Genomic DNA, 67,079 nt, shown 5'->3' on the forward strand with positions numbered 1-67,079 from the left:
CTCCACTGTGAGCCCCTTTCAACTTCCTCTGATATGCAGCATCAGCTCAGCCGCCCTCACAGGCCCCGACTGTGGTCTCAAGGACAAAGCCAGGGTGGCAGGGGCTGGGCACACCCATGGGCAGACCCTCCCCTGGGGTCTGAATCAAAGTAGACTTCAGAGCCTCTGTCCCAGGGCTCAGGTGGCTCTGGGGTGGGCAGTCCATTTGTTCAAGTGGCATCCTGGGGCTAAGAGAGCAGGCTCATTCCCAGACCAGCCCCCAGCTCCCCTCAGCCGTCGGCCTGTGTGGCCACCCGACCATCTCTCAGGGCACAGCTGGCAGGGAGGAAACAAAAGAGCTTCATGTGTTGGTCACATTAAAACATTCTAGGACGGGAGCCAGCCTGGGGGTTCAGAAACGCATTTGTTTTGCCCAGAAAGCCCCTGCTACCCACTAGCTGTGCAGACTGCTCCAAGGGGTGGGTGAGTGATGTGTTTGAACACGACAGGGGCGTGACTGGGAGAGCCTGCAGGGCATGGTGCAGCCCACCAACCTTCAGGCTCAGAGGATCCGAGCTCCCCAGGCCACAGCCTCTGGCTGAGCGTGCCAGCGTCCATTGAAACATTTCAGCCTGGAAGTCACTTGCATTATGCATCACCCAGAGAGCTCTGTCTCCAGGTCTGAGTCAGCCTGGGGTGGTGTCACCCTCCCGGGGTCCCCCTCTACTTGCTCCTGCCCCTGCCATCACTGCATGAGTGTCTGTGTTCTCCATCTGCCATCTTTTCTATTGTTTGGGTTTTGTTTTATTTGGGTCTTGATTTTTTTCAGTTGATTTCATTGGTGGATTTGATCCATTTCCTCTCTACCATGTTACTGAAAAGCCTTCCAGCCTCTTGTTCAAGCAGGCGTACTTGTAAGTATGGGCAGCAGAGCCTGCCCCCAGCTGGGCCTGGCCAGTCAGGTCAGCACAGCCACGAGGCTTCTCTCCTTAGGCAGCTTCACCAGGCATCTGCCTATCTGTCCATCCATCCATCGTCCATCTGTCCCCCACTTTTCTGAGATCTGTTCCATGCATCTCTGGGCTGGGGACAGGGGTGCAGAGGTGCTGGGGCTTGGCCCCCACACCCTGGAGCTCGGAGCCCAGCAGAGACTATGGGAGTTGGATCTAAGCGGGTTTTGTACGAGGAGGCTGGGGGGGCTGCCACCTCCCAGCCAGGCAACATCTCACTGTGGCAGGAAGTTTGGGTGTTGTTTTCCTACCTCTGGAGAAAGAGACTTCTCTCATGAAGAGCAGTGTCCACGCCCTGCACACACCAGGCTGGGGGGAAGGGTGCCTAGGCCTCTGCCACCAGCCCTGCCCCATGTGTGAGCCTGAAATTTGGGGTCAGAATTTGTGGCTGGTGGTCGTCTCAGTAGAGCTGTACTTCTATTGTCCTAGCCGTGCCTTAAAGATAAGCCTGCCCTTTAGGACCTCACCTGCCGTCATCTCCTGGGGACCCTGGCCCTCTGGCCAGCCCCCCAGCCTTTCTACCCTATAAGTGAAGGCCCACCATCACCAGAGGTAGTAGGCATCCAGCATCTCTAACAGGGAGAGGCCTCCCCCAGGCTCGCGAACCAGGGCAGGGTACATGGGGGCACATGGCACTCTGAAAGAGTACACTGGGCTGGACAGGGCTCCGGATTTCCCTCCAGCCGTGGAGTCCCCCCACCCCCGCTCAAATCCCACCGAGAGGTCTGAGGACAGGCCTGATCTGCCCAGGTGGAAACCCCAGCCCCTCACCCCTTAGCCAAAGCCCCCCCCAACCTTGGATTTTGTCCCATTTGCATTTGGATCTCTCCAGGGGAAGAGGGCATAGCATCCCTGATGATTGCAGCCTGCCTGAACCTTCTTTCTGCCCAGATCAGCTCCTCTGGGGCTCTCTGACCCCTGTACACCCCCTTTGCCCCTGCAGGCCTGCGTAAGTGAGGAAGCACCAGTCCTGCTCCTGCCTCCAGCCTCTGACCCATGTGGATGGCGAGGGGCTCCAGGCAGTGGGACTCACCGGGCCTCCCTGCTCCTGGGGCCTTGCAAGTGGCCAGAGCTCCTGCACCAGGTCAAGCAAGTGGACACCGGCTGGAGGAGCCAGCCAGCACCAGGCCAAGATGGCTGCAACTTCAAAAGAGTTTGTAATTGCATTTTTCTAAAAAAAAAAAAAAAAAAGACCAAGGAAAACCTCATCTCCTGTGTCCAGCAGCTCTGGGACCACGCTTGGTCCACAGCAGGCCTGGGACTGTTGTCCAAGGAGCCCCTTCCTCAGGTGCCGGTCCTGGGCTGCATACACTGCTGAGGGGAGGGGCTGGCCACAGGGTCACAGAGACCGGAGACAAGAAAGTGACCCCACCTCGAAGGTCAGTGGGAGCCCATGTGCCCCCACGAGGGGGTCCTGATTAAACACTGCTCACACTGCTGAGTTGTCGCCAGGCACAGCCCCCCACCCCACCCCAGGTGCTTTTCAGCTGATGGAGCCCTGTGTGGAGGGCTGGGCTGGGCCAGGAGCCCAGCCCCTTCTTCCCGCAGGGCCAGGCACTTCCTTCTGATGGCCCTGGAACTGTTCCCAAGAGGTGACTTGGGCAACTAGTGATGCTACAGCATCCCGAAGGGACCAAGTAGGTACTAAGCCATCTTCCCTAAAAGGCCAGGCTTAGTGGGGATTACAGGTTCAGCCTCAGAAGTGGCCTTCCCAAGTGGATTCTAAGACTCCTTAAAGAGACGGGGAGGGAAGGGGGTGTCCTCGAATGTGAGGAAGCATTTGGGGAAATGGCCTGGAGTGGGCTGACTGGATGGTGCCCTGCTGGTGAGGAGAGGCAGGGAGGGGGTTGGGACAGACGCTTTTGGAGGCAGGGTGGTGGGGGTGGGGGTTGGGCTGGCGGCTCTGGAACACAGGCTGCTAGCACCATCAGTAAAACCTAGCACTTTATTATGAATCTTCAAAAGCATCCAAACAGGTAAAAGCACCCCACCCCCACGCCAAGCCGCCGCAGCTCTGTCGTCCACCCTGGGCTGTGGGTCAGGAATCAGGCAGTCAGTGTGTGTCCAAAAGACAGGCTGAGACGGGCAGGCGCCCACACAGAGGCCACACTTGTAGCACCTGGGGGAGGACACGGATGAAGCAGCAGCTCCCAGGCCTTGGGCAGGGACCCTGAGCCCCAGCTGGTTTCCTTCCCTGCCACGTCTAGTCCTGGAGGATTCGTGGGGTGACCATGGGGCACGCAGGCCCTTGAAAACCCTGAGAAGGCCAGGCTCCTGCCCTCCTGCTGTGATAACCCAATTCACACCCACACCGCCCACAGCCTGGGCTCCCAAACCCTTTCTCATAAGCAGGCCCCACCCCCCCACACACCTGTGTATTTTCCACACACCTCCAATGCCATCGTCCCCTTGGCATGGCTGCAGCCCTGGGTGCCCAGCTGGACAGGAGGCATTGCCCCGACCATGAGGAAGATCAAGGTGGAGATGTGCCCCCCAGGTGTGGTTTAATGTGCCCACACCAAATGTTAGTGGCCCCAGGGAGCCGTGCTGAGAAGGCTCCAAGCAAGAAGCTAAGGGGGTAACGGGCTTGCTGGGCACATGTGCCAGGGCTGCGGTGGAAGAAGTGCCGCCCCCTGCCATCACGGGTCCCTACAGCGCCGGGCCAGCCCCAGGACTGCAGTGTCCACGCAAGCCTGGCCTCCCTGTCCAGGCCCATCTGACATCTCAGAAACACCCGTGTCAGGCCAGGCTGGGACCTGCCTGCAGGTAGTGCTGTGGCCAAATGCTTACTTGGCCCAGCAAGGAAGCTGTGCTCACCTGGCTTAGGACAGGAAGGTGCGCACGCAGCTGCGGATGGGGGCCCTGCAGACGGGGCACTGCTGCAGGTGGGGGGCACACTCGGCACAGACCAGGTGGCCGCAGGGCACGAAGACAATGCACACAGTGCGGTCCAGGCACACCTTGCAGGTCCGTTCCTCCCGCAAGCGCTGAAGCTGCTCCTCCGCGTCCCGGACTCCTGGGGGCTCAAAACCTTCAGATACCTGTGGGCCGGGGCTCCACCTGGCTCCTCTAAGACGGAGGGCCTATGACACTGCCACACACCCTGTTCACCCTCTGTACTGGGCCGATGGGGAAGGTGGGCTGGGGCCCACACAGTGTCTGGCATCAACCAGCCCCAGGAGCGCCCACCCCTCCCACCCCAGGACGCAGAAGAGCCAGCCCCACCCCCAGCTGGGTCCTGCCCTCACCTGGCTCCCTGCCACCCTCTGACCTGGTCTCTCTTCTGGGCATGGGCAGCTCAGGGCCCGGGTGGACAGGAGCTGTGGGAAATTAGGAGTAGACTTGAGACCTAGACCCCCGGGGGAGAGTGAGGCTAGGCCCAGAGACAGAGCCGGCCCCCGCGAGGTCCACTTCCGACAGAGGCGGCAGTACCCGCCCACACTCCTGACACCTTTCCTCTCTCAGTTTTCAGAATGCCCGCAGCCCCCTCTGCACAATGCTGTACCCGTCCAGCCTCTCCTGCAGTAGCCACACGTGCTGTGTCTGCCGGGCACTGTGGTGCAGAGGGGGCTGTGCCCAGAAGCAATGAGCAGGACAGGAAGCAGGAGGGCGGCGGGCACTGAGCTCAGGGCGGAGGCACCTCTGACCCCGCCGCCCAGCCCTCCTCCTCTTCCTGGAGCAGGTCGGCCGCCAGCTGTGACGTGGACGTAATGGTGGCACTGCCCGGTAGCACCTCCACTGCACCTGACCCCAACCACACCCATTGGGAGAGCTACCCACACCGCTGGGCACCAGCAGCACGCAGACCACCCCAACCAGGCGACCCCTGGCATCTGCAAAGCAAGGGGCGGCTGGGGCCCGGGGGTCATGGGACAGAGCCACCACTGTGGTCAGTCACGAGGGCCACCTCAGCACAAGAGGCCTCTGTTGCCATCACGGCGGCTCCATCAGCGTCCGTGACATGGAAGTGCAGCGAAGAATCAGACCCTCTCGAGAGGGGCTCTGTTCCCAGAGGTGTTGCCAAGCGGGAAAAGCAGTAAACGGCCAGCAAAGCCACCACAGACAGAGCCCAGTGCCAAGAGCTGTTCCCAGGCGTCCCATGGACCCTATTTAATCACAGATGGTCTTGGCACTATCCCCACCTGACAACTCAGGGCATGTGGCTCAGAGAGCAAAAGCTCCTTTCCCTAGAGTTGGAGAGAAGAGCCAGGATCTGAACCCTGGAGCCCCTCGGCCCCCCACCCCACAAGGCCCGGGCCTGGGGAGCCGAGCTCAGAGCAGCTGGCTCCCCTGTGGACTCATGACTACAGACAGGTCGGCTCTTGGGCTGTGGCTGGTGGCCACCCCAGCAGAGGACACCTGGTGCACTCCTCTCCGTGTTCATGTCATCTGCACTGGGACTGGCTATGTCCACGCTGCAGGGCACTGCTTTGGCCTCAGCTGGAGCCCTGGACACACACACGTGCACACTCACACACACACACACACACGTACACACACACATGCACACACACACACACGGCCTACATGCAGCCCCCGTGAAACTAGCCCAGGCAGCACCCTCACACCCGGCCCAGCAGCCTTCACTCTCCCTGCTGTCCAGCGTCAGGGGGACACCCAATGGCATCAGCCACAGTACAGGCTGCAGGTGCCCAAGAGAGCAGAGCACGGGCCACGGCTCACCTGAGGGGGTGCTGGGAGTTGTGTCTCCTGGTTCTTCCCATGGATCCTGGAAGGAGTCAGAGAACATCTATGCCCTGAGTAGATGGAGGAGCAGGGGTGGGAGGGATCCCCCCACCCGAACTCCACAGCCATAAACAGTGGCAGGACTCACCCAGGAGCCGAGCAGGTGGCAATAAGTCTCCTGGATGCTGCAAACAAAGTCCCTTCCTTTTGTCCGGAGCAGGAATTCACACCTGAAGAAAGTGAGTTCAGAAGCCCCGTGGGCGTGGGCTGCCAGAGAAGCACCTCCCAGTCAAGTTCAAGCCCTGGGAAGACCCTGGGCCGAGGCTCTGCCTTCTGCCCCCCAGTTGTCTGGGGCTCCCTGAGTGGTGGGCACTTGCTGAGAAGGCTATTTTGGAAGAAACCTCTTTTGAGCATCAAGGAAGAAACAGCGAAAGTGCTGTCCCCAGAGGGGCCCCCGTCCCTGAGACCAGACACCCCCAGGACAGTGGAGTCCCACAGGGCCCTTACCTGGGGAACCACTTGGCGTGCTGAGCCCAGGGCTCATCCCCTTGCTCCCAGCTCTGTAGACCCCCGTAGCAGAAGAAGCACCTCACCTTGTCCTGTTGGCCTGGAGGGAGCAGAGATACCGGCCCTGCCCATACCCAGCTGCTCCCGCTAGGCAAGGTATGTCCCCCAGGCTGGAGACAGGGGCTCCCAGATGGCTTTCCTTAAGGGGCGGGGGCTTGCTGAGGTCAATCGAGAGCCTTGGGGCTCTCACTGGACTCTGTCAGCTACCTTGCCCAGCGTTCTTCTCAGATTTCACGCATACCCATTTTCTCAAGTGTGAAATGGGGATAACGATGCCTGGACACTAGCCAGGATTGAGAACATTCGTAAAAGGACTGGAGTGAGCATTCACATCGTTCACAGGTGGGCGGGGGGGGGTGGGCAAGCCCCGGGGCCTGGAGCATCAGGTAACCTTGGCACTTCAGGGGACAGAAGTACCCCTCCCCCATCGCCTCTACCCAGCTGCCACCTCCCCAGGATAGTTTCCCAGTGATGGAGAGAAGGGAAGACTGACTGCCAAGCTCAAACCTCCATTGTGGTGGGGGCCCCCCCCCCATCCCCTGGTGGCCCTCACCTCCACTTCACTCCCCACCACCTACAGGTTTGTCACCTGGTGCAGACTGCAGGTGATGGCTGCTACAGGCAAATCCCGCCACCAGACCTCTGAGCGCCTGTCCCTGGACCCCTAGGGGACCCATAGACGTTCCTCCTCCCGGCTGCAACTGTCGCACCACTGACCACCGTGCCAGGGCCCAACTGTCTTGTGTGTCCTGGCCCCTCCCCAAGTGCACTCATCACAGTCTGGAGCACGTGCCCTAGAGAGACTCCAGGGCTGGGGGCAGGTGTGAGGGGCTGTGGGAGCTCTGCCCCCATCTTCATCAGGCCTGGACCCTCCCTGCCGTGGGGGTTGGGCTCCCTCAGTCCAAAAGGGCCCTGACTGGCACCCAGGCCCACAGGACTCACCAGTGTGGAAGAAGCCTGCGGCAGCCAGCAGCTCGGCCCGCACCACGGCAGTCAGTGGCCAGTCACAGAAGGAGGCCAGTCGCAGCTCATGGGAGCCCATCTCGGGGAAGGCAGGCCTTGCGGATGGGGCAGCCCCGGCCCTCCCCAGCTCTTCCTCCTCCATCAGGGGCTGGCGCTGGCCCAGGAGCTGCCCGTCCATGTAGCCCCGGCCTCCCCAGGATGGGACAGTCGCATTACCCCGGCCCAGGACATGGCCGCACGGAGCGTGGGGTACACAGTGCCCCCGTGTGGGGCTGCCTCTGGCTGCCCAGCGACTCAGCTCTGGACCCCAGCCCCAGCACTGGGTCGTGTCCTTGGGCTCCATGGAGGAAACACCTGCCCTGACCAGTTCCACTGCGGTGGTGAGGCCCCTGGACAGCCAGTCCTGGAATGTGCCCACCCAGCATGCCTCAGAGCTCCTGGCCCCCGGGCCCTGCCTGGGGTCAGTGGTGGCTTTTGCCTCAAACAGCCGGGAGAAGAGGGCAGGGCAGTGCTCCAGGTTGGGGAGGGGCCAGGGGGACTGCCGCTTTCTGGAAGGGGCCAGGGCAGCAGCCAGCATCACGCGCTCTCTACAGTGGGGGGGTGTCATGGGGCTCGTGGGCGGGGCCTGGAGCGGTGAGGGCCACAGGTCTCTCTCCAGTCCACAGGGGCAGGCAGTGTCTCTGGGGACAAGGAGGGACAGGCCAGAGCCTGGAGACCCCTTCCAAGGAGGCAGAGGGCTGGTACTGGCTCCAGGACCTCAGGGGGAGAGGGAGGAGAGGTGCTGTAGGTGTGGTGATGCTGGATGCTGGCAGCTTGGAGTTCCCAGGCCTGGCGCCAGGATCAGCCTCTGGAAGCAGAAGGTTCCAGGTGATGTGAACTGTGTGGGAAGTACTGCCTGGGAGGGGAGAGAGGAGGAGGGGAAGGGAGGGGAGGGGAGAGGAAGCGAGGGTAGGGGAGGGGTGCACCCCTGTGGGGATGACATGGCAGCCTGAGGACGCAGGGGTATGTACTGAAGGGCTGGGCCTGGGCCTGGAGTTGGTCACCTACATGTCCTCCTGCTCTGAGCCCTGGAGCCAAAGGGGCCTTGAGACCTCCCTGTGCCTAGCAGGCAGAGCGGGGGAGGTTAACTCAGCAGGCCCATGGTCAGCTCTCACCGCAGGCCACAGAGAGGGGCCCAGGTGGAGCTGCACCCTCCCCGAGGTTCCCAAGGCTTTGGGGAGGGGACTAGTCCTGAGTGGGCCACCACCTCCCTAACCTTCCTTCGCCTCAGGGAGGATCTTTGGGGCCAGGCATTGTCAAGGTCACTTTTCCCACTTGAATTACAATCCTGGCTCCTGGTCTGGAGGGCAGGGCTGGGGCTGGGAATGCACTTGCTTCAGGCCCAGGTCAAAGCCACTGGCCGTGTGGGGTGCGCCCCTTCCCTGAGTGGCTTCCCTCAAACCTGGACACAGCCACATGGTCTCTGCCAACCAGCCCAAGTCCAGGGGCCCCAGTGCCCCAGCCCAACAGTTAGGGAACATGACGAAAGGATGTGACTTCAGTGGAGCTGGAGCTCCCAGGTGGGCAGGGCGGGGTCCCAAGGACAAAAAGCCTCTGGTGTAGAAGGGAGGAGAGGGAGACTGGATGGCGTGTGAGGCCCCTGTCCCCATAGCCCCTCAGGAATGCACACCTCCCCCGTTCTCAAGCCGTCTCCTCACCCCTCACCCTCTTCCCCGTGGCTGCCATCCCGTCAGCCCACTCAGGCTGCCGGTGCGTCAGCCTTTTAAAAACAAGTTAGTTAAGAATGAAAAGAGGAACCAGGCTATGCAGGGCCATTGCTAATGCAGGATGGGGTTTGCAGGGCCAGTCCAGCAGGGTGGGCAGTGCTACAGTCCCAAAGGAGCTGGGAGGAGGGGTTCGTAACCCACCCTGGGCACAGCACTGCCAGGCCCAGCGGCCCTCACTCACCTCCCACATGGAGCAGCACGAGCAACACAGACCGAGCAGCCGGCAGCCGGTGCTCTTATATACCAGCTGGCACCTGTGCATCACCCCCGGCAAGTGGGGTGGGGCGGGGTGGGGGTGGGGCATGGATGGTCTGCCACCTCACCCTCTAGGGCCATCACCAACCTGGCTGCACCAGTGGCTCAGCCCTGATGTTGCCAGGGTCCCAGTGAGTCCCGAAACCCTCTCCTATCAGAGGCCTGAAGCCACCTGATTTCATGCAGGAAATCCTGACAAGTGACCACAGGGAGGCAGGCAAGTGAGTTAGGGGTCCCCGAACAGGCTTCTGGCTTCCAATGGGGCAAGAGCAGGCGTGGACTGAAGGGATAGGAAGTGGGCACACACCGGTGCTGGGCCCCCCACCATGGGTGCCCGGCAGCCGAGCTCCCTCAGGGAGCTCACTGTGACCAGCTGGGCTCCTTGCTGGAGTCTCTCCAGCCGCCACCAGAAGCCAGACGAAGCCTCGCAGCATCAGCATAAGCGGACACAGCTGGCAGATAGTTTGGGCGGGGTCGTCACAGGCGGCCACCGCGCTCAGCGTGGGAGGGTGAGCATCACCTGTGCTGTGGCCCTTGGTGCGGTCCTCAGAGCCTGGAATGGTGCCTGGACCACAATGTCTCAAAGATTTGTGGAAAGAAGTGAGGGGAGTGAGCGAAAGGATGGGTTTTATTTCATCTCACCCTTAGAGGATTGTTTCTGTGCCTCCCTCTCCACCCCTGAATCTTAGGGTAAGCTCTCCAGAGCAAGTCCAGAACCAAAGACTGGGGTGTAAGTGCTTTATTTGGGGTCCCTGCAGGAAGCACCCAGAGGCAGTGGGCGAGGCACCAACACTGGCTGTGTTCCTGAGGGTCATTGCCATGGATGCCCTGCTGGAGGTGATGGAGCCTGTGAACGGGCTGGGTTCTGCCGGCCAGGGGCAGAGCTGTGGGCAGAGCCAGAAAGAGGCCAGCAGGGGGCGTGGGGAGAGTTGAGCTGAGGCCCAGCCACAGGGTGCCCCCCCCCACCTACAAGCTGGTCTTCTCCCCACCTGCTGAGGCTGGGCCCGCCGGACCTTAACCCAGCTGAGACCCCGAGTGCAGCTGTTTGGACCTTAGCTTCAGGGCTGCCCGGGGGGGGGGGGGGCACCCGCGTGGCCTCAGGCTTGTTAAATCAGGTTATTTCCTGGCATGCATGGCCCCAGGCCTGGGCAGGACAATTGGCTTCTCCCTGAAGACCATTCAGCACAGCTGAGCCTGGCTCCTTCCCACTCTTGCCCAAGCCCAGGTGCCCCTGGAAGCTGAGCCAGGAGACTGGGGATGGATGGAAGGCGGAAGGCGTGGTGTGCAGGGAGGAGGCAGGGTAAGCTGTAGCCTTCTGGGCCCACATTCCTGCAGAGCCCAGGACATCCGCCAGCCAGCCAGCCAGCCAGCCAGCCCTGCTGTCGGTGATCATCTGAGCCTCATCTGGAGAGCTGGGAGGTCCTCTCTCTGGCCCCAGACCCCGCCCAGATATCCAGGGCCCTGTCGGGTCAGCTTCAGGAAGGGCAGGTCAGGGAGCTCACTGCCCACGGGTGGGGCTCTAGGGAGGGAGGCTGGCCTGCGTTGCCCACTGCACATAGGAACAGCTCCGGGGGTGAGTGGCTTACGGCTCTCCTGTCTCTCTCAGTGCCTCCCACTCGTGATTTTCAAGCTTACAAGGAGGCACTGTTTGGGGCAGGGTTGAGCATAGGTCCAGCAGGCAAGTGGTGACCCTGCTGGCTCCCCAGAAGAACGTCAGGATGCGTCACGTGACAGGAGGGGACGGTGATGGTGGGCCCGAGAAGGAGCAGGCCTGTGCCATGTGGAGGGCTTCCCTTCCCAGGACGGCCACTCCAGGCGAGGGCTGTGGCGTCTCTCATTAGCCGGACTCTCCTCACCTGCCCCCAGGCCCCCGCTAGGTGCCAGACGCTCCTCCAGCGGGGCCAGGTCCCAGCCCCCTCTCCAGGGCCGGCCCTGCTCACCCTCATTCCTGCGCCCTCACAGGCCCCCAGCACGGCCATCCAGGCCCCTCCCTTCCGGGCCACTTGCAGCTCTTGCTCTCTGGCACATGGCCTTGTCACGTTGGTCCCGTCTACCATCCCAGTGTTTCCCTCCACCCCATTCCGGCCACACCGGCTCCTGTGACCCCCGCTCTTTGTGAACCTCTGCTAGAGAGACTCCTCATGGCATCCTGGGCCCCTCGACCCAGGGCTGCTTCGCGGCCATCTTGACATCCTTAATACTTTGCCTTTACATTTGTTTTGTGAAATGATGTCCCGTGGAAAAAGGGCTTGGGGCCTCCCCGCACCCACCGGCACCAATCTCAGCTGCCACTCCCCCAGCCAGTCACCACTGTCACCCCTGACCCCAGCGGGGGCCTGGGTGTAAACACGACATCATAGAGGGTCTGTGTTCCGTCTGAGGGAGCCTGATGTTAAGTAGTAAATGGCAGGACAGGGCCAGAGAGAGACACGGCAGGAGGAGGAGAACAAGGCCCCGCTGGGCGTCCGGGCTGGCAGCCGTCCTCCCGGTTGCCAGGTGAGGCGCCTTTGCTCACCAGAGCAGTGCAGGGAGCTTTTGCAGCAGGTGCCAAGGTTCATCTCTGCCACGGTCAGTGCCACCTGAGCTGGGATGGGGTTGCGAGCAGCCCTATGCCGGCTGTCACTTCGGCCACTGGGCAGGCATGTCCACATCCTGCTCCCACCCCCACCCCCAAGACATCAGGCCCCAGACTACCTGGCACTGTCTTTGGGGACAGACGACAGTCCATGCTGAGGACAAGGTGCCCTCGTCCAAGTAGAGTTAAGACAGTGCAGATGGCTGCTGGAGAAGCAGGGAGGGGGTTGCTGGGCTTTCGGGGAAGTCAGGCAGAGAAGGCGGAGCCCAAGGGTGCCCGCTGAGGACAGGGCAGGTTGCCGGGCACCAGGAGCTGCCCGGCCACGTAACACTTCCAGAGTGAATGAGCCCATCAGATGTTCGGAGAGAAGGCTGTGGGTCACAGGAGCATGCCAAGGTCATTCCTGAGGGGAGCAGGAGGAGCCCCAACGACACACCAGCAGGTTTTGTGGGGAAGACGGCTCCACAGGAAGCACAGAGGAGCGGGCTTCTGGAAGGAGGCTGCTGATTAGGGACGAGCCTGGAGTTTAGCTCGTGACCAGGAGGAGACCAGGGAGTGGCACATGCCATTGGGGAGATGGGGGTCTTTGTTTGCAGCTCTCAGAGGCCAGCTCTGGGTGAGCCACATCCAACACCTGGGGGAGGTAGACTGCTCCAGCCAGCTGGTCACCTGGACTCAAGGCCACTAGCCTCTAGGCCCCACCCTCCACCCCAATGAAGGTGTCCCTGCTGGCTAATGGGCACAGCCTCTTTGCTGGTCATCTGCCAGATCCAACATCATGGGGGTGGCCTATGCGAGTGCCCTCTGACCCGGTGATCCCACCTGCAGGAACCTCTCTCCACGTGTCCTTGCACAGGTGCACAGTGTGCATGTGCGTCAGGGCCAGGGCACTCACTACAGCGAGGCTGGAATCTGAACGGCCTGGGAATAACCTTGGGAGGGACGTGGGGAGTGGGCGGGGGGCGCTGATATGTTCAGTGAGACACAGAGCCATGTGCTGGCTGGACAGTGGGGCGGGTGACAGACCTACACTCTAACAGGCAGTCTGGGCGGAGGGTACAGGGAACCCCAGGTCCCTTGGGAGTGGAACCTGGGACGGCGGTAGTGCCTTCTGCCACCCACCTTGTACCTTTGAATTCAAAGATGAGGTTTTTAACCTGTCTGTATGCTTTTGAGAGAAACAGAAAATCAAACCTCTTTAATGCTAGCTAGCAACGTTTAGAAAAATCCCATTATGCCTGGGAATAGCCGGGATACGGCAGGGAGGGGGGCCTTTCTGAGGGCGGAGGGGTGGGCCCTCTCTGCCATTTGACATGTATGGCTGGGGACCCCTGTGCCACGTGCCTGCATGGGCTTGGCTCCTCCCTGAGGCCTAAGGATGAGCAGTCGTGGAGTGAGGAGTGGACTGTCCCAGGGAGTGGGAGAGCCTGTGGGCCCCAGCACAGACGCTGAAACCGAGCCAGCCCTGCCCCAGAGGTTTCAGCACTCTTCCAAAACCTGAACTGGTCAGTGTCATTTGAGCCCAACCCCCACCCCCACTCCTACCCCCACCCCATGCCAGGAGCTGCTCTGTTCCCAACCTGCAGGGCCCTGGCCTCCTTGTCCTAGACGAGCTGGGCTGGGAGGGTGAGATTGGGACAGGTTCTCCCACCCCCTCTATGGTTGGACCGTGACAGTGGCCCTCTGCAGTTAGAGGAAGCTCAGCTCCAGACTCTGTGACACCGTCCTTCCTAGGTCCTCAGGCCTGGCAGACAAAACATCCTCCGCTGGGCTGGTCGGAGTGGCCTCAGCTCCTGTGCTGGTCCGTGTAGTCCCTCCTTTCCCTGCTGGCTGGGACCCACCTTGTGCCCTGCTCCGGCGGGTCTCCACTCTGCTCCATGATCACGGTCAGCATGGAGCACTGCCAGATTTCCCAGCTGGTGGGGTGGCAGCTGGGGTGGCTCCCAGACCTGGCCTGCACCTTCCCTAGCCAGCAGCCTGCATGACCGCTCCTGCTCAGTCATCTTGTTTCGGGGGCCACTCCTTCCACATTGTGAGTGGAACCCAGCTCAGCCCCTGGATGCTTGCCTCCGAATTTTCCAGTTGACATCTCCTGTGACCCTTGTACCGGGCTGAATAGTGTCTCCCAAAATTCATACACCTCCGAATGTGACCTTATTTGAAAACAGGGTCTTTGCGGATAGAATGAAGTTAAAACGAGGTCATGCTGGACGCGGGTGGGCCCTGTGTCCAATGACAGGAAAAGGCCATGTGAGGAGGAGTCAGAGCGCCAAGGAGCATCAAGGACAGCTGGGGTCACCCGGGGGCCTAGAGGAGGCAGGGAGGCCCCTCCCCTGGGGCCCCTGGAGGAAGCTTGGCCCCCCCCACAGCTGGATTTCACCCCAGGGAAACCGATTTTGGATTCTGGCCTCCAGAACTGGGAGAGAATAAATCTCTGGTGTTTTAAGTCGCTCAGTTTGAGATCCTTTATAGAACAGGCATGGAGAGCTCACCGCCCCCGCCCCCTCCACCCAGTGTGCTGCATCAAAAAAATCACCTAAGTTCAAGGCCAGCTTAGCCTGCTTGGGCATTTGTGGGTGAAGACGGCAGGTAACAGCTAGTGTTTGTGGGCCTGGCCTGCTGCCAAGGGTGCCCATGCCTCATTTACGCCTCATGCTAATCCTGAAAGAGGGGAGTTACTCCTCCCCCAGCAGAGGAGGAAGGGAGCGCGGGCAGCTGAAGGATCCATGCCTGCTGTGTGGCCCCAAACCCCAGGCCTGCCCACTGTGCTCTCCTGCTTGACGGATGTCACATGGGGAGAGAAGAGCAGGGGCTCCGAGAGGGCTGACTGTCCAGGCTCTGACCACTGGGATTCTCCTGGTCCTGGGGCATAAGTGCCTGCTGTTCTGGGCCCGGGAGGACTGCCCCATGTGTCCCCCTGCTCCACCCCAGAGATGGACAGCCCTGCCCGTCAGCAATCTTGAAGTCAGCCACCATCCCCGTGTGTCTTCTCCGTGTCTGTTGCCTTTCTGGATGTGTGTCATTCATTTTTGGACCCAAATGCATGGACTTCATCTTGGCATGAGCTGCCCACGGCCCAAGCATATCAAAGTCCCACTGGACCCAAGTTCATCTCCGGGCATCAGATGAGCCTTTTAGCCTGTGCCCAGCCTGCCTTTCCCACCTGTAGGCCAGGCAGGGCCCGAGGGAAACCCAGTGAGGAGGGTTTGGCGTAGCAGGCCTCCCACATGGCTGTCTGCCCACTGGTGCTGTCTACACCGCCGGCCGCAGTGGTGAGGGATGTTGCCTGGTACGCACCCATCCTGTCTCTGCCAGCAGTCCCCATCCCCAGCTGCTTAGCCCATCACCTGCCCGCTGCCATGTGCTGGGCGGGCCCTGCTTAGGGGAACATTCCTGTCTGTGATGGCGCTGCCTGACACCCCACCCTGAGCCAGCATTCCAGGACTCTCTCTCCCACCAGGATGAGGACAGGACACAGCAGGGCCTCATGAAGACATTACACCTGCCAGAGCTGGAAAGAAAGCCGTGGTGGAGAGTGGCCACTACAGAGGCCCAGGAGCTGGGAGGGGCATCCAGGCTGGGGACCCCGTGTGGTGGGGGGGTGAGTGAGGAATGAGACCCGGGCTCCCCTCAGGAAGTTAGAGCCAGGAAAGGGCTGTCCATCCTTGAATACAGGCCAAAAGGATTCTGCGGCTCCTGGACACTGGTACAGCGCAGGGCTGAACCTGCTTTTCCTCCCTGCAGTGAAATCCGAGCTCAAGAATGTAACAGGTAAACTGGGGAGCCCCTTGGAGACTCAACAGAGCGTGTGCAAAGCAGCACCGTCAGGGAAACTGGAGTCCAGGGCTCCAGTGCTGGGGGGACAGCTGCTGCAGAAGGCGAGGCCACACACACAACTCAGGAAGCCCAGGAGGACCGCCCCAAGAACCCAGAGCCCCTCTGGGGGTTGCTGGTGGGGCTTTGGGGCCAGCTGCAGGGTCGACTGGATCCCCGCCCGTGTAAGGGCTTTAGGCGGTGGCCTCGCTCGCTGGCTCCGCTTCTTACGTCTCGGGTCTCACAACCTACGCCCGCACGTGCCTCCTGGGGGCAGTATCACCCCGCCGCTGCCCACGTGACTTCCCGGGCTCGCCCCGCCCCCGCCGCGGCCCCGCCCCCGCCGCGCGCTGCTGGGACCCCGGCGCGAGGTGCGTCCTATCGGGCAGCGGCGCGCAGGCGCAGCGCGTGGCGGCCGTCGGCGCTCCCGGCTTTCCCCGCGCGCGCTGACGTCGCGCAGTCTCGTCCCCGCCGTCGCCGCCGCCGCTGCCGCCGCCGCCGCTGCCGCCATTGGAGTCGGCGCCCCGTCCGTGCGTCCGGTCCCTGCTCGTCGCCCTGCGCCGCGCCCCACGAGCGGCCCGCGCTCTCAGCCGCCGCCGCCGCCACCCGGCCGGCGCCCGGGGAGGAGGCAGCCGGCCCGGGGCCGCGAGAGCGCGGGTGACAGGCCCGGCCTCGCGGGAGGCCCGAGCCGGCGGGCGCCCCGGCCCCGTGCCGCGCCGCCTGTTCATGAAGCATGTCGGCCACCAGCGTGGACCCCCAGGTAGCGGGCCGGGCCGAGGCCGCGGGGCCGGGATCGCGGGGTCGGGGTCGCGTGTGACCGCGGGGCCTGTTGGCGCCGGAGCGCGCCCCGCGCCCGGGAGGCGTTCTGGTAAATAACTTGGTGTTTCCTTCTCCTCGGGTTGTGTCTGCGCGCACGTCCCGGCCTGCGACGATGCAGAGAACAAAAGGACAAGATAATAAAGGTAAGCGCAGCTGGGACGCTCTGCAGGCCCCGGGTGGACGGGGCGCGGGGCGGGCAGGAGGTCGCTGAGAAGGCGGACCCTGTGGGGCGTAGAAGGTCTGGGAGGCGGCATCCGGTCCGGGAAACGTCTTCCTCTGCTTGGGGGACATAACACTTTAGGTTGTGACATTTGGGGAGAGGCGACAGGTCGGAAACGGGGACTTTCAAGGAGACGTAAATGGGTAGAGTAACCGGAAGGTGGTTGATTGGATGGAGGCAGGGAAGGAGGCCGAGGGCCCCGTGACCTTCCTGTCTGCGCCCCAGGTGTCGGGCTGGCTGGTGGGAGAAGGGCCTGCCCTTGGCCCAGTCAGCTAGCTCCACGCCCCAGCGGTCACAGCCCTGCTCGCTAAGCCCCTCGTCGTCTCTCCTGATATTCTGGCTGGGGATAAACCCCCAAACTCACTCTTGTGAGAAGCTGTAAGTGACACTTCATGTTTACTCGGGAGACTGTTTTTAACCAGTGTGTGTGTTCCGCGGGTGTAACCAAATATGGTTAATCGTGTTATAAGGTTGGAAAAGGCCCAGCACTTTATTTACCTTTCCTTTCCTGGCTGACCATCCTAATGGTGGAAAATAAGTGGAGAGCCACATAGTAACGAGTTCAGAAACATGATTACCCTTCAGTTACAGTCTTTTCCCGGTTACCCTGGCTGAGGGTTGCCCGGTCTTCTCTCCTCCGCATACAGTTGGGCTTCTGGAAGCGCCATCCTCTGGCGTACACATGGACCGCTCCATCTTTGCCAAAGCCCCGTTACGAGGTCCTGGCAGGATTTTGTCTGCACCTCTGTGTTGTCAACATCTACTAAATTATGATGAAATCCTTATCAAAAACATAATATTGAAAGTTCTGCGCTGCCATCCTAATCAGTCATATAAATAGAAGTTCCGTACTGATTGTGTCCATTTTTAAGTTAAAAGCAGTTTCCACTAGAAATTGATGGGCATAGAGTTTATGACCTTTGATTTCCATGCTTAAAAGTAATTTCTAAAAATTCAAACACACTGTCTGTCTGTACTATTTGTTCCAGTACAAAATGGTTCTTTGCATCAGAAGGACACAGTTCATGACAATGACTTTGAGCCCTACCTTTCTGGACAGTCAAACCAGGTGAGTCTATTTGTTTTTAATGTAACGTTTTTACATCACGTAGTTTTGACCGAGTTTTGCAGTCCACCTCTGCTGTGCTATGTGTCTAACTTTGTTACCCTAAATAACAAAGAAGCAGACTGTAAAGCACTAGAAACAACAGAAAGATTGCTAATGAAGACTGGCTTTGCGTTGAATGAGGATGTGAGTGCAGTGAAGCTGGCTTTCTCTCTGGAGGAAGGAACTAGCAGGTGGCCTGGCTGGCATGCAAGCCGAATTCTAGGTGGCCTCGGCGTTGGTGGGTCTGAGTGCACTGCCGGGGTTGGAGTGGGGATGCAGCTAGTTCCCGGATGCTCCCTCATGAGTTATTTTTGCCCTGGACGGTTGGACTTGTGGTCGAGGAGAGCAGCTACGATCCGGACTCTGGAGCCCGACCCTACCTTGGATTTGAGTCTTAACCCCACCACTGACTGACATGTGACGCTTCTCAGAATGCTTGGCCTCTGTGCCTGTTCCTTTTCTACAAAAGAGTGGTGAATCCTCATAGAATTTTTGAGGAGTGACGTTAGATGGTGCACATAAAGCTTGGAGATGGGACCTGGTACAGGCCCGATGAGCGGTGGTCGCCTGACTTCTTGGGCATTTCCAGGTTTCCCAGTCTTGGCACTGTGGACATTTGGGACTGAAACATGTTTTGTTTTGTGTGTTGTAGGATCTTTAGCACCCTCCCTGGCCTTCATCCACAAGGTGCCATTAGTAACTGCCCCCCAATGTGACAACCAAAAGTGTCTTGGCAAGTGTCCCCTGGGGGGGGCTAAATTAATTGCCTTGGTCAAAACCACTGGGCTAGCTGGAGTTGAGGTTTAAGTGTAATATCTGCCACTTTTAAAGTGCACTGTGCTTGTTTGCTTTGGAATAAAAGCAGGCTTTGCCCCTCCCTGGGGTGGAATAGAGCCAGTCTGCCTCTTTTCTCGCTCACCTGCCCTTCTCCAAAATGTCCTAGAACTTTTCTTCATCCTCCTCCCGTCTGCACCTGGCACACAGGCGGCAATGGGAACCCTGAGAATTCCCCCCCACCACCACCACGGGGATGGGCTTCGCCAGAGGAAACGGCAGGAAGTTAAATGGACGCAGGGTTTTTGACTATCTGATGTTTTTTTAGATGATTTGACTACTATAACAGTATTGTGTACTAATTTTAACCAAAAGTGGGGGTGGTTTCACTACACTCGTGTCAGTGAACAGCCTGGAAGCGGCCCCTTTGTCCTGCATGTTAGAGGCATGCTTTCTAGCAAGATGGTCACCAGCACTTAAGGGTGAACCCAGGCTCTGGGTTGAGAACATTTCCCAGAAACGCCCTCCCAGCCAGCTGCTGTCGAGGGTAGGCCGCAGAGCACCTGGAGAGCACTTCGCGTCATAGATGAGGAACCCGGGCCCCCCAGAGGCCTGTGTGCCCAGCGGGGTGGGGTGGGCGGTAGTGCAGAGCCAGGCACACAGCAGGCCCCTGCTGTCCGTCCCTGTGTGTGTCACCGCCTATTCCCAGGGCCGCACTGCGACTCACCAGAAGTGTTGCTGCCTCCATTAGGGCTCTGCTGGCGGGTCCCTGGAGGAAGGTGCCCTCTGCCCTTCAGCCCCAGTTCTCAGGTTGAGTGAGAGATGGTGTGGCCGGAAGCAGGAAAGTCACAGTCCTGTCCCTGCGTGCAGTGCTTAGCGTGAAGGGACACGTCTGTGCACTTGCCCTCGCATGCGCACATCTGTAGAGACGGCTGTATCCGTCGGCCTGGGCTGCTTTCCTTTCTAATGCGCACACTTGCGGTGCACAGGAGGCCACCGGCTCTTTTGTTCTGTGAGGCCTGACCAGGTGGGCGACTTGGAGAACACCTGCCTGTGCTGCGCTGTCGGGGGGCTGTCGCCCTCGGAAGCTGCCGGTGTACACTTTCCCTGCGAGTTGCCCCGGGGCCCCTTCTGTGACTTGAAGTAACGGTGGTCAGCTTGGGGGACACGAGGGGGGAAGGGAGAGCTCCAGGGAGAAGCGGGCTCTGGCTGAGGGGCTCTGATAGGGCTGTGTTGTCCTCCCCGCCTTCCCGGTTCTCTGTTGTTTTCAGAAAGGTGAGGACACGCCGAAATGACCCAGAGAAGTCCCTCTGAAGCTGCGGTAGGTGCCGCTGGCCGACGACCAGGCCGCGCCCGGGCTGGGGCAGGCCGGGCGGTGTGGGCAGCCAGGGAATTGACCGGGACACCTGTGTCCACACTCAGTACTCAGCTGTCACACTCACGGGTTTGCTCAGTCACCTCTGGAAGGGGTGACTGGAAGTGAACTGTTTTCCTCTAACGGTTCAGCTGTGTCCCAGGTGTAACAGGAAACGCTCCCTTTCTCAGGAAGTCCCGTAGACCTGTGGCGGCTCCAGGCCGGTCACTGTGACTCGTTCCAGCCTGTGCTGAAGCTTTCTCGTAGCGTCACACTGGTCCCCATGCTGTGACAGGCTTCATCTCCGCTGGGGACAGCGCCCCTGGAAGTGCTGGGCGGGCCCCAGGAGCTGAGGACGCTATCTATTGCCATATGTGTGGCGAGCATCCCTCACATGTCACCTTCTGTGCTGTCTGGCCTCAGTTGTCACCCAGGCTTTCTGTCACTTTGAGGTGGTTTTCTTCACCCAGCAGCACAAAGCCAGGCCCGACGGATGCCTCGTCAGGGCATGTGCTCCGGGGGGTGGGGTGGGGGAGAGAGCTGGCTTCTGGTGGGCCCAGGCGCCGGCTGGCAGGGACGGGGGAGCGCGTCTTGCCGTTGTGTGAAAGCTTTGGCTTCCCTAAAACGGGGTGCCTCACAGTAGACGTCCACCCTGAGATTCAGCTGGTGGGACCCAGTGGCATCTCGACACACTTACTGTGAAGTTGCTCACAGCTGCGCTCCTCGAGGCAGGAAGCAAATGCAGAAGTTGTGTGGGTGTCAGGAGCTGCGGTCTCATGTGTGCCCGGCATGTGACCTGTGGGTGACCTGCCAAGCAGCACAGGAGCTGAAATCGCAGTCTTGAGCACAGGAAAGCAGGCAGGGCTTCTCGGAGGAGCCCCTGGGCTCTGCTGGTTTCCTGGGTCTGTGTCACTTTGTCACTGTTTGCATAATTGCCCTTGATGTTTGTACATTTTCCCTTTTTGAGTAAGTGCTTCTCAGCGTGTTCCAGAAATGTTTCCCTCGTGCCTCTGAAGAGTCCTTCCGTTTCTCCCTCCAGTCCCTGCCCTTGGTCACTAATGGCTGAGTCACTTTATTGTTTGTGAAACTGAAAGCTTTTGAGTAATGTCAGGATTCTTGCCTTCTCGGAAAAACCACTATAGGAAGCAAACGTTTCCACTTGAAACGGTTCTAGTCATTCAGAATGAGAGCTTCTTTCTTTTTTTAATGTGGTTCAATTTTAGTAAGTATGAGAAACTCTTAATTCTGGAATAGATTCATCGCTTTATTGTGCTTTACCGTTTGGTTTTCCAAAGGAAAGGATCGAGGGGTAGTAGTCACTGTTTGAAATTGTTTTGTTTGGCGTGCCCATCTGTTCACCATTTTTCTTAGTCACAGTACACGCCCCTAGAGTCCAGTGCTTGGGGTGTCATCTTTAAGGTCAGGATCCTGCCTTGAAGACCTGATGCAGTGTCGCCTGTGAAAGCGCCAGAACAAGACGGGGTGGTGGGTCTTCTCGCTTAAAGACAGGCGGGGGTTGGGGTGGGAGAGTCCTAGCTGAAGCTCTCCGTGTAGAACTTTCTGGTTATTTAGGGGATGTGGGGACTTAAGAAATCAGAAAACAGCATCATAGGCAGGAGAGTTCGTTTGCCCTGCTCCTGTTTTCCTTGCAGCCTTAGAGGGGCGTCCTCACCCCACACTTTACTCTCCAGCACCCCCACTGGACACACTCCCCGGACACTATTTCCGTTACCTCCTCAGACTGGCCTGGGGTGAGGGCCCAGGTCTGACCAGAACCCCCGGGTGAGTCTTTTCAGTCTGAACCCCACACCTGGAGATCTTTGGAGTCCCTGAGTTGAGGCCCTGCCACCTCGTGGTCCGGCCACCTTAAACCCCTCTGAGGCTGTGGCCGCCACACACAGGTGCTTCCTCTGGGTGAAGCGGCTGGACCCACAGGGCCTGTGTGCTGCCAGGCTCACTGGGAGGCAGAGCCTAGGGCTGTGCCCAGGCAGCCGTGGGGCGGGGGTGGCCTGGCCCGTTTGGACTCCTGTACGGTGGGCTGTCGGGAGAGGCGTGTGGAAGGGCGTCTGGAGCGGCCCTGACGGGGGCGAGGGGTTGAGAGTGGGAAAGGCTGCTTGCCATGGGCAAGCTCGCATCCGTCTGTGGGGCAAACCCACAGCCCTACACGGCCCTGCCTGTCGGCAGAAACACCTGACCGCCTCTTTGCAGCTGTTCTCACGTCCGTGCTGCCTGTGCTCTCGTAGGCGTCACTGCCGGCCGGGCAGGCTGAGCCGTGGGCTGGGCTCCGCTGGACGGGCCGCTGCTCGGTGGTGAGGCGGAGGGGCTGCTGCCCGCGCAGCTGTCCAGTCCGCGTAGAGCGGCTGGACGTGGTCACTCGACTGGACTCCAGGCCACGGCAGGGGGTGCTGTGCATGTGGGGACGTCCCCTGGGCTGCAGCCCCTGGGCCTTTTACTCCCACTTCCAGCGTTTCTGCCAGCGCTGGGGTGCCATGCTGTGTCATTTCCCACCCGCCTGCGCTTGCACGTGGGCAGGTGGTGGTCGTGTTTAGGGGTCTGACTGAGAGCAGCCTAACTCTTCACCTGTTGTTTCCGCAGAGTAACAGTTACCCCTCCATGGCCGACCCCTACCTGTCCAGCTATTACCCGCCGTCCATCGGATTCCCTTACTCCGTCAGTGAGGCGCCGTGGTCTACCGGAGGGGACCCCCCAATCCCGTACCTCACCACCTATGGACAGCTCAGCAACGGGGACCATTTCATGCCCGACGCTGTGTTCGGGCAGCCCGGGGGCCTGGGGAGCAACATCTATCAGCACAGGTTTAATTTCTTCCCCGAAAACCCTGCCTTCTCGGCCTGGGGGCCGAGTGGGTCTCAGGGCCCGCAGGCCCCGAGCCCAGCTTACGGGAGCAGCTACACCTACCCGCCGAGCTCCCTGGGCGGCACGATGGTGGACGGGCAGACCGGCTTCCACAGCGACACCCTCAGCAAAGCTCCCGGGACGAACAGCCTGGAGCAGGGCATGGTCGGCCTGAAAATCGGCGACGTCACCGCCTCTGCCGTCAAGACGGCGGGCTCAGTGGTCAGCAGCGTGGCCATGACCGGCATGCTGTCTGGGAACGGCGGGACAAACGTAAACATGTCGGTGTCGAAGCCAACGTCCTGGGCCGCCATCGCCAGCAAACCCGCCAAGCCGCAGCCGAAAGTGAAAGCCAAGAGCGGACCTGCCCTCGGGGGTGTGCTGCCCCCTCCTCCCATAAAGCATAACATGGACATCGGCACCTGGGATAACAAGGGGCCCGTGCCCAAGGCCCCGGCGCCCCCCCACCTGCCGGCCGCCCCGCCCGCCCCCCAGCCCCCGCCGCTCGTGCCGCCTCTGCCCACTCAGGCCCCCACGCTGGCCCAGCCACAGTACCAGAGCCCTCAGCAGCCGCCCCCCACCCGCTGGGTGGCCCCACGCAACAGGAGCGCAGCGTTCGGGCAGAGCGCAGGCGCCGGGGGTGACAGTCACTGTCCGGGTGGCGCCCAGGCCGGCGGCACCCCGGGCGTGGAGTGCCACCCCGTCCTGGAGAAGCTGAAGGCGGCACACAGCTACAACCCCCAGGGGTTCAACTGGGACCTGCGCAGCGGCCGCGTGTTCATCATAAAGAGCTACTCGGAGGACGACGTGCACCGCTCCATCAAGTACTCCATCTGGTGCAGCACCGAGCACGGCAACAAGCGCCTGGATGGCGCCTTCCGGGCCCTGGGCAGCCGCGGGCCCGTCTACCTGCTGTTCAGCGTCAACGGCAGCGGCCACTTCTGCGGCGTGGCGGAGATGAAGTCGCCCGTGGACTACGGCACGAGCGCGGGGGTCTGGTCTCAGGATAAGTGGAAGGGCAAGTTTGACGTGAAGTGGATTTTTGTCAAGGACGTGCCCAACAACCAGCTGCGGCACATTCGGTTGGAGAACAACGACAACAAGCCGGTCACCAACTCCCGCGACACGCAGGAGGTGCCCTTGGAGAAAGCCAAGCAAGTGCTGAAGATCATCGCCTCCTACAAGCACACGACGTCCATCTTCGACGACTTCTCCCATTATGAGAAGCGCCAGGAGGAGGAGGACGTGGCTCGCAAGGTGGGTCCGGGTGGGGGCGGCGGGGGCCCAGCGTGCTCACAGGCGTGGCCCCTGGTGACGGACGGCTCAGGGGTTGTCGCCACCCGACCTCAGCCTGTCTCGGGTTCTTGGAAAGGGTGGCTGGACCACAGAGCACAGATTTCTTATGAAGAACTTAGGGTAACTCACGCTTTGCTTTTCTAGCACACAGGCTTCCTCGTCTTTGTCATGTCAGGGGCACTGGGGCAGACCTGGCCCTGCCCGGGGATGCCAGGCCTCATCCACGTGGGCCTCCCGGGCACTGCCCTCAGCTGTTGGGAAGTGCTGGTCTGCAGGTCATTGCTTACCTCTTCTCTGGAAAACCCAGTGTCCTCAGGTTTTGGGAAGTTGACCTGCTTCGCCTGGGTGGTAAGCGTGGGACAGGTAGATGCAGACGTAACAGCACCGTGGGCATCTGTGGCCAACAGCCGTCTGAGACGCTGAGCCTGAGCTGTCCAGCCCGGTGGAGAACGGGCTCAGGGGCCTGCACACTGACCAGGAAACAGTGACGGACAGAGATGCGTGACACACTGGAAAGAGTTCACCTGGAGGTTGTTTCCCATGCTTTGTTTTTAAATGTCCTTGGTTTCATGAAACGTCAATTGATAATAGATGGCTTTTCAGTCCTTTTGCAGTTCTCTGTGTTAAAAGAAGAGTTGCACATCCGTGCCCATCAAATGTCCTGAAGCATTTTTAGCAGAAGGGCGTGTAAACGGGGCCTGTAGAGGACACGTAGTCCTGTGGGCAGTTGCAAGTGACACATACAGTGACAGCTCGGCATTGCACACTTTGAAAACAGGTTGCTATGTTTCACTCTTATGTGGAAAAGAAAAGGGCTTGTCATTGCCTTACTGAAGTGCTACAATTGAAGTCTTCTAGGTATGGCATAAAAACCAAAATACATGCAGTTGCCAACTTTGGGGCTTGGAGAGAGCTCACTGATCACACAACCTGATGCTGGCAGTCGGCTGTGTCGTTTGTCGTCAGTGCTGTGACACGTGGCTCTTTTCCTAACGCTCACGGGTTCTAAGGTGGTGGCAAGCCCCTGACCTGCCCGGTGTCTTCACGGTGCCGACGTCCTAAGCTTGTACTGTAGCAGCCGGGCCCTCGGTGATGGGCAAGGCTGCTGACAGGCTGTCGGCCTGCGCGTGGCCTGGGGCCGTTCCTGCAGCCATTCCGGCAGGCGTTTGAAATTCCCCCGGAACAGTAACAAGTGGGTCCTCTCCTATCACTTCCCAGACGCCTCTTTGGGCGTCCTCAGAAGGCTCCCCAGAAAAGACTGCCACCTCCCAGCTCGTGCCCACCGTCCACCAGGCCCAGGCGGTCAGTGTTGACCCCGGCTGTGAAGAGTGACCGGCGGGAGCTCCCACTGCCCACTGTTGTAGAACTCAGACCGCCCTGAGCTCACACAGGGGGCTCGGCCTGGTCCCCAGAACCGTCCCCCAGGGCGCCTGTGGCCGTGGCCGTGAGTGCATTCAGGAAGGGTGCGCCGTGCTCTGAAGGGTGGACATGCTGACAGGCGGTCAGGCAGGAGCCCCCAGACGCGAGCTTGCTGGGGGCCACCTGGGCAGTTGGCACAGGATGTCTGGGAACTATCCACCTTTGTGAGCAAGATGTGGGCGGCATTGGGTAGGACTGCTGTCCTGCCCTCTCCTCAGCTAAGGTTGGGCAGTGCTGCTTCCTGAGGGCAGACCAAGTCCTGGAGCTGTGCGGCTTGTAACTGTGGCAGTCACTCCTTGGGGCGCTTCAGAGAGCGCAGTGACAGTCACGGAAGGGTCCTCCTACCTGCTGGCCTGGAGCCCTGGCCCGGGGTCTCTGCACAGACTGGCCAGGAACTGAGGAGACGGGCTGAAGAAGGAGCGTTTCTGGGACGTGTGGATGACTTCCTCTAGAGTGAGCTGTGCTTCCTTGGTGAAGTCTGGGGCTTTTAAGAACACGAGGGGAACCCCGCAGTTGTTGGTCATGGGGAGGAGCGGGGCGAAGGGGCCTGTCGCCATCCGAGGTGCTCCAGCAGCACCACCAGAGAGGCCGGCGCCTTCCTGGGAGAGGCGGCGCCTGGATTCTTCCCTGGAGAACACAGTACAGAGCTGCTGGCTTTGCCGTGTGGAATTCAGGGCAGGGAGGGGACGTGGACCTCACAGCGGTGCTGTCCCTTCAGGCCCGGGAGCTGCTGTGCCAGGCGCAGGGGCCTCTGAGGTGGAGGGCGTGGGGCAGGGACCGCTGTGTGGTGACCTGAAGGCACGTCCACTCCAGTTGTAGCACAAGCGATAGTTACCCTTTGTCTGCTGATCCCACACTGGGACCTGTCACCACTGAGCAGCCCCGCACAGCACCGTCCTTCACTGGCTCCGTCCTGGTGGGACGGCGGGTGGAGGTGGGCGAGCGTCCCCACGTCCCCAGCTCAGTGCAGTCGCAGCGCTGTGAGGCACCCTGCCAACGGGAAAGGGAAGCCGAGCTGGGGGGCAGGCAGGCTGGTTCTCCTTCGGGCGGGGCCACCGCTGCCGAGGAGGAGCCGCCTGGAGCAGGTGGGTGCTGGTCAGAGAGAGGGGCCGAGTGCTGCCGGGTGTGGCAGGGCCCCCTGGGCAGCCGGGACCACACTTTTGGGGGGATTTCCACATGTTCACTCCATGTGTTAAGTTTTTTTCCTGTTTCTTTTTTGCAGGAACGACAGAATCGAAACAAACAATGAGGACCTGCCTTTTTCTTTCATGATGTAATGTTTGAGACACGGCGTCTAAGAAGCGCGCTCGGTGCTGTCCTGGTTCAGCCCCGCTCTTGCATCTCTGCGTTCTCTGTGGTCTCCTTCTGCCCAGAGGGCACCTGGGTATTTTCCTATGTATTCTAGTCTTGTAGAACTCACTAATAAAGGAGGATGGTTTTTGTCAGCCGGTCAGTCAGATTGCATAATGCGCGACAGAAATCTCTAAAAACAAAAAACCTAATACATCCCAAAGATTTTTTTGATTTTGGCAGAGATTATGTTCTCATTCTTATTTGCAGTCGTGTGACGTCTTCATGAGCCCGACATCTCACCGCCTACTGCTTCATGGTGAACACAACAGGCCATAAGTTGTTTTGTCATGCAGTGTATTCTCTTAAACATACTTCTCTTAGAAATGCCGAAATCAAGAGGTGAAGTGTCTCACCTTGTTTGGCTGGTTTGCCATTTTTATCATCCGCTATCTGTCTGCTCATCTGCCCATTTGGGTTTTTTACCGACAGAAAGCTACGTTTTCGTTTCTCGATTTTGCTCCACACTGTTTCTTTCCGCAGCCCCACGTGCTTGGGGCAGGCGCTGTGTCTGGAGGGAGGACGCTGACAGGCCTTGGCGTGTGGCGGGTGCAGGTCCAGTGGCCCTGCGCCCTCGCTGTGTGCACGCCGTTTTAGCCCCGCTCCCTTCACTGGAGAACGCTGACGCCGTTTTTGTTTCTATGCCGAGAATCTGAGCTTTAACCAGTAGCATCTGATGGCAGGCAGTGTGACGGTTGGTGCTGCCCGCTGTAAATTTCACCGTGCGTCTCAGTCTGTTTTTCCTGTTCAATGGGTGAAAAAAGCAAAAACAACCCTTTAAGAAACTGAACTTGCTGTCACGTTTTGCGGAGTGGGGACCATGGGGGACCTCGTGTCACCTGCTACATGGAAACGGTGCTTGAGCTGCCGCTCCAGCACCCGGGCCGTGCGGAAGGCAGGTCCTCCTGGAACCATTTACTCCGGAAGCCCCTCTGAGGTCAAGTTGAAGCTGTGTTCTTTAGACTTGTATTTAGAGCGCGCCCCTCTGAGCTGTTGCTGCTGGCAGAATCACGGACATCGGACCCCTTTTCCTCCAGGAGAACACAAGCCTTAATAAACGACACCTATTGAGCAAACCTGGCGTCGTGCATCCTTCTCCCCGGTGGGGCGTTTCTAGCTGCAAAGCCAGTGGCAGTCACCGCTCTGAGCCCATGGGTGCCTGCTGCAGGGACCGGTGGCCCCTCAGACGGAGCTATGACTTCACTTGCTCCTTGTCCGTGCTGAACAGGCAGAGGAACTTCTTACAGGCCCAGTTCTAACCCAGGATTTGTAGTTTTCCCAACATTTTTCTGTAACCTCCAGACGTGCAGCAAAGCTGGAGGAATTCAGCCGTACCATCTGGCGCCCACCCGTCAGGCCCTGCCCTGTCACTGCCCGCTCACCCTCTCACTGCGCTCCACACGCCCCCAGCCCCTCCCGCTCCGGCCGCCCTCTGGAGGGGTCAGCATGCACGTCGTCACGTGGCTTTCCCTTTGGGGTAGAGTTTATAGACATGCAGACGGTGGCAGAGTTGTGACAAGTGTGAGAGAAAGACCCGGGTCACCAACATTCCAGGGAACCCTTGTGCCCTTTCCCAGGCGGTGACACTGGAGACGCCACACCGGACGTGGGAGGCAAGTCCTGCCCTCCAGCAGCTCAGGCGGTGCCCTCCCGCCTGGCCGTGGTCTGTAGGCTTGCTCCCAGCTGCTGCTGTGACCTCATCCTGGGATAAGAAGATCCCTTGTCTTAACGTGTGATCACTGGACTCCCTTGAGCAGTGCGTGGCTCCTGGCTGGTAAAGAGACAGGCTGAGGGGGACACTGGGAGGCACTGCACGAGGCCATGGCTTGTCCCCCCACTGAGTCACGGCAACAGGGTTGGGGCTTCCACGGGCGTGGGAGGAGGGCCGTGGGCTGGTGACAAGGAACAGAGGCAGGTTGGCGCCTGGGTCTGTGACTGGTATGTACCGAGTCCCTATGTGTCACCTGCTCTGAAGGCTCCCGGGCTGCCTCGCTTGCCTCCCAGGCCTGGCGGGTTGCTCGGTCTCCAGCAGCTAAATGCTTCAGAGGAAAGAGGGCTCTATTTTAAACGTGTGCCAGGCTCTGCTTGTGAGGCTGCCCGTTGTACCCCCCAAAGCCATCGGTCGGCCTTTCTGTCCCTCTGTCCCACCTGAAAGCACGCCACGTTAGGGTTCTTAAGTTCCATGAATGCCAGCAGCCTGTGGTGCTCTGAGGTCCCACTGGCTCTAGAAGGTCTTGGAGGGTCTGACTGGAATTGTGCAGACAGCACCCCGCAGGCTGGCTGCTGTGTCACCTGCTGGGTCCACAGGCCCCTCGGCGTCAAGGTTAAGTGTCCCGCAATGGGAGCGTGGCCAGGAGCTGGCTCGGCTGCTGGTGGCCTCTCCCTGGGTACAGATCCTGTCCTGGTTGCTTGCTGTCCAGGATCGAGGGCCTTACTCTGGTAGGACGAAGTGACCAGGTCAGCAGCCTTGTGTCCTAGTTGTCTCTGGTCCTCACTGCAAGGTGTGCTCAGACTTACTCTTCCCCGCCCCCCATGCGTGCGCCCCCACACTCCGCACCATGGCTTCTTCCGCAGCCTGCAGTGGCTTTTAAGATTTGCGTGTTCAGTTATCTTTTCGAAACCAACGTGTTAGAAAAGGCATTTAAATGGTTGTCCTGCACTTACTCATACTATAATAATTCTCTATGGATGAGAGTGACAAAGTGAAATTTTTGGAGCTAAAAGAAGAAAGACCCAGTAGCCTGTTTCTTCTCAGAGTTCATCTTTATTTACCGGGAAGGACCCCAAGAAGAGGACCCAGGGGAAGGCGGGTGGGGAGGGCGGCCATGCTGGGAACTAACCATGTGTTTGCGGTTCATCCTGGGTCTTTGGCCCAGCACGTCACCTGGCCAGTGACTGACAGAGCTGTGACACTTCTACCTAAGGGCCATCTGACTCCTGTTTGGTTATTAACACACTGTCCTTTACAGCATTTAGGGGCGGAGGAGACTTCTGGGAGGAAGCCTCAAGGTCTCACGCGCTGGCCTCCCTGGCCCCCTCTGCTCTAGACAGCCACGCACACCTCATCACAGGCCTGCCGAGGAGGCCTCAGGGTCCATTCCCCCACCCCGGCTCCTTCCTGCAGGGTCCCTGGATGGCTGGTCCTTGGTGTCCTCTGGAGAAGGGGGACATTGGGTCAGCTGCTGACTGCTGTCCCAGGGCGGGTGCACGGTGAGCCGTTTTATGGCTGGGAAAGCCCTGGGCAGTCGGCCCGTGGACGCGGGAGTAAGTTTTGCCCTGGGGCTGGTGCAAAGGGGAGGGGGCGCCCGCCAGCAGAGCCCAGGGGCCGGGTGGTGACGCCAGGAGTATGGTCCCTCTGCTCTCCCCTCCTGGGCGCTCAGCAGGCCGCTGCTTCCCTGGGCCACCCATACACCACCGGCCCTTCCTGCTGGGGGGCCTGCCCTGACACTGACGACCACCTCTGTGGGAGGCCATCACCGAGTGATGTCCCGAGCTGTGGCTGACCCCACGCCCCCCACTGTGTGTGTTGGCTTTGGTCAGACGAGAGCTCGGTGCTGCTTGCCCGAGCTCTGAGGCAGTCCGACCAGAGGCGAGTTTCCAGCCCCAGCTCGCGGGCCAGCCAGCAAGCGGCCTGCCCCCCGCACTCCCGCTTTGGGTCGCTTGAAGGGCATTCTTTGCCCTTCTCCCCCTCCCCAGGGCTGACATCGGGGTTTTCTTCCTGCCCAGGTGGGCTGCTGGTGCAGGTACCAGAATCTCGTAACTGCACGGAGCAGCTCCCACTGGCCCCCAAGCTCTAAGGTCACTGGAACCTGAAACAGCCACTGGGGCTCTGGTCACTGGATGGCTTTGAGGGGACAGGGCTTGGTGACACAGTCCCTGTCACTGAGGGCCACTGGGCCAGCTGGGGGATGAGGCCCCCAGGGTCACAGAGCATATTCAGAGTGTGAGCAGGACCTCCAAAGAGGAAGGAAGAGCCCAGAGGGCGGGTGCTCTACCAGAAGCCTTCCCGGAGTTGGGGAGGCCCTAGGCACTGGGAGAGCAGGGCGATGTGGGGTGAGGGGGCATTGGGATGGAAGCAGTAGGAGAGCAGTGGGCATCTGCGTCCAGAGATCAGGAGTGGGTGAGAGCAGGGGCCATGGTCTGAGAGGGCTGTGGTCAGGGCAGCAGGTGGAAGCCAGAGGTCGGAGCTCTGCCCGAGCCGCCCGCTGTGAGCTGGTCCTTCCCTCAGCCAAGCAGGCCCCATGTGTGTTGTCTCCTCCCGAGAGCCAGGGGTGCAGGCCCAGCCTTCTGGGGGACTTCCTGGGGCTCCGGGGCTCAGCTGTACTGGGGATGTGGGCGCTGGGGGCAGGGGCAAGGACATGTGCGTGCTGCCCAGAAGACAACCCGCCCTGCCTGGCCTTGCTGGGGATGTCCCCTGTGGGTGTTTTACTCCACTCGGTGTGGCAGGCAGTGAAGCTTGGGACCGGCCCGCTGCTCCCGGCAGCCTGGGGACCCAGATGGGGATGGCACGGAGCTGACTATGTCCACTGGCCATGGAGGGGCGCCGCCTGGTGGATACCATGTGAGGTGGGGCAGGGCTGGGTGCCCCACCTGGGCAGAACCCAACTGGAGAGGAAGGCCCCACCAGGGTGGGGCAGCTGCAGAGGGGTGAAGGGGAGCAAGGGAAGGACCCCAAGGAAAGCCTGTGCTCAGGGAGTAGTGGGGCTTTGATGCCTCAGGTGATGGTAGTGGTGATGATAGTGATGATGGAGATGGGGATGATGGAGGTGGTGGTGGAGATGGTGGAGATGGTGATGATAATTATACCAATTGCTCATAGTTGCTGAGTGAACGTGTTTTAATTCACTCTCCAGCCAAAGAGGACGAAACAAGTCACAGAGAAGTGAGGTCTGAGACTGCTCGTGCCCAGTGGCTGGGGTGCCCAGCTTCCTGCCCGCTGCCATCAAAAGGCTCCCACTCTGTCCCAGACTCAGTTCCAGCTGGGTTCCTGGACAGAATGCAGAAGCCCATGTTACCCTCACTGCCTATCAGGGTCCCATCCCCTGCAAGCTGGCCCAGACCTCGGCGGCTCTTGTGGTGGCCTGGTCCCTGCGAGCGACTCAGAAATAGTTGTTGAATGAATGAAGAGCATCTAAGGTGTGCAAGGAGTCTCACCTCCTGTGGGCCTGGGTGTCTCTCCTCCCTTGGGAGCTGGGGCAGGGGGCGTCTCCCAGCGGGGAGGGGGCTGCCTCTGCTGTCACACTTACACAGGTGGCCTTTGGGGCTGGCCTCTGCTGTCCACGCCCGCTCCAGGTCCCTCCCAGCCCTGTCCAGGTGCAGAATCCTGCAGCTGCTCTGAGGCGCCCTCGTGTGGTCAGTAGTGGCAGCTGCAGAAGGCCGGCGCAGAGCCAGGTCCAGAGGCGCCTGAGGAGGGTCTGTGAGCAGGGCTGTACTCAGACTCTCCCTGAGCTCGGTGTGTGCCCTTTGTGAAGCAGCCTGTCTTGACCCTGCACAGACAATGCCTGCTGCATACTGCTGACCGTCCGTGCGTGCTTCTTGAGCCATGGCAGGGCACACAACCTGGGGCAGGGAGTGTCCCACGCTTGGTCTTGTTGGTGGGCCGTTCCTGTGGGCGCAGACTCTGCTCACAGGGCAGAACTTCCTAGGGCTGGTCACAGGTCTTGGTCCCAGCTTGAGGCTCTCAAGAGGGTCCAGAGTGGTCGCAGGACAGCCCAGGTGCCCTCCCCGAGTGTCTGGAGCCCCTGGCATAAACTCGAATGGAGGTGCAGCCCTGTCGCCAGGTAGGAGTGCCGATGCCACTGGACTCTGCGGCTAGAGTGGTGTCTCCTGCCCAGTCGTGATTCTGGGGTCAGGTCCTGCCACGAGGTTGTGTGGACCCTGTGTTGGGGAGCTGGGGGAAGGGAGGCTGTGCAGAGGCCCACAGACAGCTGGCAGCAGCCTGAATGGACGTAGTAACTGTGGCTGAGGACCCTGAACCCAGGGAAGCACCTCTTACTGACTGGAGGGGCTGCGTGTCTCCCTCTCGGCCAATTTCCCGTCCCTGGTCCTGGGGCGGGGGCTCAGCTGCCCTTGGCCATTTTCGCGGGCCCCACTCCCATCACAGTGTCTGCAGAAATGGCTCGTGGAGAGGAATCTGTTCCAAAAATTTCTACTCCGTTCCCCAGCACAGGAGCAGCCCCGCCTTCCTGCTCCAAGTTCCCTGGGAGGAGGGGGTTTGGGGAGCAGCCCCCCAGCTGGGGTGGGTGTAGACCTGGGAAAGGCAGGTGTGCGCCCATCTCTGTGGCCATTCTTGTCATGGCTGCTGCTGACTCCCCAACAAGCGAGCCAGGGCAGTCTGTGCACGTGCCCTCTGCAGAGACGAGGACAGCTGTAGGGACACAGGTGCCTGGCCATGCAAATATGTCCTCTCCATGCTCCCCTGAGTCGTGCCCCAGCTCTGGGCTGGCAGCCAGCCTTGGCCTCAGCTGCCCCTAAGCAGGCTCGCTCATCCACCCGTGGGAGACGCACGGGCTTTACTCTCCCCTCTGTGCAGAGAAAACAAGGTCCGCAGGGAGCGTGATGCTGGCAGGAAGGTGGGCCAGCGTCCGTGCTGGGTGCAGAGAACAAGTTCTGGGCTCAGCCCCTGCGGCCTGGACACATGGCCCTCCCCACACTGCGGCACTCATCTGACTGGGCCTGCTCAGTGGAGGCCCGAGAGCCCTGCAAAACCACACACACACCCAGGGAACTGGGGCACAGGGGCATGGTTTCTTCAGGCCTCCTTTATGGGAGGGTTCTAGGAGGAGGGAGCTCCCCAACTGGAGGGTCCCCGGGGACCCTCACCAGAGACCAACCAGCCCAGGACAGTGCCGAGGGCCATCCGCCGGCTCTGTGTCCTCCTCCCCGCCTGGCTAACCACTCAGAAGGTCCATTCTAGGCAGGAGCCAAGTCCCCAAGAAGAGAGATGGGCGAGCACAGAGCCCAGCCCCATCCCTTGTCCAGAGGGTAGGGGGAGCAAGGGCCACCTCCCCTATGAGAGAAGGTCCATGCCGCTGATTCAGGGAGGTTCTGAGCAGCCCCCAGAGAAAGCTCAGATTGGACAAGGGCCACTCCAGCAGGGACACCAGACACGGGGCTGCCTCCCCCCAAGTCCCTTCAGTGCCGGCCTGGAGGACCTTGGGGCCCCTGCTGGGCCCCTCCATAAACTCAGACCGGACGTGCCTGTGAGGTGCTGTCCCCCTCACAGGGGGAGGAGGGAGAAGGGGTCGCCATGCCCAAGGCCAGTGCTGTGGTGTCAGCTCTGCTGCTCCATGGTCAGGCCACAGCCAACTGGGGGTGACTTGGCCCTTCCCCGCCCTTCAGGGGGCAGGATATGGGGTGGGACGATCAGGCCCTTGCCTTCAGCTTGTGCCTGCAGCATGTCTCAGAGAGAGCTGGAGGTCTGAGCCGAGAGAAGGATGGCGGAGGCAAGACGGATGGGGGTTGAGGGGCCACAGCTTGACACCTAAGTGATCCCTTCTGTGCTGGTTTTGTTTCCTGCCATGGCCCAGGGGCTGGGGATTTGGGGGCACCAAGGTCCTGCTCAGGCTTGGAGCCTGGCCAGAGGGGTTCATCCTCGCCGCCATTAAGAGGAAAAACTGCGCAGCTGCAAAGCAGTGTTGGGAACATGCTGGAGGAGAAGGGGGGCGCATGTGGGCGCCTCCCCCACCGATCAGCGCTAGAGCAGCCTGTCGGCCAGTAGACAGCCAGTGACCCAAGGAGCATTCCGGGATGGGGGACCTGGTGGGTGAAGGGAGGCAGCCCCATAGGGAGCCAGCAGGCGGAGCGCATGCCAGAGCGCCAGCAGGTGGCGCTGGCTCCCGAGGACAAAAAAAAGAAAATGCCTGCAGCAAACCCGAGTGGGTGTCACTGCGGCTGCAGAGGGCGGGGGAGGAGTTTGCCACCTTCCCCCTGGCTGCGGAGCCTCATGTGCCTGAGTCCTGCATAGTCCAGAGCGGGGTTTGGGCCTGGATTCCGTCAAGCGCATCCACCTGCCCTTGTTTGGACGCTGGACACAGGTGTAGAAGTGCCCTTTTCTTCCCCTTCCCCATTTTGAGCCTCGTCCTCGTCCTCGAGGCTCCGGGACGGCTGCAGGAGCTCAGTGAGGGCTCACCCCCGCCGCGCGGCCCGATGGACTGAGGCAGGACAGACTTTGCAGTGACCTCAGACCCTACTCCAACCCCCCTTGTTGCCATGACAACTGCCCAGAGCGTCCGGGGTAGGGGCAAGTGGCCCTCCGGACACTCTTGTCCCGCGGGACCACCCCACCGCCAGCACCGCGGACAGCGCCCCGACGCGCCGGTGAGGTGGCCCGATCTCCCCAAACTCAGCCGCGCGGCCGCCGATTTCCGGTGCATGGCGCCGTCCCGGGCCCCCGCCGGCTCCCACTCCCCACTCCGCTGCTCCCCGCGGACCCTCCCTTTGTCTCCCCGCCCCTGCACTTCCTCGGACACCCTCCCGGTTCCTTCTGCCCTCTGCGGGCTCTTCCGCGCTCCGAGCTGAGGATGCACGTGGCTGAGAGCCGAGGCCGGGTGGCCCCAGCCTGGTCCGGACCGGTCTTCCCCCTCGGTCGCCCCCACCCGCCCGCGACGCCCGAGGTTCGCGGGCCCCTTTGTGTCCCGCAGCCAGGTCCCCGGCCCGGCAGCTGAGCCGCCCTCTGGGCGGGCGCATTGTTCGCCGGATTTGTCCGCGGCGCGAGGGGCCGCCGGGGGCCGGGCTCGCCTTCCTCCCGCGGGAGGGGCGCCGCGCTGGCCGGGCTCACGGGCCATTTCCATGAGAAAGGAGCGGCGGAGGCGCCTCTCTTGGCATTCACCGCGTGCCTTAATTGTATAGACATTAAATCAAGGTCCGCTGTGAACACGCAGAGGGGCCCTCAGGGCTGCGGCGGCCGGCGAGCGGCCGGGCCGGGGTCGAGGCCGCGGCTCCGGCTCGCGTGGGGTCCTCGCGCAAAGGGCGCCAACGCTCCAGCGTCTTGGCCGCGGGGCGGGCGGGGCGGGGGCGCTGCGCCACGCCGACGGTGCTTTCTCGGACTCCAGCCCGGATCCGCTCCCAACTCTGAGGAACCCACTCTTCTCTCCCTTCCGCAGCAGGGAGGGGGGCCCACGCAAGCCCCTGGAGGCGTCCTGGGAGCCTGGCGCCCTGCGGAATCGCGGCGTGGAGGCGCCGAAGCCGAGCGGGTGAGCGAGCGTGTGCGCGCCCGGCGCCTCCCGCGGGCCGCTGAGAGGCACAGAGCCCTCTCTCTGACAGGGCAGGGCGACAGCCCCTCCCGAGATCCCTCCCAGGCCGGGCCCCGAGCGCGCAACGAATGCGGTTAAAAGAAAGAATCTCGATGCACAGGCATGAAAAACAGTCTCTTTTTACAACCCAGAGAGCTCGCCCTCCCCGCGCACCGGGGCCCGGCTAGAAGGCGCTCGAGCTGTGGGTGGAGAGGAAGACGGGGAGACCCGGAGAAACCGCTCGCGGAGCTCGCCCGGCCCCAAGCGCAGTTACCCGTCCCGGGCGGGAGCCGCCGCCGCCTGCCGCTCCTCGGCCGCCGCCGCCTCCGCTCCCCGCGCCGCCCGTTCCCGCCTCCTCTGCGGTGCCCGTGGACCCCGCACTCCGCTGCCTAGGAGGAGGGCGCGGGGACACCGCAAAAGGAGAGGGACAAGTCCCTGAGTGCCGCCGGCGGGCTGGGAGCCGAGCGTCTGCGGAGTCAGCGCTGCAGACTCCCAGCCCCTGCTCGCCGGGCCGGCCTGGGCACTACTGTCCCCGCGCCCGCCGCCGCAGCTGCCTCTGCGCGTATCCGCGCTCGGCTCCGGCACCGGGCGATTATCACTGGGGCGCGCGGTGACGTCACCCGGACACCGGCCCCGCCGCCGCCTCCCGGAGGTGTCCTTGAGAACTGCGGGGCGCGCGCGCCGCGCACACGCGCACACACGCACTGCGCGCCCGGTGCCTCCGCGCACACTCGCCGCGTCCCGCCCCGCGCGCTCATCCGCTCACACGGACGCCGCCCTCGAGCGCCCTCGACCGTGCCTGGCGCCCTCCAGCCACACGTATGGCCACGGAAACGCTTCTCTCTCACACACACTCCCTCGAATCCTTCCCGCGACCCTCCCGCCCTCACACGATCGCGGCTCCTGCAGCCCATCGACTGCAGCCCCTCTGGGCGCACCTTGACACCCACCAGCCACGCCTCTCCTGCACGCCGCGGAGCCCCACCGGCACACCTCTGCGCTCCGGCCTTCGCCGCAGGCTCGCATCTCCTGTGCTCTTTCCCCGCAACGCACACCCCGGCTCAGCTCGCACACCGTCATTCCTCAGGGGCTCCCTCCAGCCACCCGGGAAAGGACTTGCAGAGGAAGCACAGCGCGCCGGCGCCGGCGCAGGCCTCGCCGCTCGCTCGCTGTAGGCCCTGCTGTGTATTTATACCCAGGAGGGAGATAGCGACCCCCACCCCATCACAGACTGCTCCCCTTTCTCCCTGTGTCCTGACTGGTGTGGGGAGTTTTCGCCCCAGGGACCACGGGAGCACAGGTGACACGACACGGCCTGACTGCTGAGCCCGTGCCTCTCCTTGGAGCCCTTCCGTGGATGACCCTGATCCGCCTCTCTAGGGCCAAAGATCAGAGGCTCCCCTAAACCACACCACCTCACATCTCCCCCACGGGCCTTTGTTTCCGTGCAGACGGTGAGGGAACCGCAGGCCCGGGCCTGGCCAGCAGGCCTCTGTCCCCTCGCATTCCCTCCAGGCCACCCGGCCCCTCCACCATCTGCCCTCAGAGCAGAGTCCGCTGACCCTCCCACCGCGGGCGCCGTCCTGCTTCCTTCCTTCCAGCCCTCTCCAGCACCGCAGAGCCTGCAGAGAGGCGCCTGGGAAGGGGCTTGGGACCCTACCCCAAATTCCCGTGCTGCTCAACCCTCCAACGCGCCCCTCTCCCTTTGGTGTGGCTTCAGTCTCAGCCTAACCAGCGCAGTTTCTGGCCCTTTGCAGGTGTCAGGAATGGCCCTTCTCTATCGAGTGGGATTCGCAGATCCCCACTCCTCCACGCGGAAGCAGAACCTTCACTACCCACGTCCAATGCACGGGAAGCCGCCCCGAGCCTACCGGCCGACAGGCACAGCCTCACGCCATCCAGACGCTCTCACTGGAGGGGTGGAGGGACGGGAACGCCAGGCAGCTGGCGGTTTCAGCATCAGAAGGTATCGCCCTCTGCCTCTGCCCCCCCCCAGAGACCCTCACCCTGCTGAGGCTGGGCAGTCCCTATGCGGTGGGGTCCGCTGTCCATGGTGTTGAAACGAACCCTGAACCCCAGTCTCATCTGTTCCCGCGTCCCTCTGGACTTTTTGCCCCGTCCTCTCCCATGAAGGGTCCGGCCCAGGTGGGGTTTGAGGGCAGATGCACCCCCAACCCTTCGCTGCCTGGATACATCCAGCAGCTCTGGCTTCCAGTTCCCTGGATTGTTCGCATTCTAAGGGGAGAACTCAGCTTTAGGGACCCCAAATCTTTTCTCAGGTGCCCCCTCCCTACAGGCTGGCCCCCCGGGGGGCCAGGGGAGGGTCTCCGCTCTTCACAGGCCTGCTGCCTCCCCTGGCCCAGCACCTCACCACGCAGAGCTCTCCGCGGGAGGTGGGAGGGGCGACCCTACCTTTGGATCAGGCTGGCTTTCTGCGCAGCCCTCGGGCATGTCCTCTCGCCATTTTTACCTCTCCGAGTCCTGGCACCGGTGGGGTCGGAGGCTCGCCCCTTCTATTTCCAGCGACCGGCAGCTCCCTTACTGGCCCGCTGGCCCTTGGGAGAAAGAGCCACCCTGGGTGTGGGGTGAAGTCGACCGGTGGGTGCTGCGTGGGAAAGGGGCTTCCAGCCTCTGCCCTGCCCGCCCTCTGTGCCAGCACGATGGGGACCTTCTTGGTGCCCTCAGAGCCTCCATAGGTTTCATCAAAGTCAACTCACTGCTGCCAGGCTCGGCGCGGGGGTTGTACTCCCGTTGGCTCCTCCGGGACCGCCCAGCCTCACCCGCCCAGCGTTCTCTCCGCGGGTGCCTGTGCGGCCGCTTCTCCCCAGCACACCGAGAATTTGTGTTTGAGGATTCATTTATTTGCCAGCGCCGAGAATTGGGGCAGGGGGCTCCCGGCTCAGAGTGAAGGGCGCAGGGAGCCAGGCAGCTCAGGGCTCCAGGTTCCAGGCGGCTGCCTCCGCGCGCACAAAGACCCCTCCCCTCGCGCCGGCCGGCAACTTGGATACGGGTCAGGTGGCTCCTGGGGCGGGATCCGGGAGCAGGAAGGGAGGGACTCGGTCGGGACCCCCTCCCCCTTCCTTCCAGTCCGCCACTGTGAAAGCTTGCGAATAGCGTGGGATTAAACAAATCCACAGAAGCGGTGAGAACCCCTCCCTTTCTGCTCCTGCTTCCTTGTCACAAGGAAGCCGCCCCCTCCTGGGCACCAGGCTTGTCATTCCTCCAGAAAGGGGAGGGGAGCGGTCACATCTGGGAACAGCTGGCTCTTGGCCTCACGACCCTGCCCTCTTCCAAGGTGGGGGAGGACTGCAGATCAGGGTCTGGGGACCCACCGACAGGGGTGGGGGAGCGTGGAGGCCAGTGGCTGGGGCCTGCGTGCACATGTGTGTGGTGGGGGAGGGAGACAGGGCTTCCCAAAGGAGGACGGGATGGTTTGCTGGCGTGGGTGGGCACGGGGGCGCCCAGTCCCACCCCTGCTCTGCGTCCCTTGTAGCCTCCAAATGGTCCACAGCTTCCAACCTCTGACTTGGGTGGTCCAGGCAGCTGAGAGGCCCCCACCCACAGACCTACTCATTCAGGAGGCCCCGTCCCCTCCCATGAGACACCAGTGAGTCCAAACCTTTCCCAAGGAAAGCACCCCCCATCAGAGGGACTGCTCCCACGTGGCCACAAGGGTCCCAGAGGTGGGGCAGGTGCCTGATCCCATGGGGGTGGCCCCCAACCTAGCTGGGACCGTCTGCTCTCCCTCCCCCTGGGGCTCCCCCACCCCACGTGCTCGGAGAAGCTTTGCCTGGCTGCTTCTTCCTGTGTGGCTGGGGGGTGGGCGTGCACACACAGCACAACCTCGGGCAGGCTCAGGCAGGTCCCTGTCTCTCCACGGGGCCTGAGGGGCACAGAGTCCCTCCCCTCCCCTTTGAAGCGGGTGGGGGGCCGGGACCCCTGCCACGCCTGAGTGCTGAGGGCGGGAGCAAGGGACCACAAAGGCGGCAATTGTGAGCCTGGCCAGTAGCACAATGGGGTGGGGGCCGCTCAGGGTCCAGGGGCTCCTGCATGGAAATGAGGCCTCAGCCCTTCCCCCCTGCTCCCGCCCTCCTCCTGGCCCCACAAAGAGGGACAGACCACAGAGCGCCCAACAGCCCAGAGGTGCAGCTGCCTCCATCCTGGTCCGGGGAGGTCTCTGGGCCTGAGGTCGTGGAGCTCGGACCATGGTGGCCTCGGAGTGTTTGCGGAGGGGGCCAGGTAAGTGGGCACTTGGCCGGGCTGGAGGCCAGCACTGCCACCCCAGGCGGGGCCTGGAGCAAGGGCCACTGGCTGGATGCCTGGCCAGTGGGGGAAGCAGGTCTTTTGTATCCCAGGCACCTCTGCCCCACATCCCTGAGGTTCACCACCCCACTAGGAAGGAGAGCCACAGCCAGCTGCCCGTCCCCACGGGCCTCCCAGGGCTCGACCCCGCGCCCCAAGGCTGGGTCCTGGCTTTGGAGCAGCCTCCCATTTCCTGCAGGCTCAGCCTGGGTCCCTGAGGGTATATTGTGGGGAAGGGACCCAGGCTGGCCCCCACTAGCCACACTGAGGAGTCTTGAGGTCAGCGAATGGCCCCTGGTAAGGGGGTGAGGGCTTGTCCCCCAGAAAGCACTGGGGCGGCTGGGGCAGGGACAGCAAAGGTTCCGGGACAGCCTTCCCACCCAGCACACAGGACCCCCGGGGTGGGAACACCCATTTAGGGTCACTTTCCTTCTGGAGCCTGGACCTTGCAGAGCTCACGGCAGGGTTCCCCTTGGTCCTGGGGTCTCCCTCCAGGGGACCCCTGCCCCCAGCTGGCTAGGAGAGGTGGGCTGAGGCCAGCCTGGCCCCTGCATTGCTCCTGTCTCTCAGGTCACAGCCTGGAGCCGGCCATCAGACAGGTGAGGGGGGATAGCTTCCCCTGGGGACCAGCCTCTCTGAGTGGGGAGCAGGGTGCCTGGCCCTCAGATATTGGCAGCCCCCCACTTCCTCAGGCCCTTCGCCAGTTCCTCGCACCAAGGCCCCTCCCTCATCACAAAGGTGGGGTGCACCCTGCTCCAGGGGCCCTAGTGCTGCCCCTTCTCTCTCAGCCCTCAGGACCCCACACGAGGGAGCACCCCCCTTAGAGTACTGGGGCCTGAGGTCCCCAATGATGGCTTGTCCTCGGAATTGGACTGGCTGGAGGTGGGAGCAGCGGGACCCTCCTTGGCCAGGCCTGCGGGGCCAGACCCTGGCCTCTGGCAGCCTTGGTCACAGGGAGGGACCCGTGGGGCCTCCTGTTGGACGCAGCCTCCCTGGGGTCCAGGTCCCTGCCTTCCTGCCCCCTTGTCCCATCTCTCTCGCCATCTGTAACTCTGCCTCTAGGCTAACTGCTCCTGCTTTTCCATCTCTGGTAACTCTCTCCCAGCCACCCATTTCTCCTTTCCTCTCTCCCTTCTTCCTCCCACCCCATCTCTGTCTCTGGCCCCTGTACCTTCCTCCACCTCCAGGAGTGTCTGGCTCACTTTTCATCCCTCATGTACAGCTTCCTGCACACTCCCTCGCCGTCTGCTTCTGGGTCATTCCAGCAGGAAAGAGGTTCCTGGGAGGGGCCCCAGGAGCTTCAGACTTCTGTCTGCTCTTAGGGACACAGGCTTGTCCAGACTGAGGGTGCACACAAAGGGGCCTGGGCTTGACTTGAGAGGGGTGTCCTGGGGCCCAGGTGGGGTCTGCCCACCTCAGGGGTGGGCGCTTAGACAAGCGCTGGTAGTGCTGGTTCATCTCCGGCAGAAGGCAGAGGCACCGAGTCGAGGTGCTACCCGATTTAATTGTTTCATTTTAGGGTTAGTGTTTGTTTAGGGCAAGCAATAGTGAGTGAGGTCTGCCTGAACCCACTGTGGGGTGACAGGGGTGGACAGTCATGGCTGACCCTGGGGTTCCCTGGGGCCCTGTTCTCTGTTACTGGATGCATCTCAGGCTGGACAAGGGAGGGTGAACCAGTACTGTGTGCCCCCGAGTCCACCTGGGGGCCTTCCAGGACGGAGATGGAGAACAATGTGTCTGCTGGGCAGGAGCAGAAGCAAAGAATGGACATGTCCACCTGGTCATCCACTGTGGTTGCCATCACCCTTGGACATCCCACTTTGTGCACCTGTTTTTCACTGTGTCTCCAAGCCTTCTTTCTCCCTATAACTCCCTTTGCAAAGTGTCTCAGACACCAGTTCTCACTAGGGTGTGAATGACTGCTGAGATGTGCCGGTTCCCTCCCAGGTGCAGCGGCCTCTTCCTCCCTTGTCTGCGCCCTGGGCTGCTGCCTGTGTGTTGCATGGTGGGCTCTGGACCTCTGGCTTCCAGCTGGCTTTGCCCATGGGAGGCCCCAGCGGGTCCAAGGGAGGAACCAGCCAGTGAGTTAGTGTTTACCTCACAGCCTCCTTGCAGGGTGCCCTGTCCTTGGCTGATGGCCAGAGGGCGAGCCCCAGGACACTGCTCTGTCCCTGAGTTTCTCTGCCCCGGCCTACGCCTTTGAGAGATGCCCCTTGTGCGACGCCTGTGTTACCTCCGGGGCATCAGTGTCTCCCCCAGAAGGACTGAGTTCATGGTGAGCTTTCCTGCCCCCCAGACCATTGCAAGAGACTCTGGGGCCCCGAGAAGCCTCCTGGGCTCCCCTCCAGTGACAAGGATTGAGAGACAAGCCTAATACTCAGATCAGATGGAAGGAAAGAGAGACCATGAGGGCAAGATCAGGGGGTTCCTAGAGAGGCTGGCGTGAGGAGCCGCCCCCCACCCCCACCCCCACCCTAGCACCTTGGTTGGTCCTAAGCCTGTGCAGGGGAGTGGCTTAGGGAACCCAGGAGTTCCTGCAGGGGGAAGGGGTGGGGCTGAGCACCCCGTGCAGACACCAGGATTCTGAAGGTCTCTGCAAGAAGCTCAGGCTGACCCTGGGACACTGCAGGGAGGGGACACCCACGACTGCTGGATTCGCTTCCCATCCTGCCCTACTTTGGGGGCAGATGGCAGTAATGACAGCTGAGCGATCCCTACATACTGAGAGCCAGCCCCCAGCCCATGTCTCATCTAGGAGGAGAGCACTTAGGGTGAGGGATGGAGGTACCTGGCACACTGCGCCCTGAGCCTGGGTGACCCTGCCTGCAGCACTCGGCCCCACCTCTCTGCAGCTGATTCGAGATGCAGAATGGGGTCTGTCTGAGGTGCTGCCCAGGCAGTGGGGCCTCAGTGTGCACCCATCATGCCCTGGGCTCCAGCAGTGTGGTGACAGAGGCGTCAGGACCCTCCCCTGGAGGCTGGAAGCAGGGGTGAGGATCAGGCCTGGGTGGACTGATCGCTCGCTCAGCTGCTCTTGAATGTGTGCGAAGGGCTGCGAGGGGGACAGTGAAGGGCCTCTCTGAGGAGGGGGCGCTCCGCGTGGCTGGGGGGGCTGGGGCCGCGTTCCAGCAGGTAGGACGCCCCAGAGGAGGAGCTTGGAGATTGGGCACAGGAAGAGAGGTCAGTGAGTGAGGCTGCTGCAGGGACAGACCCAGCCGGGGTCCCTGGGCCATCCTCCCTCTCGTGGTCAGAGGGGGTAGGGGACAGGAGGGCACCAGGCAGAGACACACACTGTTCTCTGTGGGCTGCTCCGAGGAAGAGTATTTCCTCTTCACCCACTTTCTGGAGGTGTCCTCACCCTCCGTGCTTAGAGCTGGGATTCCCGGCAGGTGGTGGCACATCCCCCGTGGAGTGCCTTTGTAGTTTCTGGTCTCTGCCCTTGGAGCGCACAACCCTTGCTCAGGCCCTGCTTTCTGGGGGCCTGGGCTATGAGCCGAACTGGGGCTCTGGGAAGTGGCTCAGGTGGCACTGGTGAGCCCAGCTAAGGCCATGGTCACTGCTCTGTCACTTCCCCAATCAGGAAGTGAGGTCAGGAAGGGGGTGAATGGCTGGGTGTGTCCAGGGAGAACCCCACTGTGCTGTCCTTGGCTCCTGGGTGGGAATTGGAATCTTGCTGGGGGAGCAGGGATGCCCTGTCAGGGCTGGGGCTGGCAGGAGCTAGGGGTCCGCCCAGGTAGAGCTCTCCCAGGGTCTGTGGGAAGTCAGGGAGCCTGCCCCTGAAGCCACCCGACGGTTAAAAGAGGTGAATGGATCTGGGGAAAATCAAGCTGCCAAGTGGTTAATTGGCTTTGCCTCAATCAGCCCAATGAATATTCATGAGGTGCGCTGTCCCCATCAGCCCGCGGTCTGCATTCAGCCGCCCTGTGTGCCCAGCCTGCCTCACAGCCTCTTCCTGCACTGACAGACAGCAGCCCGCACTCGGCTCTGATTGGCCCAGCTGCCCTCGGAAATGCCATAGCAACCCCTGGCTGGTTGCCTAGCAATTCTTCCCTTTCTTCCTTTTTTTCCCCAAAGCCCAAGCCTGTAATCCACAAGCTGAGGGTGGAAACGTCTTTGTGCCGTGGTGCGTGTGTGTACGTGTGTTCACACACAGGTGCACCGTTGCCTGTGGGTGTGGAAGTGGCTGTCCACCCCACCCGCAGGCCCCAGAGACTTGCGGTGCTTCTGTGCCCCGTGACTGAGCTTGCCTGCCCAAACTCCGTCTGGGTGTGTCCCTTGCTCAGGAGAACGAGATGGGCACACAGGCTGCTGGTCCAAAGGGCCGACCTTGTCCTGCTGCATTGCCCGCCCCCCAAGGTCCTCACGGCCAGTCCTCGGCACCCACAGGCACAGTGGGGCAGCAGTCCCAGCTCCTCGCTGGTGAAGGAATATGATATGGACGCCCAGGTGCTGTCCAATGGTGGTGCTGGGCTTCCCGGACCAATGTGTCAAGTTCATGGCAGTGGAGTGCATGAGGGTCCCAGTGTCCACTGCCTGGGTGACACCAGAAGCCCCCCACTTGGCTTGGCCAGTCCTATCCATAGAGGAGGTGGTACCCTGCTTTGTCCTTGACCCGTCCCCCTGGGGAGGTTTCTAGTGGACATGGAGGACCAGCCTTGGGGAGAAAGTGTGAGGATGGATGTCGCCACTTCTTTTCTGCTTAGAAAAGATTTAAGGAGAATTTCAAACCAGGGGAGTTGACAATGCCGCCTAGATAAGTTTCAGAGTCCAGACCTGAGATTGGAGAGGGGAGCCTGGGCCTGCCTTGCCACCACGCGGAGCCCACTGACGTGTCCCAGGCTACCCCAGGACACTGGAGTGGAGGTGCCCCGCCAGCAACACCACCCCTCTGCCCTGGTCCTCGTGTGCCTGGACCGTCGTGTCTGGGGGAGCACCGATGCGGGTGCCAGGCAAGGCTCATAGAGGACTTGGGGTCCCATTGGCCTTGGGACAGGCCAGGGGAGCACGGCCAGAGGGGGCAGCCCACAGGGGACGCTTGGTAGGAGGCCAGTTCTCATTTCCCAAAGGACATGGGGGCCGGTGGCTCTTTCCCCCGTGGGAGGAGGTGCGTGGAGACTTGTTAAGTTTCCTTTACATCAGACTTTGTGGTGTCAGTGGCAGGCACATCAGGATCAAGAAATCGAGGGAACTGGATCCCAAATCAACCACCGCCATTTGATCAGCATCAAGAGACAGAAGAACGGAGCAAGCCCCCGAGGCTGCACACAGACAGGTGTTCCTGCCTCACCGAGGTGGGCGTCTCACCGCTGTGGCCTCTGTGCTAGTGTGCGTCCGGGTACACCCAGAGCACATGACAACTGAGAGGGACACGCCCTGGGACCCACGGAAACAAAATCATTCGTGCCCTGCGTTGAGCCCCCGTCCAGCTCTCCCGCCCAACAAGCCAGTGTCTTGGTGAAAAGCTGTACAGTGACAATCTCCAATAGATCCGAGGGCGTGACGCCACACTGCCACGCTGCGCCCAGGAGCCTGAGAGCGGTTGTTCCGTGTGTGGAGCTGGTGCCTGGGGCGCAGCTAGAGCAGGGGCGCATGGGACAGCAGCCTTCACTGCTGACGGAAGCCCACGCTGGGTCTGACCTTGCTGGGGCAGGAGGGACTCCGATCAGTCCCTGCTGGGCGCTCTGTGTGCTGCTGCGCCCCTCCCCACATCTCCTGAGACCCCTCCCCAGGGCAGGGAAGAGGGCATTTGCACAGGTCCTGGGAGGAGCAGACGAGGGGGTTTCCAAGCAGTGAGGAAGGTACCAGCCCAGGTCTCAGTGGAGGGGCACTGGGAGGAAAGACGGCTGCATGGGAGGAAGGTGGGTTCCACAGAGACGAACCGGGCGGTGAGCCTTGGGTGGCAGTCCCCAAGTGGATACCCCTCCCATCCCGCCCTCCCCCTCGTCCTAATGGATGAAGCTCCCCCTAGGTGTGGGGAGGGTGGCCAGCAGCTGGCCAGCCCCCAAGAGGGGGACAGACGGACTGCACAGAGCCAGCTGGGCTCCTGGCTTGTCCGGTTCTCTAAAGACCTCCAGGGAGGGAGGGCCACCCCCAGGACCAGGGTGGGCTTGTGGTGGTACCTGGGGGGGATCCCCCACCTGGGGTTCAAGCCCCACCCCTCATGGCTGGTGAGTTCAGGGTGGCTGACCCTCCAGGAAGGGAGGTCCAACTAGCGGTCACTTCACACTATCTTCTGTGCTGTGCCCGGCCAGGCCCCACTGGTGTCATGTGGAAACTGTGAGAGAAAGAGGCAGTTACCATGGAAACAAGGTGTGTTCAGAAGAGAAACCTCTGAGGTAGAAGAAGCAACGGAGAGATGCTTTGTGGGCGCCCAGTGCTGGGGTCAGTCCTCCTGGAGGCCCCCCCAACCCAGGCCTCCGGGTCACACTATGGGGATCAGGAAGGTAGTCCACCCACCACCCAGAAGGGCCTGTGGAGCCACGTGCTGGGGCCTGGCAGCCAAGAGCAGGTCCTCCTCTGGAGCCCAGCAGCTGCCGGCCAGGTGTGTCTACCTTCCCTGGGCTGGGGGGATGCTCTGTAAGTGCTCTGTGCAGGAGGCTGAGGGCCCTGCTTTGGGGCAGCCGTCCTGGGTGCCAGGAGACGACCCTGCAGTGGTTGGGCTGGCGAGATCCTGCGGTGATGGGCCCTGCCAGGTCAGGCCCTGAGGGCACCTGGGCGGGACACCTGACCTGGGTCTCCTCCAGGGAGACTCGTCTGGCCACTGGCCCTCCACACGTGTGCCCTTGGACCAGACAGTGTCTAGACGGGCACTGGGAGGGGCCTGGGAAAATCCCAGGCCCTCAGGCTTCCCACAGTTCCACACCCCTCCCATCCTACCCTACCCCTTCCCCCGCCACGCGCACCTGCCTGCTGCAAGGTTACCCCCCAGGGTGGGGGGTAGAGCAGACCCCTGGGGGGAGTCCCAAGGCCCCTGTGCCCAGCACTGCTGTCACCCACACACCGCACACTCCCCTCTTCTCTACAGAGACGAGGGCTTCGTGCTCTCAGGGCACCTGGGACGTCCACAGCCATGGCGGACAGAAGCCGCACCTTGTCCATGGGGCTGGCACAGGGACCAGACCGATGCCTGCTGACTCCCAGCCCTCTTACTCCACAGCCAGGGGTCCCTGGGGCTTGGCCTGGGGGACATCTGTTCGGTGGCCTCCACTGCCCAGCTTCTGACCACAGGCCGGGACCCATCCCCCAGTGAGCTTTTGTTAAGCACGTAGCCATCACGGCCCTGTCACGGGCATGCAGCTGCACCCCAGCCCACCTGCAGCACAAGGGCCTCCAAGCTGGTGAGCCCTGTGGAGGGAGGGGTGGCCTGGGGGGCAGGACACAGGGTGCCCCTGGCCTGGCCTGTTACATAGGGTGACCTGGGCCTGCAGCACAGTGACCCCACAGGCAGCCACACGTGTGGCCTTCACCCCAGGCCCAGCCCTGGTTTTTCAGTCCTGACTCAAGTCCCATCCCCTGGTGAGGAAGCAGGATGAGGCCCAACCAGCTCACTTTTTGTGGTTTAACATTTTCCTTTTTTTTAATAACAGTTTTATTGGGATACAATTCACATGACATTTAATTCACCCGCGTAAAGTGTACAGCTAAGCCATTTTCAGTCTATTCACAGACTAGAGCCACTGGAACCTGCAGTCCATTTGGGACATTTTCATCACCCCAGAAAGAAGCCCTGCACCCCTCAGCTGTTACTCCCCGTTCCCCCAGTCCCTCGGCCTGAGCCGACCACTCATCCTGTCTCCTACGGTTTGTATGTCCCGGAGAGCTCACATATGCAGAACCGTGCAACGCGGAACTTCCCGTGTCTGCCTTCTCTCTTTAGTGCGGTGTTTTCCAGGGTCACTCCTGCTGTGGCGTGGCTCCGTGTTTCGTTTCTTTTCATGGCCAAATGAGAGTCCATTGTATGGATAGATCACATTTTACTTACCCACTCATCACGTGACAGACTTCTGCATTGTTTCCACGTTTTCACCATTAAGATTAAAGCTTCTGTGGACACTTGTACGCAGGTTTTAGTGTGGATGTGTGTTTTCGTTCCTCGGATATACACCCACCAGTGGAACAGCAGGGTCATAGGGGAAGTCTATGTTAGCTTTCTGAGGAACTGCCAGACCATGTTCCAAAGTGGCTGTACTATTTTCCATTCCCATTGGTAGTGTAGGACGGTTCATCTTGCTTTTTAATGCCAGTTTTTCTTACTTTCTGGAGACTAAAGCCATTCACCATCCCTCCATCCATCCATCATCCACCATCCATCATCCATGAGTTCCCCGAGCACCCTGAATCCCAAGCCTGGGTATACGAGCTGCAGGATTCAGCAGGGACGCAGCTCCCTGCCCTCCAAGTGCCATGCGGGTCTTCAGGCTGGGAGCAGTGCTGGGCCCACAGCCCCACACCCCGGGGTGTGGGTACTTTCCTGCGGGTTTCTGCATTTGAAAGAGGAGTGTGATGAGGCAAGGGCCACACCACACCATGTCACAAGGCGCAGAATTTCAGGACCCAGACGACGCTATGCTCAGGAGTCACTGCTGCCTCCTCCACGGCCCCACCGGTCCTCCCAGGCCCCCAACCAGGCTCGCTCCCTCCTCCAGAAGCCTTCTGGGGCGGCAGTGCTTCTCCAACTTAGCCGTGCGCTGGACGCACCCGCTGGATGCAGGGGCAGGGTGGGCCTGGCAGCCTGCGCGTCTGACAAGGTGCTGTAAGGGGTCAGGAAGCTGGCCAGGCGCCCCCGGGCTGTCCTCTCGCTGACCATGCTGTGCATTTGACAGGGTTTCTGCCCCTCTCCTATGTCACTGTTGGCACAGCTGGGTGTCATTTCTCCAGCCAGACCAACCTCCCTGAGGGCAGCCTTGCCTCACACACCCTCCAGCTTGAAGCCTGGTATTCTGTTCTCTGTCACACGTGTCCCCGCTCCACCAGTGACAGGTCTGGCGGGAGGAGCTCTGGGGGGCTGTGGAAGGACCTTGATCACTCCCAGCATGGAGTCATTCATGGTCCTGTGAGCCACCAAGGAGCCAGAGACCCGGGAGAGCTGCAGTCACTGCCCACAGCCTTCCCCGCCTCCCAGCAGCGAGAAGGATTTCAGACGGGTTTGTCAAGAGCTGTGGCTTTCACTACTGACTTTATAGGTCTTCACAAGGTCCTTGTTCCTTTTCTTTGATTTTGTTTTGGTTGAAAATCTGTGGCTTTGGTAGATGTGATAGAAACCTTTGCATCACCCAGCAGCTTTCCATGTGAACACGTGAGAGACACACCTTTAGACGAGTCGCAGACCTCTCAGCACCGTGGAGGGCCCCTCCCAGCCCACGGCCTTTCTGACTGAGTTAATTTGGAAAACAGGCCATGGAAAATTAAATTGCTTAAAATAGGTCACCAATTATAACTCCGCATTCTATCAAAATGAGAGCATCTCTGACATCTTTGTGAGTTTATTGTGACTAAAGACAAAAGCGCAGAGGTACGTCGTTGCTGGCTGTGTGTGGCCTCGCCTCTGCTGGGGACACGAAGTGCGGCCAACCCCAGCACACGTGGCATCGCGGTCGCCGTCTACAAACATCACTTTGTGATCCAAGTCCCAGCAGGAGAGAGGACAAATGAATAATAAACCTGGTTTTAATCATTATTAATAAAAAAGGGACAAAGTTTCATCCATTAGCGAAATGGGATTCCTGTCTTGACTAAATTCAGTACTGAAAACACCGCACCTGCAGCGAGGGGGAGCCCTGTGTGGCCTCATTTCCTGGGCGAAGGTCTTGGAGGGCCCAGGGCAGGGGCAGGGGCGTGTGTGGGGCAGACCTGACTGGGTGTCACGTGAGCCTGTCAGCAAGCAGGTGTCTGCGGGACCTGGTGTTCCCTCACTTGGCAATCGGGGAGCCTGAGGCACAGAGCGGCTGAGGAACTTGGGCCTTGTCACACAGTAAGTATGTGCCTCACCCTCACAGCTGTCCACGGAGGACCCACGAGGGCCCTTCCCTCAAGGTGCGCCTCGTTTAGCTCCCAGATGGAGCGGCTTAGGGAAGTGGGGGCCCACCTCAGCCCCTCCAGGCCCTGGAGCTCGGAAAACCTGCTCTCCCAGAACACAAGACCAGGCCCTCCGTTAGCCGCCTGGAAAAGCCCTGGACACACCAAGTGAAACAGAGGGGCTGTGTCCCTGGGAGGCCACCCGCTGCGTGAGCCCATATCGAATGAGGATTTTGGAGTGGACGAGGTCCCAGGCTCTGCATCACTTCTGCCACACAGGAGTGGACAGCGCCCTCTGGGGGGCAAATGGCCATGGGCAGCCCCACCTGGCCTCGTCTGTGCTAACTCCGTCCACAGCACTTCTCCCAGGTGGTGGAGGACACAGGTGGGCTCTGTCCCTCCACCGTTCTCCATCCCACAAAGGGCAGCCCAGACAATTTGTTCCTGGAGCCCCAGGTGGCTCAGGGGGGCTGCCCTGGGCCCATAATGCCCCATCTTTTCAGGGTCACTGGGGACAGGACCCACATGTGTTCTCTTGTGGACGATGGTGACAATTAAGGCACACCCTCGGGGGCCAGACGGCAGTTCCCCGCATACTTGCTGTGTGGCTGCAGGCAAGTCCCTTAGCCTCTCTGCGCATTAGTCTTCTCTTTGCTGTGTGCTTTCCCGCTGTGGTTGTGGTTTTGCTTTTCTGATTTTGTCACGGTCTGCATCCCAAACACATTGAGGTCACACGGAATGCTTGCTTGTTAATCCCTGTTAACGGTGACTACGCTGGCCCCCCACCCCCCAGGCAGCCAGAGGGGCACAGTGAGAGGTACACGGTGAGTCTATCGGGATCTTCCAAGGGGAGCCCATTCTGTGCCTTGGCAGAGGTCAGAGCCTGGAGAGCCGGGTCCCCAACGCTCCAGGCCCAGAGTATGAAGGCCGGTCCTCCCACCCCTGGAACAGCGTCATCCCGACGAGGACTTCTGGAGAGAAGCCCGGAAGCCTTGGGGTGTGACACTCTCCATGAAGGGTGCCCCTCAGCCGATCTAATTGACCTTTGAAGTCCCACCGCCACCGTTATTGTGAAAAATCATTTTGCACTTTGCCGAGTGGGCTCTGGGACGAAGTGCGCTGTTTTTATTGCAATTTACCTGCGTCGCTGTGATCTGAGTTGAAAGCACACTCTAAAAATAAACGTTCCTTTTAAACTCACCCTCAGGTTGGGTCCCTGGGTGCTGTGCTGTTCGTTCAGACCATGGGGCAGCTGTGACGCGGGATGCCGGTGCCCAGCTGCCAGCACACTGAGGTGGGCACAGAGCCCGTTCCTGAGGGGACTGGGCCCTCCCAAACCCCCTCTAGGAGTTCTCGTCTCCCGGAGGCCATCGAGGCAAAGTCCACTGCATTCCCCTCTATTTTTCTCAGGAAGCTGGGGGAGCGTTGGAGGCCTGGAGAGCCGGATACTGCAGGAGCCCCGGGAACGTCCACCCAGGTCCTGGGCCAGCTGTTTCCAGGGAGGGCCAGCTGCTAATTCACCACCGGCCTCAGCAGCAGCTGGAGTGACTCCCTGGTGGGCCTGGCCCTCAGGCACTGGGAGCAGTCCTGCCGAGCCTCCAGGGGTACAGCCCCCTCTCACGGAGCAGGCAGGTGGGTTTCAGACACAAAGTATTAGGCTTGGATGAGCAGCAAGGAAACAAATCTGGGTGCTCAATGGTGCTAGGCCGGGCTCAGCGCCTCAGCTTCCGAAGACAGATGACACTCATCACACGGGCATGAACTATACATTCCCCGGGAAAGTGGTCTGACCGCCTCCCCAGGCCGCCTGGACGCTGGACGCTCATGCCCCCTGCCCGCAGCACGAATGTCTCCATTAGGTCTGGCTGAAAATATCCCGGCAGGAAGTCCAGGCTGCCATGCAGCTGTGTGTCAATTCGCTTCCAGAAAGAAAATAGTGCATGCAGGGTCCTTCTTTTATGATTTTTTCATTCCAAGGTTCTCCAGGCCATTTTGCACAGTGAGCGACGGTGCTGACAGACCCCAGAGCAGCAGTCAGGGCTTGCTTCTGTGATGAGGGAGGGGGACTGAGGGGGTTTTGTGCCCAAGGGACCTTGGGGTCACCTAGAAGAGACCCTGACTCCATCCCACCGCCCAAATGTCTGACAGCCCTGCCTGCCTCCAGCCTCCTCCTTCCTGGAATGTGTTCCAGCCTCGAACCATCTTGAATTCTCTTTCTGCCTCTAAAAATAGCCCAGACCCTGGCGGGGACTCCATGGAAAGACAGCCCCTCCTACCTTCTGGGACGAGGCCAATCAGTGCTCTGCCTCCTGCCCACCCCAGGCTCCTGGCACGCTCTCCCCACCTGCCCCCAGTATAAGAGGTTATTGCAGACCTGGGTCCCCGTGCACCTCCCCTTCATTCTCATAATCTAGACGTCAGCTGGGCCTGCCCAGACCTGGCTTCTCGGACATGCTTGGTGTCCAGTCTGTGAGCGACAGACAGAGATAGGGTGGGACAGTGTCCATGCTTCATGCTCACCCAGCCACACACCCTGAGCATCCATGACCCAGGAGAGCGCAAGGCAGGCAGAGGGATCCACAGGGGCTCAAAGCCAGGTGTCGCAGGGCCATGCTCCCTCCGGAAGCCCTAGGCTTGGATTCTTCCTGCCTCCTCCGGCTTCCAGTGGCCCCAAGTGTGCCTTGGCCGGTGGCCGCATCACTTCCTGTTCCTGCCTCTGTCGTCACATGGACTTCTCTGTGCGTCTCTGAATCTTACCCTCCTTATAGGGAACCCCCTATAAGGGTCACTGTATTTAGGGCCACTTACTCCCGTGTGACCTCATCTTTACTAGGTCCACCTATGAAGTCCCTGTTTCCAAATAAGGTCATGTGCACAGTCACGGGGTAAGGGCACATCATTTTGGGGACAGAATTCAGCCACAGCCAACCAGGGCAGCCCACTGCTTCTCCCTCCTCTCATGCTCTCCGTTCTCTAACCTCGAGGGAGCCTCTGCTTCATCTTTTAGTGACAGAGACACCACACCCAAAATACCCCCATTCTCTGAGTCTCCCATGTCTGAACCTAGTTTTGGTTCAGCCTGTCTGGAGGGGACGCTCTGGTTGAGGTGGGACCTGAGGCAGCTTCGGTTCCCAGTCAAGGCACTGGGCTCGATGTCTCGAACGCCAGGTCTGCTGGACGGAGCTGAGCTGACGAAAGCAGGATGACCACCATGGATGGGACTGCACGTCTTCACGGGACCCAGAAACCTGAGGGTGGGTCAATTTTGGTGACTCGAATCAATCCTGGGTGGGCTGTACACAGTGTCAAAGTGCTGAGATAAAAAGTGAGTCATTCGGGCAATTTCAAAGTCTCTGGAGAGCTGCCAGCAAAACATACAAATTAAATACTCGCATTGGTGTTTGGGATCACGCAGACCGGTTTCTCTCACGCCACGCAGAATGTCAGTGCAATTCCAGCAGATACCAGCACATGGACGCTGGTTAGAGAGGCTGAAGTGGAGCCCGGAGCTGGGTTGGGCGTTTCTAGAAATATGGTCCCCCTTCACGATGCCCTTGACAGAAGCCATGCTTGGGTTTTCGCAGGTACTGGAGCCTGGAGCCAGCGGCTCAAAGCCTTCCTTTTTGGAGAGAGTCTGCTGAGTGTGTAAGCTCCCCAGCACCACCTGGCCCCAGGTGAGTCTGGCTGGGTCCTGCTGCTCTGCTGTGTGCAGGCATCCTGCCGCTGGGCTGGGGGGAACAGGAGGGCTTAGTGGGGGGCCAGGAGGGTGGACTGACTGCTCCCACCAAGTCCCAGCCTGGAACACTCTGGGCACTCAGAAAATATTGGAATAAGTGGTACAGGAATGGAAGGAGCTGCTGGAGGGATCAGTGACCGGGACCAGGTAGGAGTTCAGGAAGTTTTGCCAGAGGAGATGGGTACAGCTGGGCCTAGAATGGGGCCAGGGGAGTAGCCAGCAGGACCTGAGGGACCCGCCGTCAGCCCACGAGCAAAACTGCAGTCTAGCTAAGTTAATTCCAGCCCCATGAGATGCACTGCAAAGAGTCTCCAGTTAGCACTGCAAATTCGGTGGAACAAGGGGTCTAATTATATTCCACTGCAGCTTGTTAATACTCCAGCTGCTGCTCCCGCAAGATAACGATGGCTCCGGCACAGAGGTTTAAAAATCCATGACGACGCAGCTCCCGGAATATTTGTCCTGTGCACAGAGTGAAGCCCTGACAGTGGCGCCTTTGCCCTGAACGGCGGAGATAAAAGCCTCAGCATGACCGCGAGTGTATGAACCCAATACAGTCTAGCAATGACTAGGTGCGCGCTGGGCAGCGCGTCTTCAAACGGGTGTGCAGCTCCACACATCTCTGCAAAGCGGGCATCCCATCCATGTCTGTGGTCTGTGGTCTGTGGGGTGAAATGTGTTGTGTCGCACAGGAGGACGTCCAGAACCCTCGGCGGCTGACACCATGTTGTTCCCTGATTCTCTTTCTCCGCAAGGCAGTTGCAGTGGGTGGCTGCTGGCTTGCTGTGCAAACAGATTTAAAAATTGCTGTTATGACAATGAGGCTTTTTCATCACTTTGAACGTGAAATAAAATGATCCTGGGAGAGCCGCGAGCAGCCCAACAGATTACGGGCAGCGTAAGCCCTTCAGGACACGAGCTAATGCCTGGGGTCTGGCTCATCCAGAACAAAGCAATGCCTGCTGTTATTTTAAAAACAAACAAACAACTTTTACTTTGAAATAATTAGACTAGATACACAGGAAGTGGCCAGAACAGGCAGCACACAGGGGTCCTGTGCGAGTTCCTCATCTGTGACACACATAACATCTCATGTAATAGCACAGCCTCTCGGCCGGAGCAGTGTGTGCGCAGGCGGGTGTCCAGTTCTGCCCCGTTCCTCACAGGTGCAATTCCTGTGCCCCTACCCCCTCCACCACGACTGAGACTCTGGTCCGCTCCGTGTCCGGGAAGGTCTTCCCCCTCATTGCCCTTCACAGCCCCCTCCCACCCCCGCCTGCTCCCGAAATATCCCCACAATCACTAATCTGCTCTCCCGCTCTGTGATTTTGTCATTTTAAGACTTATGTAGATGGAAGCACACAGTATGTCACCTTCTGAGACTGACTTCTTTCCCTCCGCGTGACGCCCTGGAGAGCCCCCTGGGGTCTTCCCTTGGTGCTGAATTCGCCTCACTGCCTGGCTGCATCCTCCTGTGCTAGCCATTCACCTGCCGGATGAGCTCGTTGCTATGTGTACCTTTGGACAGGTCTTTGTTTCTCTGGGGTAAGCGCTCAGGGGTGCAGGTACTGGGTTTTTGGGTTTCCTCCGACTGCCATGCTGCTCCATTTCCCATTCCCACCAGCCATGGACAAAGGTCCGGGTTCTCCGCGTCCTCGCCGGCATTTGATGTGGCCCCTACTTTTAGTTTCAGCCGTTCTGATGGATGTGTGGTGATACCTCATTTTGGGCTTACTTTGCATTTCCCTGTCGGCTGATGACCTTGAACGGCTTTTCATGAGCTACTTTCCCACCCGTATATCCTCTTTGGTGAAATGTCCCCTCGTGTCTTTTGCCCATTTTCCAGCTGGATTTTTTGTTTTCACTGTCGAATTTTGAGCACTCTTTATATATTTCAGATACGCATCCTTTGTTGGCTGTGTGGTTTGCAAATCTTTTCTCCCAGTCTGTAGCTTGTCTTTTCATTAATTCTGACTCGTTTCTTTGATTTTAGTCATTTCCACTGGAACTAAGGCAACTGTGGATACGTTTGGTTGTAAACGCTGTCTTCTGCCCCCGGGCAGCTTTCTCCAGGTTGTCCCTGCGTGCCCCAGCGCACAGGCTGAGTTCAAAGTCGGTCTTTATTTCCTCAAATACGTTTGTTTGAGTATGGGACATGGGACAAAAACGTTGCTGCTCCGATCTGAAAAGACCTGGTATATTTGCCTGTTTTCCGCGTGAGAAACGGTGCTTTGAGAAGGAAGCGTGAGCTCCCGTCCTTCCTAGTATCTGCGGAGGCCCCAGGCAACCGTGCGTGGGTCTGCAAACCCACGCGGCCCGCGGGGAGGCACGGGCACAAGTATCGCCACTCAGAGGTGCAAGCACATGGGGAACTCGCCTCTTCCCTGTTTTCCGTTCTCCTGAGGGCGTTGGCGCGCTTTTCCAGTGGCCCTGAGGCCAGTGCTTTAGGCAGGTGGCTGTTAGAGTCCTGGCTTCTCAGTTTCCCCCAGGAGTCGGCTTCTGAACGCCAACGTTCTGCTGCCTTTCCCCACAACGAATCAACTTTGGCTCCGTTCCCTGCGGCTCTTTCTCCGAGCGACTTGGGCTGCCTGCCCCTCCCACCATTTTATTGTAACATCTACCTGGGAACTCGGAGTTCAAGGCCGGGAGGTCTCCCCCACCCATTGCCACCTGCAGGGAGCACTTGCTCTTGGTCTAATGACTTCAAAAGAACTAAACTGGGGAACTTTAATTTCTATTTTTATTTTCTAGCTTTATTAATTTTGATCACAGTAAGATTTATACTGCTTATCTGTTTTGAATCTTCCTGAGTTATTTTTTTAACAGTCAATTTGGGGGGCTCGCCTCCCCATGGGCCCCTGAGAAGGTGTGTTGAATCCCTGGGGCTGGTGTCTGCTGAGCCCTGGACGCCTCCTTACTCACTCCTTGTCCAGCTTGCCGGGGGGTCTCCCTCCGCTCTGTGGTCCAGCACTCACATCTAACCCTCTGGTAAGTGCCCGCCCAGCAGGCAACCAGGGCTCGGACACCTGCCCCCCAGGAGAGGCCATGGGCCCTGCAGGTGGGTTCGTGGATTCCAGGGCTCCCATCTCCGCAAAGTCGCTTCAGGATGTCACACAATCTGTTAATAAGGAAGTAAACTTCCCCTCAAATCCCAAATCAGCAAGTTCCAAACCAATTAGGCTGATCCAGTGCCACCAACCTTGAACTCAGAAAATGATTTTTCCAGAAGATTTATTCAGCAGTGTTTTAATTCACTGTCTATTAACCTAATTAAAGTGGGCCTTTTGGGTTCATATTTTAAAGGCTTGATCAGGCTCTTTCATCAGCGGAGCGGGTCCTCGATGCCATCATTAAACACCCAGCCTTTGGCATCTGGCCTGGGCAGGGTGGTGGTGGCCTCAGGGCTGGGGGAGGCTCCTGGCCACCTGCAGGGACCATCCTAACCCAGCCTCTCCCAGGGGCCCTGCGTCAGCCGCACCCCCGCCTGCTTGTCCAAAGGAGGCTGCTTTCCAGAGAGCCCGGAGGTAAGTCGAGGAACTGCGTTTTCATGGCTTCTTCCCAAAAGGCCCCGGCCCCGGTTCTCACCCTCTCACTGGTCCGGCAGAGGGAACACGTGGCCATGCGGTCAGTGTCTGCTGTGAGTTCAGTCCCACCATGGGGCCCGGGGAGGTGTCCTTGGGGACCTCAGCAGCCTCAGCTCCTGTCCCAGAGGTCCCCGTCCCAACCTCATGTTCCCTCCCACTGGCACTTAGTCCAGGGATGTTTAATCCACACGCAGTGTCCTGGTCATCTGTGGTCACCTCTCAGGGGTTCATACACCCTTGAAATCAGAGGCAGAATTGTGTCCACCCTTTCTGGGAGGAAGACCTATCACTTTCAGAGGGTTGTGAAAGGGTCCAAGACTCCAAGGTCAGCCCCACGACTGGCTGTCAGCCTGGCATCCTCATGTCCTGGCCCCAGCCTCACCGGACTGTGGAGAGCCTGGGCTTGGGCATCCCAGGGCATCGGCACGCGGCGGGGTCGTGGGCTCCGTATCCGAGCTGCTTTCTATGGTCAGCTGCACCTGCCTGCCGGTAGGAGAGGCGTGGGGCAGTCTGGCTTGGCGCCAGTCCTCCCGGCTGCCCAGTCTGTCTGGTGGCCCCACACCTCACCTTCATCAGGGCCAAGAGCTTTCTGGACGTCACCTGGTTTAATGTCCCTTCGGCCATTGAGGCTTGCCCACCCACTCCATGGAGGAGAAGGGCGAAGCTCAGAGGGGTCATTGTGTGTCCTGGTGCTTGGCCGGTGAGGACACATGTGGGATCCTGACCCAGGACTTTTTACTTCAAAGCTTCGACTGCCACCTCTGTGCTGCCAGTGTCCGTGAAATGTCCTCCAGGAGGACCGGAGGGTGCTGGTGACACTGGGTCAGCTAGGATGGTCGTGAAAGCCTGGAGGATGGAACACGTCCCTGGAGTACCCTTGATCTCCCCTGCTCCTGGCCCAGGGCCCAGGGACCACGGGGACGTCCAGGCTGTGGGGTCCCTGCAGTGTTGCCATGTGGCATAGATGGCATGTGCTGGCAGCAGCACAATACAGAGAGCAGCCGCTGTGGGCTCCCATTTGGCAGGGAAGTGAGACCAACACGCCCGGCACACACGGCGTCTGAGGGCAACAGAGGCCCTGCCCTGGGGCCAGGGACAAGCCCACCTGGGTGGACAACGCTGGAGTAAGGCTCTTGCCCAGCCTTTCTGGAGCAGAAGTCTCAGGCCCTGGGGTGTCCTGTCCCCTCCTGAGTCCTGGCTTCTGAGCAGACCGCTCGGGGGCGGGATCGTCATAACCTCTGGCCCTGGTGGGCTGGGGATGACAGGGGCTCCCATCCAGGGAGGTGACCATGGGGAAGGAGGCCCACGTCCACTGGGCATGAGTGATGCACACATGGCTGAGCCCAGGTGTCTGGGAGCTCCGTGACCCTCTGGTCCTTTCTGCTGGACGTGGGCAGTGCCCCAGCAGGGATAAGGCTTGTGTCTTCAGGAGGGAAGGCAGCCTGGAGCTTCTGGAAAGCCAGGTGTGACGCATGGGCGTGGCGGGAGCCCTGGGCGTAAGTGGCTGGATGGTGAGGGGCTCTGGGCTGAGGTGTGGCTGGTGGGAAGGGCGCCTGCTAGTGGCCTGCAGGAGCCCTCTCATCAGATCCAGGCCAGGAACCACCGGGGGTGGCTGCTGTCTCACAGAGTGGACCCTGGTCACTCTCGGGACCCGTCCCTCCTGAGGACACCACCCTGCAGGGCTTGGCTCATGGAGTGCCGGCTTCAGGTGACCAGGTGCCCGACTCTGCTGCATACGGTGTCCCAAGAGGGCCTGGCATCTGGCCAACACGTGGACCATCTGTCTCCAGCTGAGGTGGACACTGCCCCAGCTTCTGTCCCATAGGGCCAACCTGTTACCCAGGACCCTCCCCCTTGACACAAAGTCCTGGGTGGGGTCACAGGGAGTCCCTTTCCCCCTTGGGGATGAGACAAGCCAGGCTGCGAAATGCGCATGAATGGCAGAGGCTGTACCCCTTGGGGACAAGCCTTGGGGGTTCACTGTTGCTGACAGCCCGCCTCTACACCTTTGCTTCAGTAGAGAATATGGGGCCTGTCCTTCCTCCAGGCCTTGCTGCTGTGTGACCTCCAGCAGTTGCTTAGCCCTCTCTGAGCCTTGGTCTTCGAATCTGAGAAGTGGGTGAAGACCCTCTTCCTGACTTACGTCCTGGGCTGGGGTCTTCATGGCCCACAGCCTTGGCAGGGTTCTCCCTGGAGGAGTGCTGCTGGCTCTGGTCGCCTGCCTGGGCTGTGTGTGCCTGCGCTCAGGTGAGCTGTTCTGCCTTCAGAGTAGCCTCAGCTCAGGGCTCGGGCCAGCGCCCGTGTGTAACGCATCACGGTGCTGACGCTGGGCCCAGGTCTCTCCAGAGAACCAATGTATTCTGTTCACAGGCCTGTGAGCCCTCCCGGCCCCTGGGAGGAACAGACAGGCCACTCACATATGGCAGAGCCCTGGCGCTCACCTGGGAGTGAGCTGCCACCCGCGACACCCGGCAGCTTACAAGCAGCTCATCTTCACCACAGGGCAGAATGAAATGTTGTCTGCCACCATGTTTAATAAAGAGAATAAAGTAGGCTTAACTACTAGGCATATCTTTAAATTCTGGTTTCTGCTCGTCACATGGCACAAATGAGCCCGTGAGGCCAGGCTGTGTCCCCTACACCCAGCCCTGCACCTGCGTAGGTGGCTTCGTCTGGGGGCTAGACACGGAGGCTGAGGTGCGGTCACTGTTCCTGCCTCGTGTGACACGAGTCACTGGGCGAGCGTTGTCCCACGCGGCTGGCTTTCCCTTTTGTTTTTATTTCTACTCAGGGAAGCCCTTTCTGCGATGTCAGGCTTACCCAGTTGCTGAAGAGAAATGCCTTGTCCGGCAGTCAGCGATGTTCTCAGCCCGGGAAGGGCAGGACGCACGCCTGCTCTTGGCGTGGCACCCGCCACAGACAAGGCCAGCTGTGGCTTAAACGCGCGAACGACAGCCACCATGCAGGCAGCACATTGGGGATGGCCGGGCACACTGGGTAGGCCTGCCACGCACCCCGTGACCATCTCAGGTGTAGGGCAGGCGAATGCCTGGTTATTTCTACGCCCCTCGGCCTCACAAGGAGGGAAATGTGGTCCAGGGTGGGCGTGGAATGTTCGGCTGTGATGCGTGTTTTGTGGATAATAAATAAATCAGTCCTTGGGTTTATTTTTTCCAAATCAGGGGTGGAGATGGTGAAAATGTCAAGAGAGCCTTTATTGGGCTTGTGTGATTGGGCTTGTGCCCTCTGTCTGGTCTTTGGGGGGGCTCCAGCCGTGACCCTGTGAGTCTTGCGTCTGGTTCATCTGGTTCCTCACGCCCGACCTGCATGTGCGTGAGTGGATCCGGGGGGAGCAGACTCGCTTGGGGTTGGGGGGAGGGTGAGGGCCGCACTTTGCATTTCAATGGGTTTTATTAATCCACCTGCACACACGCAAAAGTGCCTGTCTGAGCTGCAAGGGCATAATTGAAGCTTCAGAAATAAAAGAGAACAAGTGTTATTGTTATTCTCAGTGTACAGATGTTTGTTCTCCTCCCCCCTCTAGTCCCACTGCTGTCTAGTCAGTGACGACGTAAATAGGATGTGTCTCCTCACCGTCTCCCAAAGCCTTTGTGTTCTGGGACAGCAGCCTATTATGATATCACACAGTGGGACAGTAATAACCGCCCCCCCACCGGAAAGTCTTACCACAGACAATGAAAGAAGCTGGTGTGCGGGCGGGCAGTGAGGAGGGGCTGAGGGGGAGAGGAAGTGGATTCCGGGGGTGGCGCCCCCAGCCCCTGCGTCCAGGGCAGGTTATGTGGGGAGGGGGATGACCGAGAGTGGCTGGTGATGGTTTCCGGGCTGGATTGATGAAGAAGATGAACAAGGAGCTGGAGGAGTCAACGTGCATCTTCCTGCTGGGGTTTGAGACCCAGAGCCAGGGGTTCGGGTGGCTCCCGATTATGGGCCAGGCTCTGTGTCCCAGACAGCTGCAGCCAGACCTCAAGGCTGCTCAGCAGGGATGGACGGTGGGCACACACTCCCGAGGAGGAACTTAGAAAACTGTTCAGTGAGAGAAGCAGGTCACAGAATAACATATCGAGAGGGATTCCGTTTATAGAGTTTGAAAACATGCAGAATTTTAAAATATTTTATTTACGAGGCATATAATGTACTAAAACTATAAAAGAAAGTTGGGACCCAGCCATCTCACTCCTGAGTATATATATCTCCACAAAAACAGGCAGGAAGAGATGGCCCCACACTGACGTTCCCGGCAGCATATCCACAGGAGCTAAAAATGGAAGCGACCCCAGTGCCCCCCGACGGATGAAAGGATGGGCACAGGGGGGAGGGTCCAGCCACACACTGGGGTGTCACTCAGCCTTAAAAAGGAAGGGAGTCCTAATACATGCCACACGGAGGGAACTGGGGGACATTGTGCTGGGTGAAATAAACTAAGTCACAAAAAGACAAATACTTTGTGATTCCACTTAAATGAGTCATCAGCTTCTTAGACACAGAGAGGAGACGGTGGGAGCCACGGGCAGGGCGGGGGATGGGGACTCTGGCCCCTGGGGTCTGTGCCAGGACGGCCCCTAACCCCGAAGTCCCCATTTGCTCCCTGGGTGGCCCAATGTGCTCACAAGCGAGGGGGGCAGGAGGTCAGAGTAGCCGTGAGGATGCAGCACAGTGAGGAAGGGGCCACGAGCCAAGGGATGTGGACAAGGTGAGGCACGGATTTTCCCTGGAGCCTCCAGAGGGAACTGACGGTCCCAAACCCTGACTTTGGCCCCAGGGGACCCGCCAGACTTCCGACCTCAGAACTTCTGCTGCTTTAACCCTCTATGTTTGTCACAAATGGTCACAGCAGTCACAGGAAATGGCCCACGAGGCTCTGCGGCTGCTTTTCCTTCTGTCAGAAGCATTCTTGGGAGCGGCGGCCCCGTGGACAATGAGCTGGGGCTGCGGGGCCACCATGACGTTCCGGCCCTCCTGTGGTTCCTCCCTGGTGTCGCCTTGGAGCCCTGGTCTGGGGGGCTGTCAGCACCTGGGAGGGCTTCCTCCATCACCCGCTTGCTCTGAGTCCTGGGAGAAGAAGCAGCTCAAGGGTGGGGGTCAAAGTCACGTTTGAAGGGCAAACGGGGACTTCTGGGTTAGGCGCCGTTCCGGCACAGACACCAGGCGCCACGAAGAGCAAAGCGACACCATCCTCTCGGATGCCAGGCTTCCATCTCTGCCTTCCTCTTGCACCCGGAACCTTTAATTCCCAAAACAGGAAACAGTCCTGATAACAGTTGAAAAGATGGTGACCATTCTAGCTGCAGTGCCGACAGAAAGGTCCCTATTTGGACGGAGTCCTGTGGTGGGGGCCCGCAAGTGGAGGAGGGTTTTCTGCTGAGCCTAGGGACCCAGAGATTGGAGGACACAGAGGGAAGACCCCAGCTATCTGTGGGCCCCCACGCCCAACTAAGGCATAGAGACAGTAGTGAGCACATGTGCCCACAGCAGGGGAGGGGTTGGGCACTGGGGGGAGAAGCAGAGCCAGGTCCATCCCAAGGCCCACCCAGCCCTGCCCAGCATGAGCTCCCTGTTCTGACCCCCTGAGTGAGGGTACCTGAGCCATGAGACTTGACTGGGTGCCCCTGTGTCATCTCCACAGACGTGTTGAGTGACATGTGGGGCGGGGCACAGGGCGTGTCCTCTCACCTGCAGGAGGGAGGGGTGATGGTGGCCTGGGTGGGGGCTGCATCCCAGCTAGGCACACCTACTGCCACCAGACCAAGCCAGACGCCAGGCCCCAGCCTCCCTGGGCTCCCTGCCTCCCGGACCCCCTGTCCCCTGGACCCCTGATCACCGAGAGTGCCGGGAGGGCTGTTTTCGTGATGGGTGATTTATACGTTTTCAGCTGACAGGAGTGTCCACAAGCACATGGATCCAAGAATTGGAGGGGCACCAAGCTGGCGCCCAGATTTCAGTGGAGATGAAAATAGGCTTTGCCTGTCTGGCTTTCGTCCTGTCAAGGCAGCGAGAGCTGCACTAGACCCACTTGGGGGGAGGGAGACAGGTGACCTGGGCCGGTGAGAGCTTCCCAAGGGCCCCTGAGTCACCACAGCCAGGCTGGCCTGAGGCACTGGCCTCTGGTCCTCACGGTTACCTCCCACCCTCACCATGGCCGAGGAGGCACAGAGGGAGCTGGGCCAATGTCCTCCCCGTGGGGCTGCCCTCCCTAAGGCTGCTGGCTGTGGACAAGGTGGCTTTGCAGACTGGTGGCAGGGAGGGCCTGGGGCAGAGGGAGCCTCTCTGTTCCAACTGTCATTGAGATCGGGCTGCTTGCGCTCTTCATTGGTCTCAGGAATCTGTCCTTTTTCTGCTTCCGTGTTTGGCAGGAAAGCCTGAGCTCTGCCGGGCACTGGGCTGGAGAGTCCGGCCTGGTCTGTGAAGACCCGCTCAGGGGCCTCTGGCACCACCCACCGTCAGTCTGGGGGCTGAGCCTGTCCTGGGGCCGTGCCAGCCAAGGCTCCGAGGGGACGAGGGGACGCGAGATCACAGCCACCTCATCAAGGACTCCTCGCTGCAAGAGCAACTGTTTCCAGGAGGCGCCAGCAAAGAGCAGAGCCGCTAATGAGGCTGGTGGAAGGCGGCCTCGTCTCATTAGCTCGACGCTGGGTCTGCCGGGGAGCGCGATCAAGGAGACTGCTTCTTTTAAATTACTCTGTTAATTGACAAAACAAAAAGGACGCAGATTAGTTGCGTACAATTAACAAATTAATTCTCAACAATTACAGGCTTAATATCAGGGCGGCTTTGTGGTCGCAGGTTGGGCTCTGCGGCTTATTGATTGTGTTTCTCGGAGACAGAGATTTATGGAAAAGCATAAAGTTGGAACACGGCGGAGGCAGGAGCGGGCCGGTGCAAGAGGACGCCTGGCTCGACCACTGGCTGCGGGAAGGGCCTGCTCCGCGTTCCCAGTGTGTCTGCCGTGTGTCCCCAGGGTGACAGGAGACGCTGCGCAGCAACTGGCACCGGGCTCACTGGTCAGGGGCGGGGTGTCCAGTCACAGCGGCTGGCTCGGCCCTGAAGCCTGGTGCCACTGGACACAGAGCTGCGTCCCTCCCGACCTGGCTGGTACGTGCTGCCCAGACCCGAGTGCCTCCTTTCTAGTGAACCGATTGGCCCCCACCCCATCCCTCATCCCGTCCCATGTCCTGTTCCTTCAGGCAGGAATTATGCTGACCTTCGTCCCTTTAATTCCCAGTGCAGCTTGGCCAGGCATGAGATTTCTGTTTCTGCAGCTGGACCAGGGCCTGGGGGAAAGGGCTGGACAGACCCATCCATCCGGATCTCCCTCCTTGCTCCTGTCCCCAAAGTGCTGGCTGGGTTTCCTCAAGGCTCACTCCACTCGCTGCCCCTCAGAACAGAGAAGAGGGCTCACCCTCCACTCAGAGCGCCTGCCCCATGGGTCTGGTGGTGCCCACTGAGGCTCAGCTTCCAGTTCGCGCGTCAGTGACGTGAAGCCCACAGAAATGCGGTGACTTCTGGGTGCTCCAGAATTCACTGGGAAAGCTCACTCTCCAACTGTCTGTTCACATTTCCTGCTGTCACCCGGGCAAGTGTCCTCTGCTGAATTATCCACATGGAGATCCCTACGCTTTGGGCCCCACCCCCAGTTTCCTTGCCTGTGGGTGCTGGGAAAGGTGGGGGACCAGGGAAATACAAAGGTGTCTGGCCAAGGCTCTGAGGCCTCCAGGAGTCCCCAGGCCTGTTCTTCCTGGTGCCCATTTTCCTCGCTGTTCTCACCTGGGGTCTGGGGGCAGTTGGGGACATCTACTTTCCCCATTCAGCCAGAGGCAGTCCCTGAGAGTGGCCGGAAGCTGGGAAGAGAGGACAGGAGGTTGCCCTTTTGTCAATGGGAGGACAATGGGAGGCTCTCGAAGTGGCCTTTCTTGGCCCCATTTGCAAAAGGAGACACGACAGCTCTCCACGGAGAACACAACCCCTCATCCGGCCCATTCACCTCAAGCCCAGCCAGGGCCACGTGGCCGCGGTTCCACAATCTAGCTGGGGCCTGGCATCCCCAGCTCAGAGCTCACACCAGAACCTGGCCGTGCTTCCGTGTTCAGAGGTCTGCCCCCCACCTCCCTCTCCCTGCTGGAGCCCCTCCCCATAGGAGGTGACAGAGGGGACACTGGGTGCTGACATGTGGATCCCAAGACAGGAACCCAGGCTTCCTCACTCCTAGGACTTGGGATGGAAAGGCTCTAAGGGGCAGCCAAGGGCTGGAGTGTCGGCAGGTCCCTCGGAGGACGCCCCCAGGCTCCATCCACGTGCAGCTTATTCTGGGAGTGGGACTCCCTTGCTCCCCTGATGCCAAGCACATAATGACTTCACCAGAGGTCTGGGGGTGGCGTCTTATTCCCAAACTCCTGAGTTTCAACACAAGTGAGGTGACACCCATCTCCCCTTGGTGTTGCTATGGAAACGAAGGTACCGGGCTCCCCACCACTCCTGGGACCAGCAGAGAGAGCGCTGCCACTCCTGCCAGCCTTCCCTCTCCAGTGGGCAAGCAGAGCTGTGCCCTCAGGCACCAGGCATGGAGTGCCACACCTGGGAGAGTGTAGACAGCCCTTAACCCTTCCCCCCAGAGCAGGTGTTCCCTCTACAGAGCCTGGGGCTGGGGGAAGCTTCCCCATGTCTGGCCGAGACCCCCTCCAGCTAGACCTGCCCGTCCCTCTCCAGGTCCCTCCACCTTCCATCCTCCCTCTTCTAACGAGGGCCAGTGGTCAGGCCCCTCTGAGAGCAAGCTGCCGCCTCCACCCCTGCCCTGCTCACTGACCGCTGCCCCCCTGCGCTGCCTGGGTCATCTGGCAATGGACGGAGCCGACAACTGCCTCTGAGGACTCACAAGCATGAGAACGGGGAGACTGGCCATCCCTCCCGCCCGACGGAGAGAAGGGGAAAGAGGTTAATAAGGAAAAGGGAATTGCAATCTTTGGTTCCTTTTGTTCTCTTTGTTCTGAGTGGTGATGAGGCCTGACAGCTGAACGCAGGGTGCAGACGGTGTTGCCCACACCGTGTAGAGACCCAGGTCCTCGCTGAGCCTGGGGAGCAAAGGTGCACCCCAGGCCGCCAGGCAGGTGGGAGGCAGCCACAGTCGTGGGCCTGAAAGAGACAGGGTGCGGGGGAGGGAGAAAGAGCGGTAGTCCCTCCCACCTTCTGCTCTGCCCTTGAGAGACAGCAGCTCCAGGTCCAGCCCCACCATGTGGTCAGGGTCACTGCAGGCTCCTGAAGTGGGGGCTGGCTCTCAGGACCCCCTCTTTTACTGGCAGCTCCCAAGCACACAGGCCCAGAATCAGCAGTTCAGAACCCTCCACTTCCACCGGGGTCCCTCTCTGGGAGAGACTCTGCCATCAGGACC

General features: G+C 60.3%; 4 protein-coding genes across 14 annotated transcripts in view; 3 read left to right on the forward strand and 1 right to left on the reverse strand.

Annotated features, from left to right (window-relative positions):
• NKAIN4 (sodium/potassium transporting ATPase interacting 4) overlaps nt 1-2,163 on the forward strand; it is a 10,765-nt gene extending 8,602 nt beyond the window's left edge. For 3 of the 5 annotated variants that reach the window (XM_033094313.1, XM_033094316.1, XM_033094314.1), the window contains exons 6-7: nt 809-893; nt 1,933-2,163. In XM_033094313.1, coding sequence (XP_032950204.1) covers nt 809-893; nt 1,933-1,942 — 95 coding nt within the window. In that variant the 3' untranslated portion in view covers nt 1,943-2,163. The remainder of the gene's footprint in view (nt 1-808; nt 894-1,932) is intronic. The other 2 variants (XM_033094311.1, XM_033094312.1) reach the window with 2 other exon arrangements.
• An 832-nt stretch (nt 2,164-2,995) lies between these two features.
• Nucleotides 2,996-7,642, reverse strand: BIRC7 (baculoviral IAP repeat containing 7). 3 transcript variants are annotated; one of them, XM_033095233.1, is made up of 7 exons: nt 7,185-7,642; nt 6,183-6,282; nt 5,824-5,905; nt 5,673-5,718; nt 4,238-4,309; nt 3,807-4,005; nt 2,996-3,108 (listed from the first exon to the last, which is right to left on the reverse strand). In XM_033095233.1, exons 1-6 carry the CDS (start codon nt 7,546-7,548, stop codon nt 3,812-3,814), a joined length of 858 nt encoding a protein of 285 aa, XP_032951124.1. In that variant the 5' UTR covers nt 7,549-7,642; the 3' UTR covers nt 2,996-3,108; nt 3,807-3,811. The 3 variants fall into 3 exon arrangements, with proteins under 3 accessions (XP_032951124.1, XP_032951123.1, XP_032951122.1); XM_033095232.1 differs by having other exon boundaries at nt 5,673-5,739; XM_033095231.1 differs by lacking the exon at nt 5,673-5,718.
• An 8,587-nt stretch (nt 7,643-16,229) lies between these two features.
• On the forward strand, nt 16,230-26,905 carry YTHDF1 (YTH N6-methyladenosine RNA binding protein F1). 3 transcript variants are annotated; one of them, XM_033094723.1, is made up of 6 exons: nt 16,357-16,374; nt 16,552-16,576; nt 17,643-17,722; nt 19,807-19,856; nt 22,485-24,002; nt 26,683-26,905. In XM_033094723.1, exons 4-6 carry the CDS (start codon nt 19,827-19,829, stop codon nt 26,707-26,709), a joined length of 1,575 nt encoding a protein of 524 aa, XP_032950614.1. In that variant the 5' UTR covers nt 16,357-16,374; nt 16,552-16,576; nt 17,643-17,722; nt 19,807-19,826; the 3' UTR covers nt 26,710-26,905. The 3 variants fall into 3 exon arrangements, with proteins under 3 accessions (XP_032950613.1, XP_032950614.1, XP_032950615.1); XM_033094722.1 differs by lacking the exon at nt 19,807-19,856 and having other exon boundaries at nt 16,230-16,374; XM_033094724.1 differs by lacking the exons at nt 16,357-16,374; nt 16,552-16,576; nt 17,643-17,722; nt 19,807-19,856 and adding an exon at nt 21,415-21,671.
• Nucleotides 26,906-36,857: 9,952 nt separating this feature from the next.
• Nucleotides 36,858-48,586, forward strand: LOC117015697 (uncharacterized). Of its 3 annotated transcripts, XR_004421777.1 has the most exons (4): nt 36,858-37,497; nt 37,801-38,009; nt 42,450-42,620; nt 45,500-48,586. XR_004421777.1 is itself a non-coding variant. In XM_033094383.1 (3 exons), exons 1-3 carry the CDS (start codon nt 36,865-36,867, stop codon nt 45,667-45,669), a joined length of 729 nt encoding a protein of 242 aa, XP_032950274.1. In that variant the 5' UTR covers nt 36,858-36,864; the 3' UTR covers nt 45,670-48,586. The 3 variants fall into 3 exon arrangements, 1 of the variants encoding a protein (XP_032950274.1); XM_033094383.1 differs by lacking the exon at nt 42,450-42,620 and having other exon boundaries at nt 36,858-37,214; XR_004421778.1 differs by lacking the exons at nt 36,858-37,497; nt 37,801-38,009; nt 42,450-42,620 and adding an exon at nt 39,945-40,282.
• Nucleotides 48,587-67,079: the final 18,493 nt, after the last annotated feature.

Source organism: Rhinolophus ferrumequinum, chromosome 23 (assembly GCF_004115265.2).
Source record: "Rhinolophus ferrumequinum isolate MPI-CBG mRhiFer1 chromosome 23, mRhiFer1_v1.p, whole genome shotgun sequence".
NCBI classification, from domain to species: domain Eukaryota; kingdom Metazoa; phylum Chordata; class Mammalia; order Chiroptera; family Rhinolophidae; genus Rhinolophus; species Rhinolophus ferrumequinum.

Coding starts and splice junctions, on each gene's coding strand:
- YTHDF1 (XM_033094722.1), top strand. CDS start 16,348: ATGTCGGCCACCAGCGTGGACCCCCAG. Junction 16,577..17,642: donor AAAAGGACAAGATAATAAAG/GTAAGCGCAGCT, acceptor TATTTGTTCCAG/TACAAAATGGTTCTTTGCAT. Junction 17,723..22,484: donor TTTCTGGACAGTCAAACCAG/GTGAGTCTATTT, acceptor TTGTTTCCGCAG/AGTAACAGTTACCCCTCCAT.
- LOC117015697 (XM_033094383.1), top strand. CDS start 36,865: ATGGCCACGGAAACGCTTCTCTCTCACACACACTCCCTCGAATCCTTC. Junction 37,215..37,800: donor GGCCTCGCCGCTCGCTCGCT/GTAGGCCCTGCT, acceptor GGCCCTTTGCAG/GTGTCAGGAATGGCCCTTCT. Junction 38,010..45,499: donor GGCGGTTTCAGCATCAGAAG/GTATCGCCCTCT, acceptor TTGTGGTGTCAG/TGGCAGGCACATCAGGATCA.
- BIRC7 (XM_033095231.1), bottom strand. CDS start 7,548: ATGGAGCCCAAGGACACGACCCAGTGCTGGGGCTGGGGTCCAGAGCTG. Junction 5,906..6,182: donor CACGCCAAGTGGTTCCCCAG/GTAAGGGCCCTG, acceptor CACTTTCTTCAG/GTGTGAATTCCTGCTCCGGA. Junction 3,109..3,806: donor ACCTTCCTGTCCTAAGCCAG/GTGAGCACAGCT, acceptor GTCCTCCCCCAG/GTGCTACAAGTGTGGCCTCT.